The sequence below is a fragment of the Bubalus kerabau genome, chromosome 1, assembly GCF_029407905.1.
Source record: "Bubalus kerabau isolate K-KA32 ecotype Philippines breed swamp buffalo chromosome 1, PCC_UOA_SB_1v2, whole genome shotgun sequence".
Lineage (NCBI taxonomy): Eukaryota > Metazoa > Chordata > Mammalia > Artiodactyla > Bovidae > Bubalus > Bubalus kerabau.
Genome location: NC_073624.1, coordinates 194,948,915 through 195,005,432, shown reverse-complemented (window position 1 = coordinate 195,005,432; position 56,518 = coordinate 194,948,915). Strand labels below are relative to the sequence as shown.

Sequence of the window (56,518 nt, the reverse complement as noted above, 5' to 3'; positions counted from 1 at the left end):
CTATAACGTCTTGGTGGATGTCACATCTATCTTGAATGCCTCTTTCCCACTGTTGTTGTTTTTTAAGTCGCTAAGTTGTGCCCGACTCTTTTGTAACTCCGTGGCTCCTCTGTCCACAGTGTTTCTCAGGTAGGAATATTGGAATCGGTTGCCGTTTCCTTCTCCAGGGGATCTTTCAGACCCAAGGATCGATCCAGGGTCTCCTGCTTTATGGGCAGATTCTTTACCACTGAGCCAGTTGGGAAGTCCCCCTTTCCCAATATTGGATGGGAAATTCATAATTGGGAGGTAATAGGAAATTAAAGAAGACAGTGACTAGACTTAAAAACAAAAAAACCTTGGACAGAACTTGGACTGCTAGTCTACTCAAAAGAAAACATCTCAGTGATAAAGTCCTTCTATTTCTGAGAAGCAAAAAGCCTCTTCATAAGACTGTTCTCAATCTATACAGCTGCAATGCTGCCCGAGAGTCTTCCCTCACTCGGCATTTTTGCTTCCACATAGTCCATTGCCCATTTATTTACTTATTTTTAGATACTCAGGATCCATCATTAGGAAGCCATGAAGATTGCTAGGCTTTGGTGTCTTGGCAATATTCTTCCTTTTAGGCTCTTACTGTTATGTATTGATTGTATAGGTCAGGCTTTCCAGTTCTAAGTACTTCATTCTATGTTCTTCGTACTGTCTTTAGATGAAAATGTTGAGGAAAGAAAAAAAAAGTGGCTGCCAAATTGCAGTTAGATTGCTCTCTAAGTTGAGATTTCATGCATTCTGTGAAATGGTTTCTGATTTCTACTGGCCTACAAATCTATTTTGTACCTATCAAGTCTGGAAACCCCTCTTAATTCCGAAATGATGTGATTTCTAGGTAAAAGCAAGAGGTATGCCTATACCAGGGGCTGGGAGTAGCATAACCACCTGTGCAATCTTATAGGACAGTCTAGTTGTCACTGATTTTTTTTTTTTTCTTTTCAAAAGAGGAAATCAATCTGAAATTAAATTTCTATAATGTTAGCTGGCTTCCTATGTAAACTAACAAATTCTGAAAACCCATTTATTTGTCAGGCTGTGTGTCCTGGTTTTTTTATGCAAAAGATGTGGTAGCGTAAACTACTGTGAACAGTAGAGGACACAAAGAACCTGTAGAATATTTCTTCAGTTCAGTTCAGTCGCTCAGTCATGTCCTACTCTTTGCAATACCATGAACCACAGCACACCAGGCCTCCCTGTCCATCACCAACTCCCAGAGTCCACCCAAACCCATGTCCATTGAGTTGGTGATGCCATCCAACCATCTCATCCTCTGTCATCCCCTTCTCCTCCTGCCCTCAATCTTTCCCAGCATTAGGGTCTTTTCCAGTGAGTCAGCTATTTGCATCAGGTGGCCAAGTATTGGAGTTTCAGCTTCAACATCAGTTCTTCCAATGAACACCCAGGACTGATCTCCTTTAGAATGGACTGGTTGGATCTCCTTGCTGTCCAAGGGACTGTTAAAGAGTCTTTTCCAACACCACAGTTCAAAAGCATCAATTCTTCACCGCTCAGCTTTCTTTATAGTCCAAACTCTCACATCCATACATGACCACTGGAAAAACCATAGCCTTGACTAGATGGGACCTTTGTTGACAAGGTAATGTCTTTGCTTTTTAATATGCTGTCTCGGTTGGTCATAACTTTTCTTCCAAGGAGTAAGCATCTTTTAATTTCATGGCTGCAATCACCATCTGCAGTGATTTTGGAGCCCAAACAAATAAAGTCAGCCCCTGTTTCCACTGTTTCCCCATCTATTTGCCATGAAGTGGTGGGACCAGATGCCATGATCTTAGTTTTCAGAATGTTGAGCTTTAAACCAGCTTTTTCACTCTCCTCTTTCACTTTCATCAAGAGGCTCTTTAGTTCTTCTTTGCTTAGAGATGGGACCACCTGAGCTGCCTCTTGAGAAATCTGTATGCAGGTCAGGAAGCCACAGTTAGAACTGGACATGGAACAACAGACTGATTCCAAATAGGAAAAGGAGTATGTCAAGACTGTATATTGTCACCCTGCTTATTTAACTTGCATGCAGAGTACATCATGAGAAATGCTGGGCTGGAGGAAGCACAAGCTGGAATCAAGATTGCCAGGAGAAATATCAATAACCTCGGATATGCAGATGACACCACCCTTATGGCAGAAAGCAAAGAAGAACTAAAGGAATGGAAAAGGTCAGTTTTCATTCCAATCTCAAAGAAAGGCAATGCCAAAGAATGCTCAAACTACCGCACAATTGCTCTCATCTCACAGAATAGTAAAGTAATGCTTAAAATTCTCCAAGCCAGGCTTCAGCAATACATGAACCATGAACTTCCAGATGTTCAAGCTGGTTTTAGAAGAAGCAGAGGAACCAGAGATCAAATTGCCAACATCCTCTGGATCATCGAAAAAGCAAGCGAGTTCCAGAAAAACATCTATTTCTGCTTTATTGACTATGCCAAAGCCTTTGACTGTGTGGATCACAGTAAACTGTGGAAAATTCTGAAAGAGATGGGAATACTAGACTATTTCTTCAAGGATTAACAAACATCTTGAGAAGAAAACACCCCCCCGAAAAAGACCACTAGAAAATGGTAGAATACAGTGTAGAATCAACTGCTAATTTAAACAGCATTGTCTATAAACTTTCTGGAAGTTCAGAGAAAATTTTTAAAATTTAGATATACCTTGATTACTCAGGATAAAATTTTTTGTTTTAGACAAGATGCCTCTCCCCATATCCATAACTGAAAGCAGACCAGGTAATTAAAGGAGTCTGGGAGCGAGTAACATCCTTTCCCTCAGCTTGGAATTTCAACCTTTCCCAGCTAAGTGTAAGAAAAAAGCCAAGCCTAGATTTACTGAGTGCCAGCCACTTGCCAAGTGCTTTAATGAAAATCTCCATTTTTACAGACAACAAAACTGCAACTGGATTGTTTCATGTCCAAGGTTATTGAGCTAGGAGGCATGCAGGGCCAGTGTTTTATACTGAGTCAGAGCTCCCGATCCTTCAAAACTGAAGTCATGCCTTTGGTGAAACCACACACATGCTAATGAATGCATCCCACTCATTATTTATTCAGCCAGTTTTTTCATATAAATGGTTAGAAAGCAGACATTTTATCTTTTTTGCAAACCGCATGTTATCTTCCTGAGCAGTGTGCTCAGGTAAATCTTCTTTAGATCATTTTATAAACATTAGAACCAGGGGAGGAAAAGGATCCTCAAAATCCCCTAGCAGGGTTGCCAGATTCAGTAGATAAAATACAGGATATTCAGTAAAACATTAGGGATATCCTTGTGCTAAAAACATCATTAAATTATTTACTTGAAATCTGTGTTGAACTGAATATCCTGCTTTTTATCTGGCAGCCTCATTCTGAAGCCCCCATTCACAATTTCATCCTTCTTCTCAAAATGGCAGATTTTTCCTTGTTAGATATTTACTCTTATTTTCTCTCCTATAACCGCTTTATAAGAGAAAAGCAGATGGGGAGACTGGCCATTAGGTGCTTATCAAAAGGAGAATTTTGTTTCGATAATTGAGTCAGCAGCTCTCTGTGCATGGTGTAGAAACTGTAAATTTCATCCCTAATTCCAAAAATTTCTGACTGGTGGCAAAATCTTTTAAATGACTTTATTAAATGAAAATTGTTCTGTTTTACTGGTTAAGGGTCTTAGAATATTGGAAGGTAGGAGGGAGACCTATGCCACCTATGCGTGTGTGCGTGCTAAGTCACTTCAGTCGTGTCCAACTCTTTGTTACTCTATGGAGCATAGCCCACCAGGTTCCTCTGTCCTTGGGATTCTCCAGGCAAGAATACTAGAATGGGTTGCCATGCCCTCCTCCAGGGGATCTGCCTGACCTAGGGATCAAACCCCCATCTCTTATGTCTCCTGCATTGGCAGACGGGTTCTTTACCCCTAGTGCTACCTGGGAAGCCTTATACCACCTACACCATGCATTAAACTTGAAATTTTATGTATATTAAGCTCCAACTTAAAGTTTTTTTTTTTTTTTTTAAATACATTTCAAGAGACAATTTTCCTAATTTCCACATATTGTAGAGTCATGTTGGTGACCACAGTCTCTGATGGATGGTTGGTTAATTAAATGATACAAAATCAATCTGGAAAACTTCCCAAGAATCTGTGGTCAGTTGTCGGTAAATACACATGGGAATCCTAGACAAATTCACTGTCAAGACTGCCACGATGAAGGTATTAAAATTCATCCAAGGTTTTTCAAACACAAGGAAAACAACTGAATGTGGGTGAATGTATAGTCTCTGGAAAGATGACCTTCTTATTTTCAAAGGATAAAAACTTCATCAAAAACTTGAAAATAGTTTCTGAACATGATAGAAAACAGAGCATGGAGAACATGAAACAAGACAGTAATCGAAGAAAAAACTCCAGTTTTGGTCAATGTCTACACAGGGGAATTTTTTAAATGCACATGTCACCCCCGGAAGACAAGTTTTATTGTACTCATGACATGTTCCTGCACAATGTTTTAGATATTTCTCTGTTAGTTATCCCTGAGGGATGTGTAGGAATGTAAAGTTGATAGAGATTGCAAGGTGACCTGCTCCAGCTCCTCCCAGGGTAGCAGGGAAAAGGTAGTTTTAATTACGGCTTAATGGAGAGGTAAAGATGGGAGTGAGATGGAAGCACAAATACTTATTTATAAAAGTTTTAAAAGTAATTGCTAAAAAGTTCCACTGAGAGAGATTAAATGATTTTCAAAATCAGCCACTCAGGTATCTCATTTACCAGATATTTTTTCTTAGGACTTCATTAAGATCTCTTTGATTACATTGTGAAAACAATGAATACATCATTCTTTTAACCTAAATTATAAGATAGTTTCTCCAGAAAGAGGTGCTTCCCTCCAGCTTCAGATAAGGGAAGGTGGTAGGGATGGACCCCCCAGTCGTGGTGGGATCCCAGTGCTCTGAACATCTGCACTCACTTTGAAACATAGTTCAGCATTTTTTTTTAAACACCCCAAAGAACAAATCCAATTCTGCAGTACATGACAAGTATTTCAGGTGTTAACAGGATTTAGTAGGAATGTGAGAAAGCAAATTGACCTTGTTCCCCACCCCTGCCACCCCCCTCCCCCAAAAAAACAAACAAAAAGAAAAATCCAAACAATAGAAGTTCACGTTAGGTATTTTACCATTTCACCATAGTTTCTCTCCAGCTGCCTCAAATTTCTGCTTTCTTTCCCCTTCCCCCTCTCAAATGTTCCACTTTTGGGAGGAATACTGCTCTCACCCTCAGCTAGTATATCCCACTCAGCAAAAGAGCAGCCCTATGGACAGAAGGGGCTTCCCTTGTGGCTCAGCTGGTAAAGAATCCGCCCGTGATGCAGGAGACATGGGTTCGATCCCTGGGTTGGGAAGATACTCTGGAGAAAAGAAACGCTACCCACTCTAGTATTCTGGCCTGGAGAATTCCATGGACTGTATAGTCCATGGGGTTGCAAACAGTCAGACACAACTGAACGACTTTCACTGTCTATGGACAGAAGGATCCTGGAAACTGCTTTCCTACTGACAATCATTATCACCCCCAAACCCTTGGGATCTCATGTCCTATACCCAGTCACTTTTCAAGTATTCTTTAAGCAAGTTTTTTCCTTTGTGATAATGTACCTCAAGATGGCCCCCAATGATTCTTGCCTCCTGGAATTCACTCTTCTTGTATAATCTCCACCTACAATGAATCGTGGCTAAATTACCATGGCCCGTATGACCAAGAGAATCTGGTAGAAGTGACTGTGTATGACATCTGAAGACAGATCTTAAAGTCATTGTAGATTTCACCTTGGTCTCTGGATAATTCACTCTGGAGGAAGCCATGCCTCTAGGACACTCAAGCAGCTCTGTGACTTGGCCCATGTAGAGAGAAACTGAGGTCCTGCCAACACCAGCATCATCCATGCCGCCAATCATGCTAGAGAACTTTCTTGAAACTGATGACAAATGTCTTGACTGACATTGAACTAAAACTCAGAGATCCAAACTCAGAACCACCCAAACTACCACTGAATTCTCAATTCACAAGAACTATCAGAGAAAATGCTTATTACTATTTTAAGTGACTAAGTTTTATAATTTGCCTTTTGAGACTGTAAAATAATAAGAAATACATATTGGTCTCAGCCCTAGTTCGTGCTAATATTTGCTGTTTGATCTAGTTCCTGATGCAGAGTTCCTAAAATATTTGTAATTTCCTAAGTGACAGATCTTTTGATCTAATGAGATGACTCTTGGTGGGCTCCTTGGTCACCAGAAAGACCAAACCACGATTAGAAGCTTAGAACTTTCAGCCCCAGTTCCCATTCTTCAGAGAGGAGACAGAGGCTAAAAACTTAGTCACCGATCAATCATGCCTATGTAATGAAGTCTCCATAAAAATCCCTAAAATATGGGGTTTGGAGAGCTTCCGGGTTGGTGATCACATCCATGTACCAGGATTATGGTACACTTGACTCCACAGAGGATAGGAGCCTCTGTGCTCAGGACCTTTCCAGACATTATCCTAAGTACCTCTTCATCTGACTGTTCATTTGTATACTTTGAAATGTCCTTTGTAATAAATTGGCAATATTAAATAAGCCATTTTCCTGGGTTCTGTGAGTCACTCTGTTAAGTTATTGAGCCTGAGGATGGGGTCATGGGAACCCTGATTTGTAGCTGAGTCAGACAGGAATTGTGAATATCCTGGGATACCCACTACTTGTGACCGGTGTATGCAGTAGTCCTGTGAGACTGAGCCCTTAACCTACAGGGATTGCATTAAGCTAAGCAGTTAGTGTCAGAATTGCTTCATGTGGATAACCCAAATGTTTGCGGTCAGAGTGTTTCCTATTCAACAACAATGAATAAGCAATGCATTCTTAATGCAGGCAGTGATTCTAATTCTAACTCAGTTTTGAGGTATTAAGAATGCCTTGGGATTCACAGTACTGGATGACTTCTCTATTTCTTATCTTCCATCATGTTTTCTTAATAAATCAATATGGAGAAATACAGAAACTGTTACCCTGAGTGTCTAATGGATTAATTATTTAAAGTATATTCTATTCAGACCTAAAGACATTAAAGCATTTTAGCAGTGGCCCATCTGGAGCCAAGAAAACTAGATTCTCCTTTTTTCCAGCTACATGGTCTTTGGTGCGTTATTAATCTAAGACACAGCTTTTCCACCTGTAAAATATGCAGAGTAATCACAAGTATCTCACGGAGATCTGAAAGAATGAAATATAATAGTACATGTTCTCTGTACCCGGCATGGCTTGTAGTGAATGCACAAGAAATGTTGGCTATTATGGAGCTGCTGTCCATATTAAAAAGTATGTCTGTTCTGAATACATTTAAAATGGAAATTTGGCAGATAAAGGATAGAAGCTCGAACCCAAATCTTGCCAGCATCTTATTTTTTGTTAACAATACTAACCAGATCTGAATGACTTCCTGTTTCTCTAGACTAGTTCACAGACAACACACTGACGCTGTGAGCGTGGATGTTGTGGAATCTAATCATTTCTAACAATGTCAACTCGGGGAAGGCACCATCTGGAGGAAATTTAATCAGGGATATCTTCCACGTTTTATGTTACAGTCTACCTACACTTAACATAACTAGTTTGCATAGAGAAATCTTACAGTTATAGAATATTCATGAAATATTCTTAAACCTCTCATGCTTCATGTCCTGGGTTTATCTATTCTTCCATCACACACACACACACACACACACACTTAATCTACTCAGAAATCATTTATTGGTTGATTTATTGGTAATTGTGATGCTCCCTTGGCTAGAAGATGACACTGATCATGAGATTACTCTGTAAATGGGGAAGAGAAACAGATGTTTCTCTCAAAAAGAGTTGAAATAGCAGAAAAAAGGGAAATTTAAAACTCTAATAGAAAACGCCAACTAGAAAAGTCATAAATAATGAAAATATGGAAAACACGGGAAGCTATAAGGAAAGTGAGTATTTGCTTGGTATGAAAAATTAGTACAGAATTGACTCAAGGGCAAACACTATATAAGAATTTCTTATGCCTGTCACTAGAACTTACATTTCATCATTTCCCTTAGCCAATTTCTTTAAGAAGAACTCTATTATTGATTAACAGCACTAAAATGAAGTGAAAGTTTAGCTTGCAGATACCTTTAAACATTTACCACAAACCTTATAAGCCTACTGTTTATAAACATTGGCTTAATTTAGGTTTTCTGGCTGTTTATCTTCAGCATTGGAAATTGGGGAAAAAAGGCTATGTATTGAGAAATAAGTTGATTAGCTGGGTCCCCAGGTAAATAGGGGAGATTACTGCTTAGAAGACCCTGGGCTATCACTGAGACAAAGTTTTCCCATATGTATACAGAAATCATATTATCTGTTCTTCCATCATATCTGAGCAATGAGTCAGTCAGTGACTAGATCTGGTCCATGAGATGTAAATACACTCCTCATATTTATTACTTTAAGACAGCAAATTTCAAATGAATTCCACAACAAAAATGGGGAGGCCAAAGAGGGAGCAGTGATCAGAGTTTAGACCATGAGTCCTCATCCTGAAAACAACAACTTAGGTGAATTGACGCATATTGAATGCTGAGTGCTTAAGTGCACCACTGGGCTTCCATCACTCAGATAAGACCCAGGAAGTTCTCTTTTGGGAAGTCTGAACAGACTAGAAGACCTAAAGTCACTGACATCATAGTTTTTTGATAAATAGCCCACCCAGATAACATGATAATGAAGTTCAAAGTCAACAAGTCTCACACACATGTTTAGAGCTTCCAACTAGAGAAGACCTCCAAGATGGAAGATTAAAACCCAAAACAAATAGGGAAAACATAAGACAGGAAAAGAAACCAGTGAGGAATAAGATATCTTCCAAAGCCTATTCTATATATTCCAGGGAATTAAGAGACATTAGTGCATCCATGAATTGAAAACAAGATACTAGGTAAAAAGCATTCAGTAAACCAAGAAAAATCTTTGGAAACTGAAAAAAGATGATGGCAAAAATTATAAACTCAGTGGAAGAGTTGAAAATACAGTTAGAGAAATAGAAAGTAGAAAAAAAAAGATAAAAGTGAGGGGAGATAAGAAATTTAGAAAACAGTCTACAAAATATAATACACAACAATAGACATTCAAAAAGAGCAGGGACAGAGGAAACTGAAGGTAGGAAATCATTGAGAAAATAATTGAAGACATTTCCCCACGACCAAAGGTTATGAATTTTCAGATTAAAAGAGTTCATGGGAGGCTTAAACAATGAATGAAAATAAGCTTATGTAAAGTACATCAATGTGAAATTTCAGAACTGGGCACAGAGTAGATTCTCAAAGATTCCAGATGGAAAAGCAAGTCATACACAAAGTGTTAAAAATCACATTAACTCTGTAAGCTAGAAAAATCAAGAAATTCTTTAAAATTCACAAACAGTACTATTTCCTATGTAGAATTTAATACACAGCCAAAATATCAATCAAATGAGAGGAGAAAATGCAGATATTGTCAAACATATGACCCATTCCCGACCCCCCCGACCCACCCCCCGCCTGCCAGAAAACCATTGGAAGATGTGGTCCACTGAACTGAGGAAGCAAATCAAGAAGGAGGAAAACATGGGATACAGGAAACATGGAATTCAACACTGAAGAGAGGCAAAGGAGTCCCTGGAAAAATAGTGAGGAGGGATTCCAAGAATGCAAGGTCTCTACTGCCAGCTTTCAACCCTGAGAGGAAGAGACAGATATAATGAAAGTCAATGAAACCACTGTATTTATTGATGAGATCCATGATGCGATAATTAAAAATTATGACTTCCACTAAAAATTGCTGTGTCTTTTTTAATCAAAATCTTGGTAAGAGCCTGCAGTTCCCATAAATGAATGAAGAAGACAACACATGAAAACTTCCTGAACATGACTGAATCTGCTTTATATCCCATTATTTAGACTCTATTCTATTTTTCTATCAATAAAGATTGAGTATCCTTCTGGTAATATGTTGTTAGTCCCTTTTTAAGAAGTTACACTAATTTTGCATCATAGAAGTAGGGAGTGTATCAGAAGCACTTTCAGCAGGAAATTTGAGGGCTGGGAAACTCTACCCCTATGCAGTAGTGGGTAAGAACAGGATCCTTACAGAACAAGGCGTGTAACTCAGTTTTTCTTTAAGGAATCCCCTGTGGTTTATATGGAGAACTAAACTGAAGTGCATAGAGTCTTTGTTTTTACATGGTGGCCACTGAGGCTTTCTATATAAATTTGTGCTTTTTCAGTTCAATCCTGGAGATTGTGTGATTGAGTAATTCCTCACATCAGATCAGATCAGATCAGTCGCTCAGTTGTGTCCGACTCCTTGCGACCCCATGAATCGCAGCACGCCAGGCCTCCCTGTCCATCACCAACTCCCGGAGTTCACTCAGACTCACGTCCATCGAGTCAGTGATGCCATCCAGCCATCTCATCCTCTGTCATCCCCTTCTCCTCTTGCCCCCAATCCCTCCCAGCATCAGAGTCTTTTCCAATGAGTCAACTCTTTGCATGAGGTGGCCAAAGTACTGGAGTTTCAGCTTTAGCATCATTCCTTCCAAAGAAACCCCAGGGCTGATCTCCTTCAGAATGGACTGGCTGGATCTCCTTGCAGTCCAAGGGACTCTCAAGAGTCTTCTCCAACACCACAGTTCAAAAGCATCAATTCTTCGGCACTCAGCTTTCTTCACAGTCCAACTCTCACATCCATACATGACCACAGGAAAAACCATAGCCTTGACTAGACAGACCTTTGTTGGCAAAGTAATGTCTCTGCTTTTGAATATGCTATCTAGGTTGGACATAACTTTCCTTCTAAGGAGTAAGCGTCTTTTAATTTCATGGCTGCAGTCACCATCTGCAGTGATTTTGGAGCCCAGAAAAATAAAGTCTGACACTGTTTCCACTGTTTCCCCATCTATTTCTCATGAAGTGATGGGACCGGATGCCATGATCTTTGTTTTCTAAATGTTGAGCTTTAAGCCCACTTTTTCACTCTCCACTTTCACTTTCATCAAGAGGCTTTTTAGTTCCTCTTCACTTTCTGCCATAAGGGTGGTGTCATCTGCATATGCCCCTACATTTATTAATCCTAAAATCTAGAATTTCAGTGATTTCATTTAAAACATGTAGTTATTGAATTGTTTTGGTATATCTTGTTGTAAATTAATGTTACTCAATTTAACTATAGTAGGTTGTTTATAATATGTATTTAGAATGATAGGAGAATTGAAAAATATCCTTCACAAAATTTCATAGATGAGATACTGCTTTTTCTCTCTGCCTCAGCACATCAGGAAGACATGCGATGGTCCCATTAGAAATAACAGCTCCCTGTAAGTAGAACCTGCCTCTATATCTACCCTGTGGGTATATTCTTTTCTCAGTTGACTTTGATCTATGTTCTCTTTCAGACAACTTGAACATCGCTGTCAAAGTTAATCTATTCAATTTATTAAAGTCTTCCCTCCTTATATTTGTATTGGAATTTGACAGATGAAATAATGATAACTAGTGGGAATTACCGAAATGAAAATGTTTACTTCTGTTTATAGAAGTTACTAATGAAGTTCAAGGTACATTTTTGTTTTATTAGAGGAAAAATCCTTTTAAGTAAATTTTCACATGATTGGGAAAGATCAGAAATATTTCAGTTCCATTTTACCTGAATTAATTGCTTAGAGAACTTGCATTTTCCCCCATGACAAAGTAATTCTTGTGTTTGTGTTTAATGTCTCAAATCCTAACATCAGATTTAAAAGATGTATTTCTTAGCTGATATCTTCTGTGGTTTATCCTCAAGAAAATATTATTTGTCTTGAGTGATTCTGCATAGTCTCTTTGATTTGTCTTGAAAACATGTTCTCTAATCCTTTTTATTTGCTTGAAAATAAATAATGAAGAAAAGACCACTATGATGCTATCAGACAGTAACTTTCACAAGCATATGAATTAAAATAGATATTGAACTTTGGTTTTAAAGACACAAGAGTTTTTTTTAATACAGTCTTTGCATTCATCCAGCAAAACCCCTACCTTATGCACAACTCAGTATTTTGAGCATCATTTGGTATTTCCAGAGTTTCTGAATATTACCTTTGAATCTTATGTTGTAAATTAAATTTAAAAAATCACACAGTTGGTTATATAACTTCTAATCATAGCCCTGAGATATGCAAAATAAATGCAACTTATCTTTTAATTCTGAACTCAGAATAGAATGGCTTCTGTTCCTCATTCTGCCTAATACAAAAACTTTATCTAGTTACTTCTAAGTAATCTGTGTTACTCACAGATTTGTTCTCAGTCTCTTGGGTAAATATTCAGTCAGACCCAGGGTTTCCACCTTCTCTCCAGGGTCAAACAGTGTTCAGTGGTGGGATTGAGAGGAGCAAGTGTTTTTCCTCCCAGTGGGAAAGACACCTGAGCATCTCACTAATTTGAGTACATGTCCTTGTGTGTGTGTGTGTGTGTCCTTGTGTGTACACCCAGGGAGCAAGGTATCCCTGCTGAGTGCATGACTTTGTTGTTAGCACCACTTTGGATTGGGTTGTAAAGGGTAGTTTTATGAAATGTTATATTTTGGAATACAAATTGTGAATCTAATTTAAAAATCCCAGAGCATGGAAGGTAGTTGAGGAGATTTCAATTTTCTTGTTGCCCCTTAATTGGGAAGTTCCAGGTTCATCATGGAGGAGGAAGCTGAATGACCCCACCAATTTTAAGATGATTTGACTGATCAAGATACATATTGATGTGTATCTATACATAGATTCAGAGAAGGCAATGGCACCCCACTCCAGTACTCTTGCCTGGAAAATCCCATGGATGGAGGAGCCTGGAAGGCTGCAGTCCATGGGGTCGCTGAGGGTTGGACACGACTGAGCGACTTCACTTTCACTTTTTGCTTTCATGCATTGGAGAAGGAAATGGCAACCCACTCCAGTGTTCTTGCCTGGAGAATCCCAGGGACGGGGGAGCCTGATGGGCTGCCGTCTATGGGGTCACACAGAGTCGGACATGACTGAAGTGATTTAGCATAGCATAGCATACATAGATTTACATATTTGTGATTATATATTGTATTCACACTGTATTTCTATCATTTGAATTGATGGCCTTTTTATTTGTATCCCTGTATTATATGCTTGAAAATTTTAAGATTATGTGTGTATATATCATATACTCACATGCAGCAATTAATGCTCTCCATTCTAACATTTTCACTATTATTCAAGATATTGGGTCAAATACATTCTTGGAATACAACTGATCTGAAGGAAACTTTTGTGAGACTCCTGTGAGTAATCTTTTCACTTCCCCATTGCCGTGCTGTGAAGTCCATAAATGAAGTGTTATACAATTCCCAATTCTCATCACACCTCAACAGTTGCGCCCACTCATGTAGAAGTCTTTCTGATAGGAGCTGTGATGCATGTGACATTCCCTCCCTGGCCTCTGCTTCCCCTTTCAGCGTCACCTCTCCTCAGGCCCTCTGAGTCCTCTGAGGATCTATGGTCTGGCTCAAACAAGAGTGCATTGTGGTTTTCCCTACTTTCATGTGTGTGCCAGTGGACATACAGAAAAGAGAATGAGACTCTGAATAATACAACCACACAGCAAGTGCACAGCCAGTCAGCCACAGTGGCAGATTCCCTGAGGAGCTGTAGCCTCATCTTCCAAACTACACTGAGAATGTCGGTGGCAAGAGGCGACCTACTCTGTCCCACACCCCAGCATCTCAGGCCTTGAGGGTTGCTCACCAGATTTTACCCAAAGGAGCAAAAGGAAACATTATTAACACTGTCGTACCTTGATGGACCTTTTAAGGATCAAAATCATGGAGAGAGGTGGGACTTCAGGGCCTTGGGGGTGACAGAAAATTTTCCTTTGCCATCCTGTTGGAATTGAGGGCCTTGAGATATAATATAATAATCTTTCTCAAAATGTCCGTTTTGCCTTCCTGGCCTAAAAATATAAATCATTAGTGTTCTATGAAAAAGGGACCTATTCTCAGAAATCTAAAGGTTTATTTGTCAATTACTAATTGCATGTAGATTAGAGTTTAATGGTATACTGAGTCACTCCAATATTTTGGCCACCTTGTGAAGAACTGACTCATTGGAAAAGACCCTGATGCTGGGAAAGATTGAAGGCAGAAAGAGAAGGGGATGACAGAGGATGAGATGGTTGGATGGCATCACCGATGCAATGGACATGAGTTTGAAAAGGCTGCGGGAGTTGATGAAGGACAGGGAAGCCTGGCGTGCTGCAGTCTATGGGGTCGCAAAGAGTCAGACACAACTGAGCAACTGAACTGAACTGAGTCACTCCCACCTGGTTAGTACACTTAGAGTGGTAGCACCCGTGAGCTGGCAGGGCTTCTGTAAGAATTACTTGATATACTATCTGTGAATGAGTCTGGGTCCCTTGACCCCAGGGAAATGTGAGATAAGCCTGGATGAAGGGTGCTCCTATCCTGTTGTTACCCACGTCTCAGGGACCTTAAAGGGGTCTAGCTATGCTCGGTGGCTCAGTTGTGTCCGAATCTTTGTGGCCCCATGGACTGTAGCCCACCAGACTCCTCTGTCCATGAGATTTCCCAGGTGAGAATACTGGACTGGGTTGCTGTTTCCTTCTCCAGGAGATCTTCTCGACCCAGGGATCAAGGCTGCATCTCTTGCATCTCCTGCATTGGCAGGTGAATTGGAGCCTCAGTCAATTGTTAGCTCTGGTCTCTGGCCCTAGTACCAGGCCTATGGCCCTCCACATTCTGGTAAAGGGTCCAGAAATGACAGCAACACTATGAAAGTGCGTGCTGTTTTTTCTTTTAGATTTCTATGAGCCTCTCTGTTGATGTCCCATGCCTCTATGAACAGTAAACAAGCCTGAATGGATAAAAGTATCTTTAGAATTAGGAACAAAGCCAGTGTTTCCTAGCAGATTGCAATATTGTATTGCCATGCACAAGGCTCAAATTTTCTTTTCTGCTCTGTGAGGCATTTTATGTCCTTCCACGGTGAGAGAGAGAAGAGTGAGGGGATGACTTCTAAGCTCTTTCAATTTTAGTTTCTTCAGCTACCAACTGATTACTAAAGTAAATGCCTTTTAAATGAATCTGTGAGAATAAGTGAGATATTGTAAGCAATAAATGGTGAATTCCAACAAAAATATTCTCTAATCATAGAAGTTAGTGAATATAATTAAAAATGTGAGGAGCCACCCCCTGTAAATATCTGATAGATATTTATGAAATGTAGTTATAGCCATGATGCTTCTTTTTTTAGAAACATTTCTAAATTCTTCCTGAAAACTGAGATCTATATGAATATATGTTTATGTTATGACCTCTTCCAAAAAAGAAATTCTTATTACTTGCATCTGGGAAAAATCTAAACACAAAACTTAGTATTTGTTTATAGGTCTTTCCTCATTGTTAACCATATGTTTATTTAACACAAAAGTATTTTGTCTTCATTAAAATTTTGGGGGCTCATAGTAGTTGAATAGCAGTGACTCAAGTTCAATTAATATTTTAATATTTATATTTGTAATAAAGGCAAATGGTTTTGTTTAGCCTGATACTTGTTTGCCCTTTTATTTACAGAAATATATATATTGAACCTTGACTTATGATTTTTCTAACTACTTGCTTCTCCATGGTAATTGTCTGCTGTTTAGTCTTTAGCTGCAGTACAACTTAATCAATATTTACTTATGCATATATTAGAGACCACATGCAGAAACATGTTAACCAAGCCTGGCTGAAATATGAACTGGTTGGTGGTTTACTTGCTAAGTTGCATCCAACTATTTGCAACCCCATGGACAGTAGTCCACAGGCTCCTCTGTCCATGGAATTTCCCAGGTAAGAATACTGGAGTAGGTTGCCATTTCTTTCTCCAAGGGATCTTCCAGAGCCAGAGATTGAATCTGTGTCCCCTGCATGGTAGGTAAATTCTTTATCCACTGAACCACTGCTAAGTCACTTCAGTTGTGTCCGACTCTGTGCGACCCCAGAGACGGCAGCCCACCAGGCTCCCCCGTCCCTGGGATTCTCCAGGCAAGAACACTGGAGTGGGTTGCCATTCCCTTCTCCAATGCATGAAAGTGAAAAGTGAAAGGGAAGTCGCTCAGTAGTGTCCGACTCCTAGAGACCCCATGGACTGCAGCCTACCAGGCTCCTCCGTCCATGGGATTTGCCAGGCAAGAGTACTGGAGTGGGTTGCCATTGCCTTCTCCCACTAGGGAAGCCCAAAATATGAGCTACTTGAAATGAAAATACATTTTCCTTTCTCATTGCAATTAATGACCTAACTAAGGTTGAGTCACTTAAAGAAGAAATTTTTTTAAACTAAGTTTTGATGTTAGAGGTATAAGTGGTAAATCAACAATACTTCAATTATAAACAAAGAAGTTTAAGTGGGTTGAAATTCATGAATTGACTTATCATGCACATAAGTCCATGTATAGCTTAAGCTGTCTCGTAGGATGTAAATTAGGCACAAGGATAATATCTGATGTTAGAGGACCATAAATCTTAGGACAGGAGATCTAACATGTATGGAGGGTACTTGGGTTTTTACCCCCTTTAAATGCCCTAAGCATTGTTCTGATAAATGTTGAGGAGAGCCAAATGACATCCAGAGTTTATTCCAATTTGTTAATTCTAAGATTTTTCCAACTGGAATGAAAGGATTCTACAGTGCTTTCATGTTACCCAAGTTTTAGAGGCTCTGAGACTTGCAGATAGGCACTCATTTGTATTAATAACTTCTAGATGCAGTAGTGTGATTTTTAAAATGTTTATAGATCTGAAAGTAAAATGATTTGGTCTTATGCCTTGCATTAGCTCTCTCAGAGATCTTGCTATTTATTTGGAAAGAATATGTTCATGGTGATCAGGATAGAAACTAGCAGGAAACTTTCCGAACTGGCGCTGAGCCCATTTCTTCCCTGGGCACTAGATAAACTCACAGCACAAGTCATCAGCAGAGTTCAGTGTGGTTAAAGATGTCCAACTGAAACCCAGAAGCCCCACTCAACTCTGAAGCAATCTCATCTCAAGGTTTTCTCTTAGGTTCAGGAGGATGTAGCCTTATTTGAATTACACTGAAAGTGCTCTTCAACCCCAAGGCTATCATTGGAACACATTAACAAGCTGGAGATTTCTTTCTATTTGTATTTGTTTTTTCTCTTGTCTGTGATGAAGAATGATAATGGGGTGAAGCCACTACTTCCATTAACAATCATGGCTCATATCCCATCATTTCAATTCTGATGTTAATCATGGTGAAGATCCAGCAGCCTCTTGAAGCAGTGCTGAGCAGGTTCAACTGTGACCCAAATTCTCAAAGTAAAACATAAAGGCAATGTTGTCAAATAGCTTATCAAGAAATGTTTTCCCAAATAGCACAGTCCAATTTCAGCAACTCTTGAGATGTGGCATTTCAGTTATTTATTTCCTTGTTCTTCCTTCCTTTCCTTATACTGGTTTGAAAATTTTTGTGATCCTTAGCATTTATATTCATTGCTGATTATCTGATTATCACTGTAATTCATTTGGATGAGAATAATATGGGTGTTACTCTCAAAGGTCTCATATAGACGAATTAAAACAAGGGTAGGGGACCAATAGCCTGTGAGTCATACTTGGCCCATCAACTGTTTTTGTATGGCCTAATAGCTGCTGCTGCTAAGTCACTTCAGTCATGTCTGACTCTGTGCGACCCCATAGACAGCAGCCCACCAGGCTCCCCCGTCCCTGGGATTCTCCAGGCAAGAACACTGGAAAGGGTTGCCATTTCCTTCTCCAATGCATGAAAGTGAAAAGTGAAAGTGAAGTTACTCAGTCGTGTCCAACTCTTCACGACCCCATGGACTGCAGCCTACCAGGCTCCTCCATCTATGGGATTTTCCAGTAAGAGTACAGGAGTAGAGTGCCATTGCCTTCTCCAGGCCTAATGGCTATACAATAGCTAACTATCATAAAGGAAATCAGTCCTGAATATTCATTGGAAGGACAGATGCTGAAGTTGAAACTCTAATACTTTGGCCACCTGATGTGAAGAACTGACTCACTAGAAAAGACCCTGATGCTGGGAAAGATTGAAGGTGGGAAGAGAAGGGGACGACAGAGGATGAGATGGTTGGATGGCATCACCGACATGATGGACATGAGTTTGAGTACACTCCGGGAGTTGGTGATGAACAGGGAGGCCTGGCATGCTGTAGTCCATGGGGTCGCAAAGAGTTGGACACGACTGAGTGACTGAACTGAATAGCTATGAAGGAAAGATATATACAACTGAATGTAGAGTTCCAGAGAATAGCAAGGAGAGATAAGAAGGTCTTGTTAAATGAACAGTGCAAAGACATAGAGGAAAATAATAGAATGGGAAAGACCAGAGATCTCTTCAAGAAAAACTGAGACATCAAGAAAACATTCCATGCAAGGATGGGCACAATAAAAGACAGAAATGTTAAGAATCTACAGAAGCAGAAAAGATGAAGAAGAGGTATTCAAGAATACACAGAAGAACCATATAAAAAATAGTCTTAAAAAATTTTTTTTTAAAAAAAAGGTCATAATGACCCCAATAACCATGATGGTGTGGTCATTCACCTAGAGCCAGACATTCTGGAGTATGAAGTCAAGTGGGCCTTAGGAAGCATTACTATGAACAAAGCTAGTGGAGGTGACAGAATTCCAGCTGAGCTATTTAAAATCCTAAAAGGTGCTGCTGTTAAAGTGCTGCACTCAATCTGTCAGCAAATTTGGAAAACTCAGCAGTGGGCACAGGACTGGAAAAGGTCAGTTTTCATTCCATTACCAAAGAATGTTTAAACTACCCTAAGACTGCAATCATTTCACATGCTAGCAAGACTATGCTGAAAATCTTTCAAGCTAGGCTTCAGCAGTACATGAACTGAGAACTTCAAATGACAAGCTGGGTTTCAAAGAGGCAGAGGAACCAGACATCAAACTGCCAACACCTTACTTGTCTTCTGAGAAATTTGTATGCAGGTCAAGAAGCAACAGTTAGAACTGGACATGGAACAATGGACTGGTTCAAAATTGGGAAAGGAGTTTGTCAAGGATGTATATTGTCACCCTGCCTATTTAACTTATATGCAGAGTACATCATGTGAAATTCCAAGCTAAAGGAATCATGAGCTGGAATCAAGATTTCCAGGAGAAATATGAACAACCACAGATATACAGATAATACCACTTTAATGACAGAAAGTGAAGAGGAACTAAACAGCCTCTTGATGAGGGTGAAAGAAGAGAGTAAAAAAGCTGGCTTGAAACTAAACATTCAAAAAGCTAAAATCATAGCATCCAGTCCCATCACTTCATGGGGAAAATTGGAAGCAATGATAGATTTTATTTTGGGGGGCTCCAAAATCACTGCAGACAGTAACTGCAGCCATGAAATGAGAACATGCTTGCACCTTGGAAGGAAAGCTATGACAAACCAAGACAGCATATTGAAAAGCAGAGACATCACTTTGCTGACAAAGGTCCATATAAGTAAAGCTATTGTTTTTCCAATAGTCATGTATGGATGTGACATTTGGACCATAAAGAAGGCTAAGCACTGAAGAATTGATGCTTTTGAATTGTGGTGTTGGAGAAGACTCTTCAGAGTTACTTGGACAACAAGGAGATCAAATCAGTCAATCCTAAAGGAAATCAACTTTGAATATTCATTGGAAGGACTAATGCTGAAGCTGAAGCTCCACTACTTTGGCAACCTGATGAGAAGAGCCGACTCACTGGAAAAGACCCTGATGTTGGGAAAGATTGAGGGCAGGAGGAGAAGGGAATGACAGAAGATGAGATGCTTGGGTGGGTGGCATCACTGGCTCAGTGGACATGAATTTGAGCAAACTCAGAGAGAGAGTAGAGGAGAGAGGAGCCTGGCATGCTACAGTCCATGGGGTTGCAAAGAGTTGGACACGACTTAATGACTGAAACAAAGAGCTATGTATGGTTTCATATTTTTAAGTAGTTAGAGGAAAAATCAAATAAAAATTATTTGGGGACACATGAAAATTACATGAAATTCAAATTCAGTGTCTATAAATAAAGTTTTATTGGAACACGGGCATGCTCATTTGTTTATGCATTATCTCTGGCTGCTTTCACTCTACAACAGAGTTGAGTAGTATGTATCAATACTACCTGGCCTGCAAAACTGAAAATATTTTCAATCTAGCGTTTTACAGAAAGTTTGCTGACTCCAGAATTCGAATATGAAGTAGGAAATTCTAAAATGCAAACATGAAGAAAGCGCTGCCCTGAGGGGGAAATGAGTAACTGCCAGGGACAGTTACATTTTCCACAATCAATTTTTCCTGTTTAGTATTTTGAAGACATCTCCTACTTGTGGAGTTTTCCCCATCAGTATTATTTAGCCATCATAACTAATACAAGCTAAGGTGACTCCACACGACAGTGAGTCAGAAGGAAATAACTCTTTCCACTGTGATGAGGCTTAATGAGAAAACTGAATCCCTAGGAAAGGAAAATAGTGCTTACACCTAAAATATTTTCATAAATATTAATAAATAAATGTGCACTGTGAAGAGAATTGAAGAATAATTTTCCATTCTCTCTGATATTGCCTTGGCTGGTCTATGGCTGAAAAAGAATCCAGGCCTAGAGTTTAATGTATGAAAGAATGATGGGCATAGAAGAAATGCTTCCTCAAGATTCTCCCACATAGCTGATCTCTAAATTCTCAATCTCTTCCCCGCTGCCTAGTTAGCCATTTTGGGTTCAAAATGGGTTAATGCCTTACCTTTGAAGTTTAGGAGACTTACAATTCTCAATCCTATTTCATGTTTTCATTTGTCGGGTCCTGATCATTATTTGACTGGGTACATGTTTTGAAGGACATTTTCAATATTCCGTTTCTCTGAAAAGTTTCTGAGTATCATGTCTATTAATGCCTTAAAAGAGAGGGAAAACATGAGGAAGAGGGAATAAAGAACTAGTTTTCAAGAATGATCCTTACAAATCTATAGTAATTAAAGCAGCATGATACTGGCACAAAAAAAGACACATAACTCAATGGGAATAGAATAGTGAGCCCAGACATAAACCCATCCACCTGTGGTCAATTAATCTGGAACAAAGGAGGCAAGAATATATAATGGAGATAAGACAAGTCTCTTCAATAAGTGGTGTTAGGAAAACTGTACAGCTACAAGTAAAAGAATGAAATTAGAACATTCTTTAATATCATATACAAAAAAAAAAAAAAAAAACACCTCAAAATGGATTAAAGATCTAAATGTAAGACCTGAAACCATAAAAGTCCTAGAAGAGAACATAGGCAGAGCACTCTTTGACATAAATTGTAACAATGTGCTTTTTTGGATCTGTCTCCTAAGGCAAAAGAAATAAAGGCAAAAATAAACAAAATGGGACATAATTAAATTTAAAAGCTTTTGCAGAGCAGAGGAACCCATTAACAAAACAAATATTAAGCTATGGGAATAGGACAAAATATTAGCAAATGATATGACTGATAAGTGGTTATTATTCACATTATATAAATAGCTCATATGACTTAATATCAGAAGAACAAACAATCTAATGAAAAAACTTGGCAGAAGATCTAAATAGGCATTTTCCAAAGAAGACATACAGATAGCCAACAGGCACATGAACATCATTAAATATTAGAGAAATGCAAATCAAAACCACAATGAGATATAAATTCACACCTGTCAGAATGGCTAATATCAAAAAGTCTACAAGTAACAAATGTTGGCGAGGATGTGGAGAAAAGGTAACTCGTGTATACTGCCGGTGGGAATGTAAATTGGTGCAGCCGCTATGGAAAACAGTATGGAAGTTTTTCAAAACAAACTAAAAAGAGAACTACCACTTGATCTAGAAATTCCCGTCCTGGGTATATATTCGGAAAAAGCAAAAACATTAATTCTAAAAGATACATGAACCCCTTCAAGGCAGCACCATTTACAACAGTCAAGATAAAAAAGCAACCCAAATGTCCTTCAATAGATGCATGGATAAAGGAGATGTGACATTCCATATGTACAATGGAATGTTGTGAAGTGAAAGTTTTTCAGTCGTGTCCGACTCTTTGCAGCCCCATGGACTATACAGTCCATGGAATTCTCCAGGCCAGAACACTGGAGTGGGTAGCCTTTCCCTTCTCCAGGGGATCTTCCCAACCCAGGGATTGAACCCAGGTCTCCTGCATTGCAGGCAGATTCTTTACCATCTGAGCCACAAGGGAAGCCCAAGAATACTGGAGTGGGTAGTCTATCCCTTCTCTTGCGGATCTTCTCAACACAGGAATTGAACCAGGGTCTCCTGCATTGCAGGTGAATTCTTTACCAACTGAACTACAATGGAATGTAGCCCTACAATGGAATGTTATTTACCCATAAAACAAATGAAATTCCACCATTTGCAGCAGCATGAATGTTAGGCCTAGAGAATATTATGCTTAGTGAAATAAGTCAGAGAGAGAAAAACAAATACTGTTTGATATCATTTATATGTGAAATCTAGAAAAGAAAATGAATGTATATAGCAAAAGAAAAACAGACCCACAGATATAGAAAACAAGCTAGTGGTTACTAGTAGTGAGAGGGAAGTCGGGAGGGGCAAAAAAGGGGTGAAGGATAAGATAGAAATTACCATGCATAAAATAGATAACAGCATGGATATCTGGTACAGCACAAGAAATTATAAGCATTTTGTAATAACTTCTAACAGAGCATGATCTATATAATACAGAACCACTATGATGTGCACTGAAACTAATATAATGTTATAAATCAACCATTCTTCAATAAAAACAAAAAACCAAACCAACCAAAAAAGAATGATGATCTGGATTCATTATTATCTCCTTACACAGTAAGTCTTTTAAAAGACACATTCAGCTGTTAAATTGCTCCCTGGAATCAATTAAAGAGCAAAACCACACTCATGGACAGCGAATGGAGAGGGCTGGCACACGTCTCCCAATCTGACATCCAAGGGAACTGAGTCTTGAAAAGGTTAGTGAATTACCCGAGTTTATAGAGTTTGAGAAGTGGGAGAACTGGAATATGTACCATTGAGTAGAAACGTTGTGCTTCTGCTTTATCACAGCTATGCCGCTGTTATGGAATACAGGGAAAGCTACAGGGCTAGATATAGCTAGCTGTCTTTGTTGGACATAGTTTAAATATATTAACTTAGCACATTATATATCTGAAAGAAAATCCTGAGACCCATCATATGATCTGTATCACCCAACCCAGGGCTCCTTAGAAGTCCTTGAAGCCCTATACCTGACAACATCGGCTCTCAAGCTAATATTGTCTCGAGAGTCCCATATTTACATCAAGGCCTGAATGATAGCTTTCCTTTAAAAGCAAGATAGATGCAGATGGCTACAGAAGAATGAAGACAAAGCCTTGCCAGGTGGGGCCCTCCAGATAACCCAGGGCTGACTTGACCAGATGTGTGGTATAGGGAAGAAGTGCTGGCAGGGGAAACTAGTCTTAAATCAGGAGTGGAAAAATCGCCTCACTCAAATGGAATTTTGTAATGTTTACCATCAGGTGGGAAGGGATCACAGCAGTCCTGGTGTTTATGAAGGGCTGACTTCATGCATACAGGACTTTCTGGAGGATAAAAAGCTACTCATGGAGGTTAAAGTATAATGAGGGAGATGGGACATCCATGATGTGACAGTTTGCTCATTAAATAAAATTGTGTCCCTTGTAAAGAATCTGAACTTGGGCAGCTCCTCTGATTTATAGATGGCAATAGTTATATACTGACATATCCATTATTGCATAATAGTAGCTGTTAGCTCAGGAATTAAATGAGGTATTTTCCAGCCATGTAAAGAAAGAGTATATAGGTTAATCAAGTGGTCTCTTGAGGCCAACTGCCTCCACTTAAATTCCTCATTCGTCGCTTTTCTACCTGTGTGATATTGGGCAAGTCAAGAAAACAGTTTGTGTCTCAGTTGCAAAATTAGGATAACAATATCTAATTTCTGAGGATTAAATAAACCATCACATGTAAAGCACGTTTAAGGTGTTTGATACATAGTGAAAATTTAATAAAAATAACTGTAACATACATGTTAATGTTCCAGAATAGAATACAATGTATCTTTAGGGTTTCAATTCCAATTGAAGGATAGGTAGTAGATTTTAAAATCATAAAACCGTTTGAATTCGTTGGATTTATGCTGCAGTGAAAAATTATAATATACTTTTATCATGGGAAGATATGTCATTATTATTGGTACAATCAGAAGAGAAAAAGTAAAATTTGTGATTATATACTAGCTTGTACTTATATAAAAGCATATACTTTTATGTCCCAGAAGCTATTCTAAGCCCTTTTATATAAATTTAATTTGCTTAATCCTTACGACAATGCTAGGAGATTGGTAAGTACTATGATTAGCCCCACGTTACATACATGGAATATAGGCAGAGAGAAACTGAGAAAAAAGAAAAACAAGGCCACCATTTAAATTGCTTTTTTGTCTTATGTTGATGGTAACTATGAACTCTTAACCTTTCATTAGCTGTCATTCTTTTCTATGTTTATAATCTGTTCATTTAATTTTTAAAGTGAAGTTTAATTTATGAATTATTTATATAAGATTTTGCTGATCCCATGGAGGAGAGTCATTTGAGTACAAGGCCAAGCTGACCGAGGAACTGAACTATAGTGGATGGGAAGTTTCTGAGGATCATTTACAGATGGGTCAGAGAACTGGAGAAGCCAACACAAATGACAATTGCTAACAATAGAAATAATTTTGAAATAACATTCTGGTTTAATATGACCAGATTCCAAAATGGTAAGGATGCTTGAATATAGGTACTTAGTTGATTGTTTTATGAAGAAATCCTAATGGCAAACTCTCATCTAGCAAATCGTTCCAAGAAGCTTTCTGTTGGAAGTACCAATAAAAGGGTCATGATTTCTAACTATTCTCTGAAACGACTCTTTAGTTAGGTCTTTTTAGAATATGCTTCTGCTTGAAATCCATTGAATTTATTTCCTTATTATAAACAGTAACCTTTGAAAGGAACATAGACAGTGCTATTATCAGCCACTCAGTTGAATTGAACCAATTACTCAAATCATGATGGATTTGAATTAGTTTTCTTTGTGTTTATGAAAATGTGCTTGTGGAACTGAATTTTTCTTTTCCATCATTCATCTGTAAGAATAAAGAGCAAGCATTTCAGAGTAACAGCATAATTCCCTATGATGGGGGGTTTACAGGCAATGTTGAACTATTTGATACTCTAACAGATTGTGCAAAATGCTTCTAGATATCTGATATTTTCAATTTTAAAGGTAGGATTGTGTATTGAAGTTGCTCCTGTGCTTCATCTACAATAGACCTGCTTCTCTCTTCTGCCCCAGAGAATGGCCAGCATATATGTTAGAGCTGGATAGAAGTTCCTGAAAAAGGAAGAGGAGCTTCCCACATCTCACCACACTTCAGAGCCTTACGTCCTTAGCTTCCAACAGCTGACTTCTAACTCTGCAGGTGAAGACTCAAAGCGAATACTAATGTAGAGTTCCTCCATTCCTTCTGTCTATGAATGAAGCAGTCTATAAGGCAATATTGCAAGCTACTTTACTGAAAGTCATGTGAGAAAATGCAAGAAATCTCTCTCATCCTCCAGATGAAAATTTCCTCCTGAAGCACTGGTGGCCCATTCTACCCTGCAGAGGTAGAAGGGCTTGTACTACCTCCAGTTATCCTGATGGAGGTGATAAGTGTTCTGGTAAGCTCTTCCAGTTGATGCTTTTGAACTGTGGTTTTGGAGAACACTCTTGAGAGTCCCTTGGACTGCAAGGAGATCAAACCAATCAATCCTGAAGGAAATCAGTCCTGAATATTCATTGGAAGGACTGATGCTGAAGCTGAAACTCCAATACTTTGGCCACCTGATGTGAAGAACTGATTCATTGGAAAAGACTCTGATGCTGGGAAAGATTGAAGGCAGGAGAAGGAGATGATAGAGGATGAGAAGGTTGGATGGCATCACTGACTCAATGGACATGAGTCTGAGCAAGCTCCAGGAGTTAGTGATGGATAGGGAAGCCTGGTGTGCTATGGTCCATGGGGTCGCAAAGAGCTGGACACGACTGAGTGACTGAACTGAAGCTCTTCCAAGCGTGGGAAAACAGTGGTGACTTTTTTCTTCTGGGCATGTGATAGATGGAGAATCTAGAATTTTAGGTCTAGTTATAACCTTCTTAATAGCTGGGGAGTGTGGGACGCCAGAGTTGAAGATGACTTGGTCCCACAGCCATTGTAAGAGTACAAACCTGTCTATACTACTTTGCCTCCCCCATGTCACAATCCAAAGAGCCCAGGAGTGTTAGGTAACTTTTCATCCTCTTTTCTCAGTAGAGTACAGTGTTCTGAATGTGTTATCATGTCCAAAATGATATAAAATTCCCTCAAACTACAGTTTGTTTGCATTCTAATTATAATATATAGCCTGAGACTCAAAACCATTTTCCCTAAAATAAAGGAACTCAATATTCTTAGAGTAGCAGAACATTGATTGCCATATTTATTGATACTTCCTACAGTAAAACATCCTAGAGATGGAGTGTGGAGCTCACTTTTGGTTCCAAGCCACTAACTAGAGGGTTTTTGAGAAATGATTTTATAATATAAAACATGAACATAAAAATATTGATGAATATTTCTGCTTTAAATCAAGTCATAATTTGCATGCAATTATGTGCAATTAAAAGTTAGATGATATATCCCCCCAGATCCAGTGCTATGCCCAGTTTGGAGCCACCTGTAATGTAGAACTTAACTCAAGGGCAAATTTAACTGTCTAAATATAAGAGGTGAGGCGGGCAGCAAAAGACCAAGAGATCTCAGCTGCCCCCTAGTTGGGTTAGCGGTCTTGTTATATTCATGGGGGCTACTTCAAGATCTGTGTTAACCTCAAAACTCAAAATCCATGCAGGAAGCTAAATGGGTCCATCCCCATTAAGAACATGGACTTCAGGTATGAGGGTGGGTTTTTTCCCTTTTTCTTTTCTTTTTGCTCTGAGGAGCTTTTTGCCTCTGCACTCACAAAGGCCTCAGGCTTATGTTCTCCTCAGAGGACCGCAAAGAAGCAAGATCCATTAGACAATGTTTATGCCTTGAGGAGTTCTATCCTAAATAATCATTTCTACCTTATTTGAAATGATGCCATGCTTTTAAAATTCTGATTCTACATGGATCTGGGAGAGGGGTTGGCCAAGGTCAGGGTAGTTATAAGAAAGATTTTAGTAATTCTGTATAGTTGGAAAAAACCAGTACAACAACAAAAGATGGCACAGGAGAATAAGTAAGACAGATATGAATAATCTCTAATTAGCAAAAAAAAACATTTTTGAAACATTGCAAGTAGGTCAGAATGATGAAAAGGGGCACCTAGATTCCCCTAAGGATATCAAACCCAAGAATGGTTGGATGCCTTATTGTGGAGATCTGGCTCCCTCCCACCCATACACCCCTCAGATTCATCCAGGCCATGCTGTTTCTCAATTTGCTGGAAAAAGACATTCCTGCAGACCAGAGGGGCAATGCTTAAAATTCAGATTGGATGCAATCTCATGTAGTGTCTACATCCACCTTCCCTGCCCCCACTAAGAAATGAATATCACAGTTTTCCCAAAGGCCTCTATCAAACTCAGATATTTTTAGACACTACCATGTCTATCTTAGGCCCTGCAGAAAAGAGAGACATGGGCAAAAATATTTTAAATGTGATCGTTGTGTTCCTGAGAAAACCACTTCACCTCCCCAAACCATGCCTACATCAGTTCAGTTCAGTTCAGTTCAGTCACTCAGTCGTGTCTGACTCTTTGCAACCCCATGGACTGCAGGACATCAGGCTTCCCTGTCCATCACCAACACCCAGAGCTTGTTCAAACTCATGTCCATTGAGTCGGTAATGCCATCCAACCATCTCATTCTCTGTTGTCCCCTTCTCCTCCTGCCTTCAATATTTCCCAGCATCAGGGGCTTTTCCAATGTCTGCTGCTAAGCTGCTGCTAAGTCACTTCAGTCGTGTCTGACTCTGTGCGACCCCATAGAGGGCAGCCCACCAGGCTCCCCCGTCCCTGGGATTCTCCAGGCAAGAACAGTGGAGTGGGTTGCCATTTCCTTCTCCAATGCGTGAAAATGAAAAGTGAAAGTGAAGTCGCTCAGTAGTGTCCGACCCTCAGCGACTTCATGGACTGCAGCCTACCAGGCTCCTCTACCCATGGGATTTTCCAGGCAAGAGTACTGGAGTGGGGTGCCATTGCCTTCTCCGTTTCCAATGTCTACATAGATATAAAATAATACTAATATTCTGTATCCTGGGATAATATGGTCCCTGTGAGGAACCGGTATGATGCATGATCCATTAGGCTGGAGCCAGGGTATGGGAGTGGACCGAGAAATGTCAGGCTGTGGAAACCCATTGTGCAAGAGCCAAAATGTTCTGGGATTGTATCAGAAAGACAACATGCTCAAAATACTGCCTTATGGCACCCTGCTAGAAAGGAAATAAGATGTAACCCAGAAGAGGACCCAATAGGTCAGAGGCTAAAGAAAGCAAATGAACCTAGACATCAGAATCCAAGTGGAGACTTAGAAGAAAAGGGGAAGCAAAGAGGGGTAAGCAGGAGATCTGACCCGTATGAGGTGGAGCTGGGTGAGAGATAGTCTGAAGAAGATTAAAGCTCAAGGATCCTGAGATGCCAAAAGAAAGGTTATTGTGGGGACATAATCTATGGGCAGGGGAGGGAGGCTGTGCTTCCCTGGTGGCGTAGGAGACAAAGAATCTGCCTGCAATGCAGAAGACCCTGCATTCAATCCCTGGGGTGGGAAGATCCCCTGGAGAAGGAAATACCAACCCACTCCATAATTCTTGCCTGAAGAATTCCATGGACAGAGGAGCCTGGTGGGCAACAGTCCATGGGGGTCACAAAGAGTCAGACACAACTGACTTAGGTAGATGGGTAATCTATGGGAAGTCACTCTGTAAAGGGTAAAACTCTAGTTAACTGTAATGGTAGACTGTGTCACTTGGTGCTCTGTGTTCCTATTTAGGGAAGGATTATACTACTCAGCCTATTAAATTCAGATGTGGCCATGATGTTTGCTTTGCCCAGTGAAATTGAAGCCACTTGGCAGAGGTCTTAAGAACTAGCACACACATGCCATGCTCTCTCTCCTCTCTACCTTCATATCTGGTAGACGCCAGCCCCCCTGTCTGAATCTTGGGATGAGGGTAATAATGACATCGGAGCAGAGTCCCCACATGACCCTTAATGAATGTGCAGTGAGAAAAAAAGTTTTTCTTATTTTTTCCACTGAAGTTTTTTTTTTCAGAATCACAGAATTATCTAGCTGCTTTTGACTGATACGAATGAAGATTACTGGTTGGAAGGCAGTAATTAATGGTTATGCCTGGTTGGACTTATTTTAATATGACAGGCAAAGTACGACAATGATGTTGCAAGAGAAAATAACTAGGAAAAATACCACTACGATGTTTATTCAGGACGATCTGTAACAAAGAGTGAAGTCTGTGGATAAATTATTACCTCTGCTAATATTATAGCCAGTCAAGTGAAAAATACATTAATAAGAGACTCAGCTTTCTTTATTCTCAAGTACCTTACAGTCTAATCAGAAAGCCTTAACAAATTCATACTCACAGACACACATACCTTTTGATAGATAAAAACATGTAAAAGGGTTCAAGTCTTGCTACTCTAAGAGTCAAAAGTCAAAGGAGACCAAAGGTACAAGCTTGCTGAATTATATTATTGTAATTGTGTTGTTATTCTAATTATCATCATCATTATTTTACTGTTGCTTTTGTGGTGTTAGATATTAAGATGATAAAATGAGTAGTTGTTGACAGGAGTTGAAAATATAAATTCCATTATTCTTATTTGTCCTATTTAGTATTCTGAACCAGGTAGCCTTTGAATGGACAATACGTGAGGGAAGAAAGGTAATTTATTATTTTCAATAAATAGATGGCTCAGGAATAGGAAACATGGTGGTTTTTAGTGATGAGACTACAAAAAGAGAAGGGACTGGAAAAAAAAAAAAAAAGATGCAAGTGACTATAATCAGGTAGCCACACAAAACATGCACTCTATCCCTAGAGGGGAATGAAGACAGAAGGGACTCAGGAGCCAGCGAGGGCTCATCTTGGATCATAGAGGCTAATCCTTAAAGGCTGGACCAGGAAAGGCGTCTCTGTTAATGACGAATGTCCCATTCTGCCCCCCTGACTTGGCCTACAGATGTGGGCATGTGCAGGGAACCATGAAGAGATTTTTCTTCATCCTTTTTGCATTTGCAAACACAGCTTTTCTTGGCTTACATTAGTAATCCATAGTCCACTGAACATTGTATTGGCATTTGACCCAAGCCCCTAACCATATTCGTGATATGCAATACTGATTATGGGACTATTGGGAACACGAAATGTTCATTTTTCTCAATTGACCCCATATCTACTTTTGAATTAAGAAAAATGTTGAGAACAAAACCAGGCCCCTTCCTGAAACTAATGCTGAAGGGCATTCTCATGAGGACAAAAGCAAATGCAAGTGAGACCGGGCTGATATCGGCTCTATCTCGGGTCATTTAAAAGTGTTGTTCTTGAGCATTTCAAATGAAGAGCCAACTTTTTCACAAGCTCTCTGAAAACTGTTACTGAATTGTATATTCAGTCCCTATTAAATTACTAAGCGGTATTTTCACTTCTGTGGTAGTAATATAGACTGAATAAACTCAAGTATATTCTATTGCTTTTGTTTATGTACAATTGCTGCAAAATAAAGTTTATAAAATACCTAGTGTGTGCTGCGATTCATGGGGTCGCAAAGAGTCGGACACGACTGGGCGACTGATCTGATCTGATCTGATCTGATGTTTAGTATTTCAGCCAAACAAGCATTTGAAAATGATTGTATCCTTCAAAACTTGAGAACAAGTACATCAAGCCTTTCCTAGCAATGGGAAAATTCACCGAATACATAATAAAATTTTTTATTTGTCTGCTACCACTAATAACATATAACCTATTGTACTTCATAGCTTTCTTCAAACATTCTAAAGTTTAATGGGAAATAAGTGTATACACAAAAATAAATGGATAAATAATTAAACAGAAGTTAGAAACATAAGTGAATAGATAACACACATAAAATAGAGGTTGTAAGAGTGATATGGGGAAACCAGGCCAATAGTTTAGATTTTAGGGCACTGCATGTGATTACAAGAAATCAGATTTTAAGTGTACACAAGATGTTTGAGGAAGACAGAGAAGGATCTGTTTACTTGCATACAGAATGGACCACAGCCCTTGAGGGGTGATTCTGGGCATGTGAGGAAGCCTCTGTTCTCAAAGAATTATCCAACCATTCACTGATGGTCCTCAGGATGATCCTGTAAAGAGACTCAATGGGTTTCAGGTAAGGTTTTTATTTACTTCTTAATATTTGGCTCATACTACACCGACCGACTTTGTAAAGTGAAATTGCAAATAGTCAAATTACTCAGAAAGAAAGGCTTATACTGAAAAGTAGCTACTCTGTGCAGTATTCATCTCTCATGGCTAACCTCAGTTCAGTTCAGTTGCTCAGTCGTGTCCTACTCTTTGCGACCCCATGAATCACAGCACGCCAGGCCTCCCTGTCCATCACCATCTCCCAGAGTTCACTCAGACTCACGTCCATCGAGTCAGTGATGCCATCCAGCCATCTCATCCTCTGTCGTCCCCTTCTCCTCCTGCCCCCAATCCCTCCCAGCATCAGAGTCTTTTCCAATGAGTCAACTCTTCGCATGAGGTGGCCAAAGTCCTGGAATTTCAGCTTTAGCATCATTCCTTCCAAAGAACACCCAGGGCTGATCTCCTTCAGAATGGACTGGTTGGATCTCCTTGCAGTCCAAGGGACTCTCAGGAGTCTTCTCCAACACCACAGTTTTAGAAGCATCAATTCTTTGGCGTTCCTCAGGGAGAATGAAATTTTAACAGTTCCTCCTTTTAGTTCTCTTGATATTTTCTTATTAACAAATTGACCTCACTCTTCCCTATTTGGTCAACATTGACATCTGTGCTCTTCCTTCCATCAAAGGGATGACTTCACTCAGTCCCCACCACCACCCATCTTGATAGTTACATCAGATTCTGGCCTACCAGTTAGTTACCTCTACAATCTTGGAAGGCAGTGGGGTCACTCATTTGTCCCCAGGCCTTCCACTTCTTATTTTTAGCCCCTTTTTTCTTTTTGACCCTAGTCTTCCCTGGCACAGTCACCCCTTACAAAGCTGCAGCCTCCTGTGTATGTTTCCAAAGCTCAGCATCACTACTCAATGCTCCTCTATCCACACTCCTCTCTCAGAAGTACTTTCTCTCTGCCTCTTGTTCCACTATGTTGTCTTTATCACCATGGGCTTCTATTCCTGCCACTGTTTACTACCACTTTAGCAAGAGGTAAGAAGGGGAGGAGCAGGGGAAGAAAAAAAAAAGAGGAGATGCATGTGTTCTGAATGGGCATTTCAGTCAGTTTTTCAAAGCAGGCTGTATGCATTTTTCTAATAATTGGTTCAGGCATTCAATCCATTTTTTCAAAGAGGTACTGCTGCTGCTAAGTCACTTCAGTCGTGTCCGACTCTGTGCGACCCCATAGACGGCAGCCCACCAAGGCCCCACCGTCCCTGGGATTCTCCAGGCAAGAACACTGGAGTGGGTTGCCATTTCCTCCTCCAATGCATGAAAGTGAAAAGTGAAAGTGAAGTCGCTCAGTCGTGTCCGACTCTTAGCGACCCCATGGACTGCAGCCCACCAGACTCCTCCATCCATGGGATTTTCCAGGCAAGAGTACTGGAGTGTCAAAGAGGTACATGATACCCTAAATTTTAAGCTTAAGGTTCTTTCCTCATAGGGTTAAAATGCCTAATATGGCCAAATATTCACCGAGAGGAAAAAAATTTAACTACATTACTTTCTAAGTGTAGACTTCAGACACACTACCTCATTAATCATATTGGTTTCTTATTTGAAATATAGATTCTTGGCCTGATTTAATTAAATAATCTGGGCCAGGGCCCACCCCTTAAATCTGCAAGCTTAACAAGCTTGTGATAAAATGTAATATTAATGCTATTTTATTTATAAATTAAATGGATGTAATTTAATATTAGTAACAGAAACACAGGTGATTTATAACATTTATGTACTTGCTATACATAAACATAGGAGAAGGAAATGGCAACCTACTCCAGTATTCTTGCCTAGAGAATTCCATGGACAGAGGAGCCTAGTGGGCTGCTGTCCATGGGGTCACACAGAGTCAGACACAACTGAAGTGACTTGGTATGCATGCATGCATCGGAGAAGGAAATGGCAACCCACTCCAGTACTCTTGCCTGGAAAATCCCATGGATGGAGGAGCCTGGTGGGCTGCAGTCCATGGGGTCGCTAAGAGTCGGACACGACTGAGCGACTTCACTTTCACTTTTCACTTTCATGCATTGGAGAAGGAAATGGCAACCCACTCCAGTGTTCTTGCCTGGAGAATCCTAGGGATGGGGGAGCTTGGTGGGCTGCTGTCTATGGGGTCGCACAGAGTCAGACATGACTGAAGCAACTTAGCAGCAGCAGCAGCATACATAAACATTTCATATATATTATTTAAAGAAAAAATTATAGATGGCAGGCCTCTTACAAACTTTGGGTGTAGAATCAAAAGAGAAATATATACCCTTAATACCTGCCTTTTAAAATAATATGCCATATGACTAGAACTTATGACTGATCTCATTGACATGATTGTAAACTTAAACATTTTTTCAATCAGCAACTAATTATGTTACTCATAAAACGTAGTGTTGAATCAGCTGAAGTTTGTATTCAGTGATCACACATCATAACTGCTGTTTTTTACTATTTCCTCTGCCTTCTTTCAGTAATTTCTACAACTTTAAATATCAGGAACTGAGATTGGTTTTTCACTATATTTTTAACAAGGATTTTTTAACTGCTTCGTATGATTTTTCTCTCCTCTGAGTGTTTTCAAATTGATTTTTCAGTGGCAAGATTTTTAGTTCCAGACGTTTGTCAGGTATTAAAGTCAGGCTAAAAGGTCAGTAATTCTCAGATACATTCTATTTCATTTTATAAATCATCTTAATGTTCTAAGCTGCTTAATCCTCAAGTTTTCCATGTATCTTCTCTTCTACAGTGCAGCTGTGGAACAGAAAGAAAGAACCCTGCCAAAATGACAGCATAAAAATTTAGAGGGATGGTTTGTATAAAACCCTAATTGGTACTTTATATGACATTTTAAAGGCATTAAGTATTTCAAAGTCATTAAGCAAATGGTTATTATTGTACAAGTCATTTTAAAAGAATAAATTTACCCACCAGGATGTTAACTGCTCAGTATGAATTTCCTTTGAGCAGTGAATAAGCCATAGTGATGTTCTTATATTTTCATGCAGTAATTAGAATAACTAAAATTTTGCAAATATTATCTCTAAATAGAATTAATATGATACGTTTTGTGAAGCTGTTCCTTTTTAGGATGAGACATCAGCTTTTTTATGAGCATGATACATTTCATTCCTATATGTTTTACTGTTTTTGATTTAGGGAGAAATAAACTCGATAATTTTTAGGGCTATCTGTAATCCTGACAAGTATGAAATTCTATTAGGGTTTTCTTTCTTTCAAATGTAATTCCACTGAGTTGCACATTGTTTGTCTGTCATTTTCATTTTTATATTTCTCTGAGCTCCAGCTTCATCGACGACTAATTGAGCATTCACCAGACAACAGATGTGATGGTACAGAAATGCATTCAAGAAAAGATTAAACCAGGAGGCTGCCAATTTGCAGTTGGACTTTAACCTGCTTGCTTTTTAATAATGCTTGAGTATAGATCCTTATTTATAGGCTTGGTATAAATATTATTAAATCTTTCCAACTATTCCCTTGAGCTTTGAATGTTCACTGACCTGTGAAGATAGCCAAGTGGATAAATAAGCTTATACTTAGACCTGGCAAATCAGAGGGCTATTAGAGCTCATCTTGACTTTTTTTTTTTTTAACTTTATGTTACATGATGCATTGATTTTTTTAAACTAAGAAGGCATTTTAAAAAGACACACTTAAACTGACTTCCAATTCTCTTTTAATGAATTGAAAGTGGTAGAGTCATTAGTGCATATCCCAGCCTCTTTTCACATCCTCAATTTCACATTTGCTGGTAGTCACATAAGTTACACTTGGCTTTAGACTTGGAAGGCTAAAGAGAACCTCTGAAGGCAGAAGTTAACAAAGGAGAGGGGCTCTAAGAGCTGTCATGTCCATTCTTGCCACCCCATCCATCTTACTCTGTGTATTCTTTTCCCCATTCCTTCCTTGAAAAGAGTGGTCAGCTATGTCCAATGTTGTCACAAAGAACAAGAAAGATTAATGCTAAAGAGTTTTTTCTTTTCTTTTTTTTTTTTTTTGATTCAGGCAATTAAAAGCTACAGATGACCTTGTGAAATCAGGTCCTGTAAGAACATGATTCAGATGCCTGCTGGGTGAGTAGCGAAGGGAAGGGGAGGAAGTGGGGAATAGTGGAGGTGGGCTTATCTGTCAAGAAGCTTAGCAAGCATGGCTGGAAGGTAAGCTCCTAGGGTTCTTACTAGGAAGCCGCCTAGACTTGTGCAGTACACAACCTGAACAAACTCAAGCAGGGACGTAGCACCTATAGCTTTTATTCTGAGCACACTTAACACAGGACATATCTGATTCGCAATGAATGAACTTAATGTTTCTTGAATAGCATCAAAGAAAATTTTACCTAAAAGAAGGAAGAAAAGATTTTTTTAACCACTAGTGATGAAAATGAAAAGAAAATCATGTTTCTATTTTGAAAATTATACCAAGAATCAATTCAATTTGATTTTGAGAATTAGGTAGAGTCAGAAAGAAACAATGATAATTAATAATAGTACAGCCTTGTGTTGACATAAAGCTTGGCAGCTCATGACCTTTTCCTCATATTCATTGTCTACTTCTTTATGGAAAAGTGCAGTATGAGAACTTTAGGAAAGAACTGTAACCTAAAGAACATTAAAAGTGAGATGAAATTAGAAGGTAGGAAAAGTTCTTAAAATAGATTTCTAACAATACTAACTCAGGGTATCATGTGGTAAAAAGACTGAATTGACATTCAGGAATAACCCTGGGATCAGAGAAGCATAGTATATATAACCTATGAAATCATCCTATTTCACCAAATTTCATGTTAGTCTGAAACATGAAACATCTCTGTGCAGCCTTATATGTTCCTGTTTAAAGCTGGACTAGAAAGCAGAAATTTGGGGAGCAATTCAAACAACTATAACGATTATCAAAAACAAAAGGACTGGAACCTACTATGAAACGTTCAAAGAGAGAAACTTTTTGTAAGTCCTTCTTCACTGTTTCAGCTCATGACGACTATCATAATGTAACTGCAGGGGAGAAGGGCTGATACTGATCATTCCAATGATAATTATCTTATAAAAGAAATATCCAAACTTGGCCTGAAGATCTTTGTAGCAGCAGATCTTCATCAAATGTTCTTTGGCTTACCTAGTTCAGCTTCCTTTGTGGAAGAGCATTCTAACAGAAGCTTGCAGTGGTTAATGACCACAGAGGGGATAGAAGAGAAAATGTGCTGACTCACTGAGAGGAAGTAAGCAATGGAGGAGTTAGTTTAAACAGAGGTTGTCAGAGGGGGTTTTGGAATCTACTTCTCTGAAGAGTTTTAAAAATAGGCCAGGCACTCATCTCCTTGGGATGGGCTCAGGCTGCATAGTAGCTAGAGAACAACCACAGCCCTCTCGTGTTCCCTGCCACCTCTACTGTCTATAGATGACAACAATATCTGAGGGGCCCCTGGGCAGGGAACTGGTGGTAACCTGGCTCGTTTCTAACTAGAGTCCTTGTTTACCCCATGGAATGATAAGTATATAAGTGAGGGTGGGGTCAGATTGTTCCCTGAATCACACTCTGTTAGCATTACCGAGCAGGGTGCTCCGTTCACCAGCACCGTCGGCTGAAAAGCATGGATACCAGTTAGTATTGAATGACAGTGCTCTGTTGGATTTCATTTGTTCCACTGTTTTGTGTGTCTGTGTGTCTTTGTGTATATGAGAGAGAGAGAGAGAAAATATAGTAAGTTACACTAATTGGAAAGGAAATTCGGTTAAAAAGTCTGGAAAACATCTGGGGAAAATACCTTCATGTCCTTGTGAAGCATTTGATTCTGATATTAGACTCTAACCCTTAGCATTTGAATTTCCTTGGATCGGAGGCTTATCCAGGATTGTTGTCTCTTGCTAGCAGGTGGGGGGTTTCCTCTTAGAGAATGAGCTCCATTCTAGTCCCCTAGAGCTACTGGGTCATGGCCAGCTTCTCAGGAGAGCCAAAGAGACAGCAGAGCTGACAGGCACAGGGAGACTTAGCTTTGAATAGCTTGCACCCCATTATTTGGTGGGTGGGTGTTGTTGCTAATTGTTCTTCCAATTCAACAAAGAAAGTGGTGATTTGCCAAAAATCAAGGATGTTCCATCTTGAGGATTAGGCTGAATGCTTTCAAGAGAAGCACTTTTTTTTTTTTTTTAGATGAATTTTATCCTATAATATTTTTCCAATTTATTTAGGTACTTTGTCCAAGGAAAATAGTATAAGTGTTGTGCCATGTAACCAGAATCTTTAGAATTAGTACAACTTTTTCTCAGTGAAGGTCTATCTTTATTCACCAAGTGGGCTCAGATGGCCTGTGTGGGGTGGGGTACCTGCCAAGGTCACAATCATGCAGGCTGCCCAGAGGAGAGTGGACCTGGCAACCCACCACCTAGTAAATTCACAAACAGGTGGTGAAATTAGGATTTTCTTTTTTACTTGTTAAACTTTCCTCAATGCCTCCCATAATCATTGCTTTTCTGGAAGGTCAACGTTGTTTTTTTTTTTTTTTTTTAGGAAAAGGAGTCTTTCCTTCATCTCCTAAATGCTAAGTTGATGCCCTTCCCTAGAAGTCTTTCCATTAATTAAGTTGGCCTGAAGGTCATAAACCATGATCGATATGGAGGCTGGTTGCTGCAAGGTGCTAATTGACATCCCCAAAGAGAAATAGTGTCAACAATCAATAGAGAAGAGCAAGACACTGGTAGATTTATGGCTTTGATTTTTGAAAAGGTATGGGAATGCCCTGTGATGTTTTCCCCCGTACTCCTTTTGAATGTTAATGCTTTCTTGAAGATGATTTCAGACACACTGCTAGGATACTGCCTCTACTCACTGAAGCAGAATTCTCTGAAGAGTTGCTGAGGCAGAACCGAAATCATGGCTCGCCTCAGAGAAGCAGCTGTATTGGCCGCTAATGATGCCTCACACAGAAAGACGATGCTCCTTTAACTCGGGGTTTTAATGGGAAGTTTCTAAGCCTGAAACAACAGCTTTAGCTCTGGGGTGTGCCATCAGCTGCTTGCAGCTACCACTGCCTACTGCTTTCTCACAGCCTGGTCGGGAAGAATGGAAGCTAAGGAGGCTTGTAACTACCTGTAACTGTTCCACCAGGAAATGGATCAAGTGTTTGTTCAGCCAGATCCAGGTATTTGACCAAAATCTGTGTCTATGGTGGGCTAATTAAATGCTTTCCTCTAACTTTAAATATATGCATGAGCCATGATCGCATGGATGCCTTTTGGATCCAAGTTCTGAATTTAGATCCAGCTGTCAGATAAAGTCTAATTAAATAGTTGCTAGGTAAAGTTAATGCACGGGGGTGAAATGTAATGATGCCTGTATTTTTAAAGCATGCTTAAGTTTATAATGCTACAGACACTGGATAAGAGAATACTAAAACAGGCTTTTTTCTTTGCTAAGCTGCAGTAAATTATTCTTGAAAGCTCTCTGCCCATTACATTTTTTTTTTTCTATTCACCTAAAACATCCCACCTTCCAAAATGTAACAGGGATGTTCTAATTTGGTTACAAAGGATCATGACCCAAACAACTCATAGTGACAGTGCTGATTGTCCCTGTTGTCCCTGGGCAGTGTGTAGCCCTAGCCTTTTGAGGTATCAGCAAGCACTCTCTTTCACTAGGAAACACACAAGGAAAGAGAAGGAAAACTGAGTTGAACAGTAAGGTTACTGTTTGGACTTTAAGTTCCAGTGTGCTCGTGGTGCCTTTTGACACCCCCCTTTACTGACTGGGCAATCGCAGGCTATTTTTCTGATGTTCTCAGCAAGGCTGCAGTCTTGCCCTGCAGTCCCTTTAAAACTCGTACAGCAGATGTTAGGAGGAAGATGAAAATAGGGAGGAAGTAAAGCTGCAGTCAGGGCTCAGGCTGAAGATAAAGGTCCCCTGCTGACCAGCATGGTGAACTGGCTACAGCAGGGTTCACTCCCCAAACCAAGCAGCAGATGTGTCTGCAGGCTGACTTTGCAGAGATGAGCAGAGGAAGCCGACCTCCTGTGCAGCAGTGAGGTCTAGCAACAGTTCTGAAACTGCCTGTTGACATTTGTAGCTGACCACACTCGCTTGTCTTTAAAACTGGTATCTATGGGCTTTCTACTAGCCATGCGTCTAATTTTCGAGTGTATAAATTAATATTTACTCCTAACCATCCTGTGAATTTGGAATCATCAGGGCTATTGTATCAGAATAGGAGCAGTGTTGAAAAAGAAGAACAGGAAGATGCCATGTATTTATGTGAGCCAGAAAAATGGGGAGAGGGTGGTTAAAATGCCTGAAGTACTTAGAGTCCGGAAATCTCTACCTCAAGGTCTTGGCTGGCCACCAAAAGGGCCATGTATTCTGTGAATTTATAGGAAACATTTTGCATCTTTGCATGTATATCCTGGAATGCAAGTTGCTCTTCACTGGATTCATACACAGAATTTCTACGAGAAATGAGGTGACTTTGGTGGTGAGCTCACAGTTGTGCGGGGTATGTGTAATAGGGTTGACTGGGATGTTTACACGTTGGGGGTTGGTGGGTGGGATGGACGATATACCTCCAGACACTCCAGCTATACAGACAGCAATGCAGTTGAGGCTTCCTTAAACTCAAAAAAGTAGAGAGTGATTCTATTCTGCCTCAGTTTCAGGGTATATTATTTCTTCCATTTTTACAAGACATGTTCACATTTCAAAGCCAAGCGTCAGAACTATTACAGGATAACGCAGCACTTTGAGGAAGTTTGTCCCTGTCAGTTGTTGCAAATTCAGTCCTGCCTACCTAGCCAACTCCCTCCCTATTTCACAGTCTATGGATTGGTCTCACTAGGCTGCTAGATAAATATAAACAAGGTACCCAGGACGTCTTTGTGGGACAAGGTGCCCTGTCCGTCACATGTGAGTGTAAACTGGACAAGCCTGTGAGTGTTCTTGCTCGATGGATGAACTGGTTTTACATCTGCTTTTGAAAGCACATCAAGTTCACATAACTAGGTTTGTGGCCTACAAGGTTTAAAAATTAGGTACAGCAGTTATATGGTTTCAGAGTACTTAAAATACAGACTGCATTGTTTCACAGCACCCCGCAGGGCATTAGCAGTTGAAGGATGATGATGTTCTACTCATTCCCCTTTGAAGGGGGCTACTCTTGAGTTTTTTGATTTGGGGCAGTTTATTTAACAATCTCCATTACTGCATGGGAAATGAGCAATAAATCTCATTTTGCACAACAATGAGATAAAGAGAAAACACTCATTCCTCATCACCTAGTTTTTGAACAGCTCACAATGTGCCAGGCAGGACTATACACACAAAACATCTACTGCAACTGTTATTGCAACCCATCACGAGAGGGACGACCACAAAAGTGAGGTGGTGAAATCGAATGCCTGTGTGTGGTTTCCCAGGACAAGGGGCCAAATGCAATGAATGAATTCTACTGCTGTCACTTGAAAAATAAGAAATATATCATTACTTTAAGATAGTTCTCTCCAGACAAAATATTTTTTCTTACTGTGAAATTTTATAATGAGATGAACAGTCCAAAGGCTCCAAGCTTGAGAAGGATATGTGTTGACATTGATAGTTCCCATGTAAGACAATATGATTCAGGATATTTTAAATGGCTACCCTTCCCCATCAAAAAGCAATCTAGGTAAGAAAGGATTGACCCCTTAAACAGAAGGGAGAGTGCTTAATTCCAGCTGATTTCTATATTTCAGACCCTACCCATCAGCAGTGAGGCCAAAGAAAATTAAAAAAAAAAAAAAAACAACTGCTTCTTAAATCATGAGCTCTGTGACTATTAAAATGTCATTGTGACTCAGATTATTTGTGATTCTTTGAAACAAGATCTATTTCAACCACAATGGTCTGACATCCCAGTTAGGGTGGATGACATGTTCTTTTTTTCACCCCTTCTCTGTACCACCCAGCACCTCCAAGGTTGAATTCAGTTCCCTGAACTCTAAGGGGCCAGAGGTTTGTTTCAACCTCTATTTAGAGAGGCAATGATCCCAGAGCAGCAAGGAATTCCTCAAGGAGCCTGTTGTTTAAAAAGGGGACGGTGAGGAGCACAGTGGAGATACATCCTGTAATAGGTGCTGCTGCAGAGAGCAGGTGAAATGTTCCCAGGGACAGAGCGCAGGAAGCGTCGGTGCCTTGGGTGAAGGGAGGACTGAGGACCTGCTGGGGAGGAGGACTTTGGCGTGGACCGGAGGGAGGGAGAGAAAGCTGCAGGTGGGAAGAGGGCGAGGAGGAGAGCATCTGGCGGACAGCATCATGACTCAAAGCTCAGAGGTGGGAAACCCGGAGGTGTTCAAAGGATACCAAGTGTGAGGTGGAGCTGCTGAACAGCCAGAGTTGGGACGCTCTCCCTAGGTGACTGCAGATCAATTACATGTAAGTTTGTTCTTGTCCACTGGTCATTTTGCTCAAAACCAAATGTGATTTGATCTTTGTTCCTTTCTGAACTTACTTTGGAAATATAGTAATACCTCAGAAAAATTCCACTGACAGATTGCCATCTAATTTGTGGTCCAGAAAACAGGTGTATTAGGTCCACAAGAGGGTTAAGGGGTTGGTGAGGGTCTTGGATATTGGAGTACAAGGGTGGTCTGAGGGGAGGAATGGTAAATTTCAACTTAGAAAGACGAATCATGACGCAGTATAGAGGATGTATGGGGTAAGAAAGAGAGGATTTCTCTCCAAACGGACTAAAGCGCGTGGCCGATAGTGAGAATGACTGTGGCTGAGATGGACTCCTCACACGGGGCTTTGTGACTAATTCAGGGTGTTTGCACTTTGTGAACTTAGAGTCCAAGGAGCTTAGTTTGAGAAAAGGGATGTATTACATGACTTTTGAAAATGGCAGCTTTCAATTAAGCTTTCCTTGGTCCACGTTAAAATTAGACTTTATTTCCTGAGCACATACAAAGGGACCAAGCAAAGGGAAGACAGGTGTGCTGCGTGATAGGGAAAGCCAGTCAGGATTAAAATACTGCTGTGAGTGACTCTGGTCCTTCTTAAAATAACTGCCTTTTGTTGTTATTAATGCTGATAATGGTTGTGTCAAAATCTTTCAAAATAATTTACTTGCCCACATTCCACTATTCATCTGAAAGGAACATTTCATTGTTTAGGTAAAAGCAATTGTGACCGTTCCCTAAGAATCATTTCTACCAAAAAAAGGAACACTTTACTCTCAGGCACTTACAAAATTTGGATGTCTTTGAATATTCTTGTACTGTGGTGGCCAAGTGATTACATTTATTTCTATTTCTGCATCTTACACTGATGCTTCCTTTAGCTTAAACATGCTGTTGAGCTTTCCAAATTTGTAAATTATTGATTAGTTGATTGCAGGTTTAAAATCAAGCAGGCTCTTCTAGGGATTTCAAGTAGTTCCAGGCAAAACTGGGAAATAGTTGGCATTTCTTTCTGAATCTCTGGATCTCCATTTCCCTTCATAACCATCTCCTCTTCTCATCTCTACCCACTCTCCCTCATCCTTTCCCAGGACTCTCCCTTTGGACCATCGACTCATAGCCCCCATGTCTGGTTCCCGCAAGTCCCTCTAGCAGCCTCTTGCTCCCAGCAGGATCTTCCTTCAAATTCCTTTCTATCTACCTCTTTTCTCCCTCCTCCAAACAAGAACAGTTCAAAGACAAATCCCTGCTAATGTGTTAATGTTTCATTTTCCCTGGTAAAATACTGCACTTTAATAGAGACCTGTGATAATTTGACCAAATGAAGTTATTTTAATAGGAACTTGGGCATCATGGTATACTGGGAGGGGAGAGGCTTACAATCTGTAAAGATCTGTAGAGTTCTCAAAATGCTTTCATCTCTCTTGTCTCCTCAGTTTGGTATATCTAAAAGGGGTTGGTGGTGAAAGGATCAGAGAACAAGAATATATATATATTTATATTTTAGCAGGCTTCTCAAAACACCTGATCAGGTTGCAAAGAAGGTTAACTATATCCTTAGATCTGCCTTTTAATCAGCATAGCATGGTAAAATTGCAAATTAAAACTGAGTGTTATGACATTCTAATAGTTGGCTTCCCTATGAATAAGTGATGCCCCAGACTCATGTATAGACAGATGTCACTGATAATCTGAATTGAGATGACTAGGTTGTTTACTGGGACTTCCTGGAATGGTTGCCCATCACTGCATCCCCCAAATGAATGGTGTACCAGTTCTAGAACCTGAGTTATGGAATAAGCCTAGGAATTATAGGATGCTTAGCTAAGACAAAAGGACTTGATACTTTGCCTTGTACTAAGGACAAGGCCGGAGCAGACTGGTCCAGGGTGTCATGATGGTGCTTGTCATGATAGTAAAGTGAAGACCAGGGGTGGGAAGGGAGGGACTGAAAGGCATTGCTATATTAATCAGACAGCTCATGGCTAGGGTGTCATTAACACAGTCTCAAAAGGTTCTTTCTCCACTGTTGTCATTGAACTTCACAGATCTAGCAAACTTTGTGTTGTAAATTTACAGTTAATGGTCCTCTTTTTTCTACTATTTCCCTTTTGGATTATGTAATGTTTTCATTAAAAAAATTTCCTAAAAATGCAGTCCTGTCTTGGTTGTGTTAAACAACAGACAAAGAAAATGGCTCTGGCTTCACTTGGGCCAGACGGAAAATGGACATAGTAAAATGGATTTTACTAAGCCAGTGGGAAGGCCAGGGATCAGTAGGATATGGAAAGACAAGAGGCCATATAGTGTGTCTCAGTGGTAAAGAACTCTCCTGCCAACGCAGGAGACGCAAGAGATGAGGGTTCAGTCCCTGGATTGGGAAGATATTCTGGAGGAGGAAATGGTAACCCATTCTAGTATTCTTGCCTGAAAAATCCCATGAACAGAGGAGCCTGGCAAGCTACGGTCCACGGGGTCGCAAGAGTCAGACAAAACTGAGCGCAGCACAGCTTAAGCATCTATTCCTCTATCACCACGAGGCTTTCTTTTGACCCAGGTTTTGGGGAATTTTTTGTTTGGTATGATTAAGTCCAGTTTGGGTATTTGGTGTGGGTATGGATGTCCTTAGAAGCACCAGGGGGAGCTGCCTTGGCTGCCTTTCCTGTCCCCTCTTCAGTTCCTATTAACACTCAAGACTGGTAGGGTGCTTAAAAACAAGCAAACCAAGCCCAATCCATGAATATCCTCTACACGCCTAAGGAGATCTTTTAAAAAACAAATTTTATTCCAATCGTATTTTAAAATAAAAATGAATCTACTGTAACTATTCCAACCTTTAAAAAATTCAGAGTCAAGGAGCTGCAAAATATTATTTCCCCTAAACTGGTAACTCCTTCCTCCCAGATACCAGTTGTAATTCCCTTTATAAACTATTTTTAAACTGTGATTTTATAAACTTTGAAGTGTCAACATATATGCAAACTGTTGTTATGCTCACTAATTCTATACCTCAAGACAATGATTATAAGTTAACTGAAGAAATACTATGTTAATCCTTTAGGCCATAATTCTATTTTTATTTGGTTGCTTATTTTCACTGAGCATAATTTCTTTTGAATTCATGGTAATTTCCATAGATGACTATGTAATTTTTTTTAAAGACAGATTCATAAATATGTCCTATGATTTACCTATAATGTCTGATGTAAGTACTTTTCTTTATCAAATTTGATTTAAATAGGTTTAGTTCAATATATGAAGCTTTCACTGGCCTTGATGTCTACTTCAATATGCCTTTAAAGACAAACAGTAATATCCATACACCTTAGTTTTTCTACTTGCAAAATAGAAATAGTGATAACATTTCTTTCTTTCTCTTCCTCTGACCAAATGGTCTTAAACAAATAGCAGGAAGCTGCTGTAAGGCTTTTGAAAAAATGCAATCAATTTCTTTTCCCTAGCTCGGTTCTCTAGGTCCTTTCCAGGATCAAGTATTGAACCAGGTTTTTGTTTTTTGATGAAAAGAGAGAAAAGCAGCAGGAGTCTGATGGTTTGGGAGTCTGAGACCCCTGCCTTCTCCCTTGGCCTGGGCGCGGCGAGAGAGAGCAGAGGAGGAGCAAGGCAAGAGAGAGCAGAGGAGGAGCAAGGCAAGAGAGAGCAGAGGAGGAGCACGGTAGCTTCCTTAGTCCTGTCTTCAGTGAAGCAACACTTTGTTTTCCTTTGCTTTTCATCTTTGTATGCTTTTCAAAGGTTTCCCCTGACATTCATCTTCATAATAACACTGTGAGATAGCATGCGGCCATTTCTACTTCTCATCTTTCCAACTTAGTGACCTCTTCAAGGTCCCACACACAGTAATACGGAGGCTAGAGACTGGGGACCCAAACCCAATGCTCCTTGAGAGAGTTTCTATATTAAGCACCTTTTCCAGCCTGGCTCAGACAATAAAGAATCTGCCTGCAATGCAGGACACTCAGGTTTGATCCCTGGGTCGGGAAGATCCTCTGGAAAAGGGGATGGAAACCTACTCCAGTATTCTTGCCTGGAGAATCCCATGGACAGAGGATCCTGGTGGGCTGCAGTCCATGCGGTCGCAAAGAGTTGGACACGATTGGGCAACTTCACTTTGACTTTTCACTTTTATGCTTTGGAGAAGGAAATGGCAACCCACTCCAGTGTTCTTGCTTGGAGAATCCCAGGGACGGTGGAGCCTGGTGGGCTGCCGTCTATGGGGTTGCACAGAGTCAGACATGACTGAAGCGACTTAGCAGCAGCAGAGTGACTAACACTTTTCCAGCCTCAGTTTCCTCATACTACAGAGATCCCTGCTTTCGTGGAGCCTGTGATAGAGTGGCTATCTTCTGTTGTGTTTAGCTACAGTCCTGGCACACAGCTGGTGTCCAGTCAATGGTCTCATTATAAGAATGATGTGAGAGTATTATTACTGGAGGGAATCTGGAAGAGACTTGGCAGGGAAGCTAGGTTTGGATGTCAAGTTGGCAACACACCTGAGGTCAACATTGCCTTGGACATTTCTCATCTTCTGTACTCTGGTTGCCATCCCTGCCCATCCCTCCTGGTCCCACATGGCTACCCTGAGAACAGTCTGGTAGTTTCATGCAAGAGTAACATTTTCTTCCCCATAGTTATATGGAATTAAGAATCCCTGTTGAAAAAGCTTAGCGATTGCTTCTTCTCTCTGAAAAATAGGATGGTGAGCCCAGAAATAAAGTTGCCCTTTGATGTTTACTCCCTCTCTTCCCTTCCTTTCTCTCTGAAGCGTCTCCAAGGTGCAGCCACCATGATCTCGGCAGGCTGATGATGGAAGAGAAAGAAGCCGGGAGACCCTGTGCTCCAGCATCCCTGGACGATGGATGGAGGACAGCCAGTCCCTTCTCCTCTGTTGCCCCTTGGGAATGTGTCATCAGATTCTAGCATGTCTCTGGAGCAGAAAACCACATTTGTTTTTGTGATTTTGTTGTTTATTTTCTTGGGCATCCTCATCGTCAGGTGCTTCCGGATTCTTTTGGACCCATATCGGAGCATGCCAACCTCGACCTGGGCTGACGGACTTGAAGGCCTGGAGAAAGGGCAGTTTGACCACGCCCTTGCTTAGCAGGACAGCAGCAGGAGTCCATCCTGAGGAAGAGAAGTGCTTCGTGTCTCAGTGAGAGGTTTTCTTTAGTCACCGTTCTCAGCAACTCAAAGTCTTCACCCTATCTGGTTCTAGAACCACAATCCATTTATTCAGTAAACATTTGAGGACATTGGAAATGGAGGTTTCTATTACCAACCCAAAATAGGAAAGTTTCAGTTTCGACATTTACTCAATGAATGAATATTGTTGAATGTGTGTGATGATGAAGCCAAGAGTACCAATAGTGACTTTGCCTAAAATGAAGCCCTACTGGACCTGGGGGACCTGACTAGGTCACCAGGGAAAAAGACCTGGTTTGAATCTGAAGGCAGGACCAGAACAGACTTCCTTGCTCTAATTTTGTCCCCCAGCTTGTTTTATTTTCATGGGAATCTGGGTCCTGGGCAGAGAATGAGGAGGATGCTGCTGAGTGGACAGACCCAAAGCAGGCACTTGCTGTCTCCTAAAGCTAAGAGCAATGGGAGGCAATTGGGAATGCTTAGAAGAAGTGATTGATCCCTGGGAAATACGAGTGAGGATGATGTTATTTTACTTTTCAAATACAATGAATTCAAAGGTTTGCAAACTATTTACCAGGCCAAGTGCATTCTATGTATTCATATTAATAACATGAGTAGAGGTAGCGATACATAATCTGAATTTACTGTCTTTGCACAATTGATTGAAATAATAGGTAGCTATTTCAAGTTGTGCTTTCTTTTTTTTTTTTTTTCAATAACAAGTTAACTGCTTGGAGAAGACTTTTATAGTCTTAAGAAGGATGTATGCTTATGACTGATATAGAAACCAAATAAAACTTTTCAAGAAACAGAAGTGTCTCCTCTCTCTTATTTTAGCGCTCTGGAAGCAGTGTGTTATATCGAATGCTGAGGACTAATTGTTCTGAGAAAGAGAAAAAGACCAAAGACCATAAAAGGTCATCTGATTCATCCCTCTCCCATTTCAGGAAGGGCTTCCACAGATTGACACATGGGGCCTATTCTAAGCACTGTTTAAGTCTCCCAAAAAGAGAGATATGAAAACCTCTTATTCCAACTCCGTACGGATAGGAAAAACTTTCATCTAAACTAAACTCCTTAAGGCTGCATTTAAAGTCTATGTCTTCTAATTTTCTCCTCAATTAGCCTTCATTAAGAAAAAAAAAGTTTAAAAAAGGAACTATGCCTAAAAAGGCAGCCCTTAGTAAAACTTCTCCCTTGTCTTATTCTTTCTTTTGTAACATTTTGGAGATTCTTCTGCTCAGCTTTCCCTTGTCCCCCATATTCCCTCTTGATTTATTTTCATTTAAAAAATAATAGCTCTATTAAAATGTAATTTACATACCATAAAATTTAGCCTTCTAAAGTAAACAATTCACTGGTCTTTAATATATTCACAGAATTATGTGACCCTCATCACTATCTAATTCCAGAATTCTATACCCACCACCAGTCATGTCCCATCCCTCTTTCTTCTCAGATCCAGTAATTTCTAATCCAGCTTCTGTCTCTAAGGATTTGCCAATTCTGGACATTTCATACTAATGGAGTCAAAGAATACACGGCCTTTTGTGTCTGGCTTCTTTCACATAGCATGTTTTGGAGACAGATTCATCTGTGTTGTAGCATGATCTGTATTTTATATCTTTGTATGGCCAAATAGGACTTCCCTGGTGGCTCACACGACTGAGCGACTTCACTTCGCTTCATGGCCAATGATATCCTGTTGTTTGGCTAGATTGTGTTGTGTTAGTCACTCGGTCATGTCCGACTCTTTGCAACCCCATGGACTGTGGCCCACCAGACCCCTCGATCCACTGAATTCTCCAGGCAAGAATATTGGAGTGGGTTGCCATTCCCTTCTTCAGGGGATCTTCTCCCGGGTCGATCTTCTCATGGATTGAACCCGGGTCTCCCACACTGAAGGCAGATTCTTTATCATTGGAGCCATTATTCATCTATCATGGTTATTCATTGGCCAGTCTAAAAGAAATGCTGCTATGAACACATTTGTACAAGATTTTGTGTGGATATGTGTTTTCAATTCCCTTGAGTAAATTCCTATGAGTGGATTTGCTAGCCCATATGCTAATTCTATGTTTAACTTTTTGAAGAACTGTGAGACTGTTTCCCAAAGCAGCTGTATTAGTTTGCATTTCCACTAGCAAAGTATGTAAGTTTTGATTCTTAACTCTTCCCAACTACTCAGCTTTATTTAGCTATAGAATTCATAACTATGTTCACTTATAAGAATGAGCCAGATTAAAAAGATAACCACCTCTTGGTTTCGTCATGCTAGAAGTTAATTGATGCCTTCAGAGATCCTACATTTCTAGTTCCAAAAACACGACACAGATGCTGATCTGTGGTCATTCTGTGGTCTATTAAGTCACCTAAGTATCTTTTTTTCTGTCTTACTCTTGCATCTTTCTTTATCCTACTAATTGTAAAGTTTCTTTTTTCTTCAAATGTACCATGTCATGTGTATCCTTATTTAATTTTTCTCCTGTTTTATTGGGAGTCTGTTCAAACCCATTCAAGTACTTATTGAGCTCCTGCTTTGAGCCTGGCATTTCTAGCACTGGAAAGATAGGAAAAACATGGAACTAGTTCTTGTTCTTGAGTAACTGTCAACCTCACAGAAGAACTGAGAAATGAAAGAAGGCACGTGTCTGCGCCATTGTTCAAACAACTGTGGGAACCCATGGTTCCGACACCATCAGGGTCCTCCGAGAGCTTAACAAATATATATGCACCCCCACTAATTTTTATTATAAAAGGTGTATATGACCATGGTAAAAATGTATAAACAATATGGAAAGATATAAAATAAACAGCCAAAGTTAAAATTCTGCCTCCTTAGTTCATTCCAGCTCCTTAGTTCCTCTGGGGGAGCTTGTTGAAAATGTAGATTCCTACAGCCTTCCCTCCCTACAGAGTAATTCTGCAGAGGTGGGTCAGCAAACAGATGCTCCAGGAGATAGAATATGGGAGATGGATGAGGGCCAAGATAGTCAAGGAACCGTCCTAGGAAACAGTGAGTCAGGCGAGGACAGCATGTGTTTAAGTGCGTGGTATAAAACTTCATGCAATCTAAGTTGCTATTCTGAAATGAATTATGTCTTGACCTAAGATGATATGCATGTTTTAGATATGTTCATTGGAAGAGAAGAGGGAAAGTTGTAGAAGAGGAAAGGGGGTGAGGATGTGGGGCTTAGAGGAAGGAGAGCAGCCTGTCTGGACAATATAGTTGGAGGGAGAGTTGGAACTCTTATGGGAAGGATAAGGTTGGAGCTGAACATCCGAAAGTCGGAAAAGGCAAAATGAAGGGTGAGAGTCACTGCAGATTCTTGAGAAAGAAAATGACATGGGGAGTGGTGGTCAAAGCCAGTATCTGCACCCTCCCTTGGGGCCACGCTAGGATCTGCTACTAAAACAGGACAGACGTAAATAGCCATCTGCCCTCCACGAGGCCTTGGAACACAGGATTGCCAGTAAGTGCCACAGGGCCTCCCAGAGCCTGCTCTTCTTTCTCTCCTCACTTTATCCCCACTCTATTTTTGTTTTTCCTTCTCAGATTACTGCTCTTTCTTCAACCACCCCCTCACTGGTTGGGCAAGTTTGATCCCACCCTGAATATGGGTCTCCCACGCTCCACCCTCCCTTGTCCAGAGCCAGAGACCAGAACAAGTGATAAAACACTTTGGGGTGTTCAGAGTAAATTGATCCCTCCAGTGAGAAGTGCTAACCCTCTGTTTTAATTACTCAGGACTCCTTGGGGTGAACAGCCTATTCTTGAAAGGTCACAAAAGCCCTCTCTCTCCTGGCTCTCTGGCTTCAGGAGTTATAGTGCAGCATTTTGCCTACCTTACAAGATATTTATAATGAGTGCAGCTGCCCTCTATCATGGATATCTGTATCCCAGGATGACAAAAAGTACTTTCCCAAGGTCACACTAGAATAGAGCTGACTTCTGATTCAGAAAAATGTGGCAGACTCATTCTCAGTCTGAGCTCTGTTCGTGCTCCCAAGAGACTCCAAGTTCTAGATCAACACTGCTTCTTCCAAAAGACCTCTTTTTTAAAACATCTTAAACCCTGTAAAGTAAGTCTAATATAGGGTTTGAAGGAGATTAATTTGACTCCTGCTGTTAAACTAATGAACATTCCAAGTAAGATTGTTCTTTTACTATTTTTTAGGGTTAAAGCTGAAACAAAAGAAAGCAACAGTTTTAGGAGGCAGAAATTAAGGTGGATGTTTGCAGGGGAAAAAAGTACCCATTCAAGTTCCATTGTTTTATTGAAACACTGAAACTTTTATATTACATTGATAAATTTGGTGTGATGATAAACTTTACTTGATGACAAATTTTACCTGACTAAATCATTGAAAGAAATCTCATAGTTTCAAGAAGATGTCAACTTTCAGAACTGATGTATAAACCATATGGAAACATAATTATTTTCGAAAAAAATATTTTAAGCTCCAAAGCATTGAATAAATTCTGAGATGTGATTTGTGAGATCTGAGATGTATGTCTTCTGAGACAAAGTATACGAAGAGGGGTGCCTCAATTATTGATTCATCACAAAGTTGTAGAGAGCTGTGATCTCCAGAAAATGTATTCAGTTCTCTATATGTGCATATTCAGGGTGGGATCAAACTGGCCCAGGCCAAAAGAGTTATTTGCTTGTTTTGAGATGCAAAAGAAGGACAACCATTTAAGCTTTGTCTCTCCTGTTACTTAAAAGAATAAATGATTTCCAGAGAGGTGTCTACCTCTTTGGAAGCAACTCCTCCCTACCCTTACAGCTTGCTCTGGCCTGATGAGTCAGCACCCAACACTTCAGCCAGTCTGGGGCTCTTATCAAGGTCAACTTTTTAGAATAGGATTCCCTGCTGAATTTAGAATACAGCTGAAGTTTTGCTTCCAGTTTCCTGCCATAAAGTGCACTTACATCTTGTTACAAAGCACCACAAGATATTCCTATATAATTCCATCCTATAGACTTCCCCAATATCCTGATTGATGTGTCTATGCTTAAGCCTAAGAGAGATTCCCTTAAACCATTTTGCAAAGGGGATTTCCATTTTCTTTTCTCTTCTAAGCTTCCCATTATTTTCTTTTAAGCCCTATTATATTCTTAGAGCTCCGAATATTAGGCAGCTTTTAAGAAGGCAGCTCTTCCTGGATTCTCTGGAGTTTGCAAATCTGGAAAGAAACACTGCTATCATCTATTTCAACCCCCTCACTTTTAGTGGAAAGAAATAGGAAGACAAAGAGGTCGAATGGCATGCCCATAGTCACATCTCCACCCACGAGTTATAGTTGTGTCATCTTACATATGTGGTGTGTGTGCACATGAATTCAAACAGAATGAACAGTTAATAAATCTGCAAAGTGAAAAATGTCCTTTTGCTAACTGTCATGAGAGTTACTTTTAAATAATCTCCTTTTTTGGTGGTGGGGGAGCGGTGGTGGGGGGAAGACGTGTTGTATTTCTTAAAAACAACCCTATGGACAGTATCTTTTCCTTAGGGATATTCCCAAGCTTCAGTTTAGGTATCTGGACAAGAGCTATTTCCAGGTAAATTATAAAGGATCCCTTAGCAAAGATTCTGGTTCTCTAGATACAGGATAATCAATCTAGGATAAGGCTTCAGAATTTATTTCCAAATAGATCTTTGAGCTGTTTTTCTTAGCTGAAGAGGCCCGCCAAGGGAGATTACAACATAAAGTTCATAAAGGTTTTGGATACAGCCCTATTTCTGGTTTATCAAAGAGATGTCTGGATCCTCTTAGGACAGAACTAGAGCTTCAGAAGTTATACAACAAAGTATTTCAAGTTTGAAAGTACCCTTTATCCTTTTCTGTCATGCATTTTTTCCTAGTTACCTCACTTATTTCTTATCCTCTCTTTTCTGATAAGTGGAGTGCTGGAAGAAGCTGAAAACAACATTAAATTCAGTACTGCTCTGGTGGATAAATATTTCTTCAACAGTCACAACAAATGGCTGCCTGAGTTCTGCCTGAACATGTCTAACTTCTCAAGGAGTCCATTCCATCTTGAGCTCATTCTGTTTTACAGGAAATAATTTTAACCTACTGCAAACTTGTATTTTGGCCATTTTTGCCAAGTGGACACCATTGTTTTCTTCTGAAGTGGCAGATTTCTGGTATTCTTTAATAGGACCACCCTTGAGATGTAGCTGTTGTTGAAAGACAAGTCTTCATGGATGCCTCCTCCTTTTTGCATGTCCTTCTAGCTGAGGCACTGACAGAGTTTAATTCCTTTGAAAGCTCTTTGTTTAGAGATAGTATCTCTCTTGCCCTAGGTAGATGGTTGGGCAGATTTGCTTGTTGTTGTTCCGTTGCCCAGTCGTGTCTGACTCTGTGACCCCCATGGACTGCAGCACACCAGGCCTCTTTGTCCCTCGCCATGTCGCGAAATTTACCCAAGTTCATGTCCACTGCAGGTAGCCTATTATAAAAGATTGGGATTTCCTGAGCTTGGGATTCCTCTCTTGTAATGCCACCTATCGTATGGCATCATCTCCTCCGATTTGCATTGCCCTGTGCAAACTGGGATACGGAGCTGACACAGGGAAATGCTGATACTCTGGGTCCTCTGATTGTTGTGAATAATGAACTTTTCTCTGACTCTCAGTCTTGTGCTTTCTACCAGCATCCATGAAACTGTCAGGCTAACAGATCAGCTTGCAAGTATGGTCAAATCTCAGCTCCTTCAGATTTCTTGACAGTTATCATTATTCCCCCAGGATAAAAATACTCCAGTCCTTCCACCACCCTTTATAGTGTCATATGTTTTGAATCATCTCTTGTTCTTATCAAACATTCTGGACGCTCTTCAGTTTAGCTACGTCCCTGCTGCAGAGAAAGGAAAATAATAACCTCTATGTGGCTGACTAAAACGAGTGGAACCAAATTCTGATTTATTTTGTTCTGAGAAGCACATGTTACAAGATGCAGCCCAAGAAGAAATGATCTTTTTTTTGCAGCCACATTACTGTTCATAGTAAGCCATTCAAAAGCCATCACAGGCAGCTGAAACTCTCAGGTATTTTTATGTATGCCAAGGTAGAAATTTACCTATGCTATGTGATGCCAAATGTTATGTCAAACATAAAATCCCATCTTCTTCTGGTACAGTTTTACAATTTTACACCCCAGTCTAAGAATTTAAAATTTCTCTTTTTTATTTCATTGTATTCCATTTAGTTCATTGGTTTAGGCTTTTTATAATCCGATTCCCTCATTTTCATATTCATTGTGCTCACCATCTTTGTGTCATCTGTACATTGGCTCAGCAAGCCTTCCATATTTTTTTTTTCACATTAATGGCAAAATTTCAAACATATCAGAGCCAAGTAGAGAGCCCTGGGTCATGCCACAGAGATCTCAATGCATTTAAGGAGTCTGTTGGCAGACGTAATTGTAAGCAAATGTTCCCCACAGGAAACTCCATGGAGATAGACACTCCATGGAGACGTTTAACCAAGAGGAAACCTAGGAAGCATGATGAGTCATGCAGTCTGCAGCAAGGTTCCAGAAGACAGGGAAACCACCAAAGTGATAGTCACACAACTTTCCAAACTCAGCTGAAATGTTATGGATCCAAATTGGCAAATGGAAGTCACACAAACAGCAAAAAGAGCCTCTATCCACTTTTGCTAGAGCTTCACACTCATAAGCAGTGAAAAGACTGTTAGCTCTACCTAGCTCTCTGCCCAGCATTGTAACTCCGGTTACACGTGAAAACAATCTCACACTATCTGCCGGAGACAACTCCTCCTAGTGGCAGAGACCATCAAGCGTATACTACCACTTGAGGCAGTTCAGCTCAGTTCAGTCGCTCAGTCGTGTCCGACTCTTTACGACCCCATAAATTGCAGCACGCCAGGCCTCCCTGTCCATTACCATCTCCCGGAGTTCACTCAAACTCACGTCCATCGAGTCGGTGATGCCATCCAGCCATCTCATCCTCTGTCGTTCCCTTCTCCTCCTGCCCCCAATCCCTCCCAGCATCAGAGTCTTTCCCAATGAGTCAACTCTTCGCATGAGGTGGCCAAAGTACTGGAGTTTCAGCTTTAGCATCATTCCTTCCAAAGAACACCCAGGTATGATCTCCTTTAGAATGGACTTGTTGGACCTCCTTGCAGTCCAAGAGACTCTCAAGAGTCTTCTCCAACACCACAGTTCAAAAGCATCAATTCTTCGGCGCTCAGCTTTCTTCACAGTCCAACTCTCACATCCATACATGCCCACTGGAAAAACCATAGCCTTGACTAGACGGACCTTTGTAGGCAATGTAATGTCTCTGCTTTTCAATATGCTATGTAGGTAGATATTAGATAATAGTATGGATCAGTGAAGGAGCACACACTGGGCACTCAGGCAGCTTGAATCTTTACTGGTCCTGCCAGGAACCAGCTGAAAGGTTTTGTATAAGTCCCTTAATTCCTCAGGACCTCATTTTCCTTTCTTGTAAACTGAGATATATGGACTAGTTAATCTCCAAGTACCCCCTTTTCACTTCCTAAAAAAGCATTTATAGCTAGAAACTTGGGAACCATTTACTGAACACCAGCATGAAAGAGATCTGAAAAACTTAGACAGGGTGTGTCTCAGATCACAAGGCCAGTGTGAGGTTACATGAGAATTTGAATGTAGGTGGCACAGGGGGTAAAGAATTTGCCTACAATGCAGGAGAGAGCGGTTCGATCCCTGGACTGGGAAGATCCCCTGGAGGAGGGCATGAAAATCCACTCCAGTACTCTTGCCTGGAGAATCCCATGAACAGAAGAGCCTGGCAAGTTACAGTCCATAGGGTCACAAACCATCAACCCTATGGTTGCCATCTCAGCACAGCATGCACCATCTACCAAATAGCACTAGGAACGGACCCAACAGCAAAAACTCTGAAAAGAAGAAAAACTCTAGAGATAGAAATAGTTTTCTAGAAATACTAAATTGAATCAACATTCTGCTGACACTTTTGTTGTTATTTTTAAGAAACTACCTGGAAAAGAGATTTTATGGGCTAACAAGTAAGCCTTTCACAGGGCTGTGAGGTTGACTTAACATACTTAGTTTTGTTATGGATAGTAAGCTTGTTTACATTCAGCCTCCAATCCTCATTCATTTTGTGACCTGGGGAAAATGACCTAACATTTATACCTCATTTCTCAACTGTAAAATGGGCATACTATTAACAGCATTTTCCCCACACGCCTTTTTTCAAGAACTAAATGAGACTAGTATCTGACCAACAAGCTTTTGA

The 56,518-nt window shown here is 40.1% G+C and overlaps 1 protein-coding gene across 4 annotated transcripts; it reads left to right on the top strand.

Moving 5' to 3' along the window:
- Positions 1–37,128: 37,128 nt before the first annotated feature.
- On the top strand, positions 37,129–47,947 carry CTXN3 (cortexin 3). 4 transcript variants are annotated; one of them, XM_055548586.1, is made up of 3 exons: positions 37,129–37,262; positions 38,170–38,385; positions 46,861–47,947. In XM_055548586.1, exon 3 carries the CDS (start codon positions 46,951–46,953, stop codon positions 47,194–47,196), a length of 246 nt encoding a protein of 81 aa, XP_055404561.1. In that variant the 5' UTR covers positions 37,129–37,262; positions 38,170–38,385; positions 46,861–46,950; the 3' UTR covers positions 47,197–47,947. The 4 variants fall into 4 exon arrangements, with proteins under 4 accessions (XP_055404561.1, XP_055404541.1, XP_055404568.1 ...); XM_055548566.1 differs by lacking the exons at positions 37,129–37,262; positions 38,170–38,385 and adding an exon at positions 38,410–38,800; XM_055548593.1 differs by lacking the exons at positions 37,129–37,262; positions 38,170–38,385 and adding an exon at positions 40,090–40,111.
- The last annotated feature ends 8,571 nt before the right edge of the window (positions 47,948–56,518 follow it).

Coding starts and splice junctions, on each gene's coding strand:
- CTXN3 (XM_055548586.1), top strand. CDS start 46,951: ATGGATGGAGGACAGCCAGTCCCTTCTCCTCTGTTGCCCCTTGGGAAT.